Source organism: Esox lucius, chromosome 11 (genome assembly GCF_011004845.1).
Source record: "Esox lucius isolate fEsoLuc1 chromosome 11, fEsoLuc1.pri, whole genome shotgun sequence".
Classification (NCBI taxonomy): Eukaryota; Metazoa; Chordata; class Actinopteri; order Esociformes; family Esocidae; genus Esox; species Esox lucius.
This window is the reverse complement of record NC_047579.1, coordinates 26669153-26726849: the sequence shown is the minus strand read 5'-3', so window position 1 is coordinate 26726849 and position 57697 is coordinate 26669153. Positions and strand designations below refer to the sequence as shown.

At 40.4% G+C, this 57697-nt stretch overlaps 2 protein-coding genes across 6 annotated transcripts; one reads left to right on the top strand and one right to left on the bottom strand.

Annotated features, from left to right (window-relative positions):
* The first annotated feature begins 280 nt into the window (after nt 1–280).
* rcvrna (recoverin a) lies at nt 281–3643 on the top strand. Its single transcript, XM_034295367.1, has 3 exons — nt 281–834; nt 1054–1165; nt 1401–3643. Exons 1-3 carry the CDS (start codon nt 454–456, stop codon nt 1517–1519), a joined length of 612 nt encoding a protein of 203 aa, XP_034151258.1. The 5' UTR covers nt 281–453; the 3' UTR covers nt 1520–3643.
* A 581-nt stretch (nt 3644–4224) lies between these two features.
* LOC105022941 (growth arrest-specific protein 7) lies at nt 4225–50004 on the bottom strand. Of its 5 annotated transcripts, none has more exons than XM_020051317.2 (14): nt 49921–50004; nt 43055–43175; nt 38667–38744; nt 37334–37422; nt 35208–35273; nt 18401–18499; nt 16641–16756; nt 14965–15039; nt 14760–14838; nt 13878–14006; nt 13272–13395; nt 9343–9422; nt 9155–9253; nt 4225–6866 (listed from the first exon to the last, which is right to left on the bottom strand). In XM_020051317.2, exons 1-14 carry the CDS (start codon nt 49921–49923, stop codon nt 6753–6755), a joined length of 1272 nt encoding a protein of 423 aa, XP_019906876.2. In that variant the 5' UTR covers nt 49924–50004; the 3' UTR covers nt 4225–6752. The 5 variants fall into 5 exon arrangements, with proteins under 5 accessions (XP_019906876.2, XP_034151257.1, XP_019906877.2 ...); XM_034295366.1 differs by having other exon boundaries at nt 35208–35270; XM_020051318.2 differs by lacking the exon at nt 38667–38744.
* Nucleotides 50005–57697: the final 7693 nt, after the last annotated feature.

Below are 57697 nucleotides of genomic sequence, written 5' to 3'. Positions count from 1 at the left end.
CATGAGACTGATACACCGGAGAGACAGTCGGTGACCAGGGATCATGTACCTTATGAGTATCTTGGCCAATTAATGGGACTTTTTTATATATCATGTTACATCATTAAAAACAGAGTAATTTTGTCTACAATGTACATGCCATATCCAGAAATCTCTAACTAATCTCTAACTAATCCTTGGCTAATATTAAACTTTATCTAATTGGATCCTCAAAATTATGTCAAACTTGTGTGACGTGGTTATCCTTTTAATCTTCAAGACAGCTTGTCTGGGATCTAAGTACTGATGACTATCATCCTATTTAGCACATTGTGAAGTTGATAGCGTGAGACGAAGAACAAGACCAGTGCAAGAAGGAGCCAACTGGAGATTTTCTCCAAGTCAGGAGAGGGAGAGAATACACATATAACAAGAAAGAGAACAATATTTTCTCATCACCTTTGACTTTTCAACATGGGGAATTCTAAGAGTGGTGCTCTGTCTAAGGAAATTCTGGAGGACCTGAAGTCCAGCACTAAGTACACAGAGGCTGAACTGTGTGTCTGGTACCAGTCCTTCCTCAAGGAATGCCCCACAGGCAGGATCACCAAGGAGCAGTTTGAGGGCATCTATGCCAGCTTCTTCCCCGATGCAGACCCTACTGAGTATGCTCGGCATGTCTTCAGAAGCTTTGACACAAATGCGGATGGTCAACTAGACTTTAAGGAATATATTGTGGCCCTGCATCTTACCTCCGGAGGCAAGACACTGCAGAAGTTAGAATGGGCCTTTGCCCTCTACGATGTGGATGGAAATGGCACCATTAGTAAAAATGAGATTCAAGAGATTGTTAAGGTACAAAAACATGTATTTTCCTCTACTGTGAAGACAGTGATGATACAGCTACTTGACCACTATGAAGTAAACATAAGCTAGGTTATTATAAAAAGAATATAACATTGCAACCAGATTAATATTATTTTTTTTAATTGTGCTCTATACTACATTTACTTACTCACTGTCCAATGAACTTAAACATTTTATTGATGATGTTGTTTCATTGCGTTCATGCAGTCAATATTTAACATGATTCCTGATGAAGACCAAATGGACCTGCCTGAAGATGAGAACACACCAGATAAGAGAGCAGACAAAATCTGGGACTTTTTTGGAAAGAAAGAAAATGGTAATTATAATTTTTTTCAAATGTTAAATGATTTTAATCTAATCTTGCATGAGAGAATACTTCAGTTTTTCATAATCTGATACATTAAAGATGGGCTACGAAAGCCATCCAAAAATAACTATATTTTATGTTCTTATGAGGTACCACAGTTAAACCTAGCACAGAAAGCATTTAAGCTAATTAAAGTTGCCAGCTTAAATAAAGAACCGGAGTAATGACATTTCAATTTTTTCAGACAAGATTGCAGAAGGGGAATTCATTCAAGGAGTGATGGACAACAAGGAAATTCTACGGTTGATTCAGTTTGATGAGCCTCAGAAAATCAAGGACAAACTGAAAGAGAAGAACCAATAACTTTCTGAAAAATCATTATTTTTATTTCTATAAGACTGTTGAAAGCTACACTGTTTACAAACCCAACTCTCCTGCCTGACTTGGTTCTTTGTGCTCTAGACATTATAGTTCACATTCAGGTATTGCACATGGTGTTGGGCATGTGTATTGCCTGTAAGCCATGAATCAACTGGTCTATTCTTCCCTATCAAAAATTTCCACCCTAGTTATGTTTTTTCTTCTTCTAGTTCTCAATGTAATTGTTATATTTCCAAAGCTGTGGTTGTCTGCTGCACGGTTCACTTCAATTCATTTGTTTAACAGAGAGAAATCCAACAGGAAAAGAGCTCATTGTGAAGGGAATTAGTCTCCAGTTAACAATCCCTGTCTTACTATCAATCCTATTAGTTTGTGAAGGTCAGTTTACAGAATCCATCCAGAGGTTCTAATGACAATCAGGTCTATGGACCGTGTGATATAATGTGCTTACCAGGACTGATCCTTGCACAATGCACTCTGCTTGTTTTCAACTGGTAGACAAAAGGAAGAAGAGTTGAATCTTGTTGACATTGTCATAATACTGTCAAAAATTTCCGAAATGGATATAAAATCACTGATAAAACAACAACATATAGGGGTTTCCAAAAATCTGAATATATATATATATACTCTTATATATGGACAGATACACAAACGCTATATTTATATCTAACGTAACATGCAGATTGGCCTGTAGAGTACACATGATACAGTGTTTGTAATATAATGTTGTTTTTGAACTATTCAGTACATTCCAAAGAGCAGTACCATTGCATGCTTGCTTTCATATATTGTCTGCCTGGTTCTAGGGGAATAATATTTCTTTGTTGGTTGCATTTTTATTTGCTTTAAATAAACTTGTATTTAAAAGTATAAAGAATTTATGTTTTGAAACATGATATGAACCCATATTTTATCACAAATATGGTTTCACTGACATTATTCATAATATATTATAAAATACTGTCAACTCAAGAAGTATTGGCACCATTCTTGAAATTAGAGCAAAACGAATCCAAAACATTCACACACGATCAGTGAGTCACATGTTGGGCTAAACATAACAGACAGCCATATACTTTTCTCAACACAAAACATTTCAATAAGTAGTATTACTCGTAAAAAACTTAGGTTTCAATATTATTGGCACCCATACAATTAATATTTTTGGGGGATCTGGGACCACTCCTCCACGCAGCACATTTCAATATCGTTGATATTCTTATGCTTGTGCTTGGGGACTGCCATCTTCAGTTCAGAGACACAGATGGCCATTGTAAAAAATAAATACAAAATGTATCGTCCTGCAGGCATTTTTATGTCCATTTTGCTATATGTTTGGGGTCATTTTCTTGTACAACCAGGTTTTGGATTAAAATATCATGGTACATAGTGGAATTCTTTATAACATCGATCTTAACAAGAGTCCCCTTTCCATTAGTAGCAAAACATCCTGGACCACAATATGCCTCAAAGCATTAATGATCCACCACCATGTTTTATTGTGGATATCAGGTGCATTTCCTTATATGTACTCCCCTTTTGTTGCCAAACATGCTGATGGTGTGCATAGTCAAAAATTAGCCAAAATTTGTTCACAATACACAAAATCAATTGTTGTTCCAATAACGCATGCCAAAGTTCCGGTGCTTCTTGGCAAATTTGCAACTGTTCCAGACTTCTGAAACTTCTGATTATTGCCCTGACTGTACACACTGTGGTGTTTTCAACTGTTTATGTATTTTTGTTATCCTTTACCTAACCTTTTTAGGTCAACAAGCATCTGTCTTCTTTCAGCTGAAAGCTCTTTGGTTTTACCTTTGGTGATGGATGACAAAGGATTTTCACGTGTGCACCCTAATAGTTATAATCGAGGGAAACAGGCGCAGGTTAAAGGCATCAAAACAATACACTTCCTGGAGACTGAGACAATGAAAAAGCATACAGTTTCAGTTTCATTATTTGGTTTTATTTAATATTTTCTTAAGGGGTGTCAGTACTTTACTATACTAAAAACAATGTTTTTCTGGAATAATCTTACTACTCAATAAAAAAAATTCTGTTTAAGAGATTATTGTTTTGTTATAAAAGTATCCTGCTCCCACACATTGTTTGTGTTTCTATTTATTTGCATTCACATTTTCTCAATTTGATGAAGGATCTCAATACCTCTTGAGTTGAGTAGTGTTCTTTTTTTACAAGACCATTTCTTAGTATACCCTAACCCAATTATCATAATTGCAACTAGGATTGACTCCATAATGTTGGTGGGATAAAACAAAGGAGCAGCCTGGGCCATACATTACACAATGAAGATTATTCAATACAGAATACGTAATTTTACTGTAATTGTATCTATGTCATCTTGGCACTGAATCTGTCCAAGCTATTGGGTCTTAGCCAGAAATATAGGGATTACGTCTTTCTCCTTCTAAAGCCTGCTTTGGCTCCATGGCTATGCATGACCTGGTTTCATGTCAGTGTCCCTCCACCTGGCCTATCTCCCTTGATCTCCCTGGCCAATCCATGGACAGGAGTGGAAAGGGCTTGACACCAAGAGCCAGGGGAAAAGGCTGCGTTTCATCTGCTTATTGGGAAGAATCCAACTAATTTAAATAGTTCCCAGAACTTGAAGTATGTCATTTTTAAACCAGTTTATGATTATGTAACGAGAAGCTTGTCAAATCGAATTTCCAAGGAAACAGTTTATTGTAGACACTGCATTTTACAGTACTTTGTCTGGACCAAAGTCACAAATGGTTTGACATTTCTTTAAAGACTGGAAACATTTTAAGTGATATACATGAGAAATGGAAATCACCAAATAGCAGTTAAATTAACATTACTACAAAACTACTAATTTAGCTAAGTACATTAACGTTTAACATAAAAACATGAACATAACATATAAAATACATCACTGACACATACTGTAGCAGAATAGCTTATACAATAAGTACAACATTTCAATCTTTAATAGTTTCAGATAGAGTAATGCAAACTCAATAACATGCTGAATCAGTTTTTGTTTTATCTTCTCAGTTGTATTTTCATATTTTTTCATATAAAAATAAGCAATGTAAAAATCAGATGAATATATTTGTATCTGTAACTTGCTGATAAGGCATGTATATACTGAATAGATTTTGTACCAGTACTGTACCAGTAGAACTTTCTTCTGTATGCATTTCTTGGCATAGTGAATGTATTATCGAGATTTTAAGTTGAAAGGGATGACTGTTTGAGGAGCTCTGTTGTATTACAGAATAACTAAACTACAGCAAAATACATACATACATAAAAACTGACCGACAGAAACACATACAGACAGACAGACCACACACACGCACACACGCATGCATGCACACACATCATATTATGCTATGTTTGTTTGTGCAGGTGGATATATGTTGGCTAAAGGGTATGCACTATATGGACAACTACAGATTTCACAGCAAGTAACCCTGACCACATTTTCGGATGGGTGTGCTGAGCTTTTCAAATCATTAAAATGTGACTTTTAACTCCTTTTAGATGCGCACAATGTATGGAGGATTGACTTCCCAGGTGACACAATGATCCCAGGCGCGCATTCATAGCACCAAGCTCTCCGTCACAGCCTATGTGAGTCTTGACTGTGCTGCTAGCTGACGAGTGGCTGGGATGCTTTGTGGGCAACGCACATTAGCCAGAACTGCACAGGGATGTGGTAGGCATTGTTGCAGGAAATTCCCGGTCTTATTGCTACTCCCTCAAGTGTATCGGACCACTTAAAAGCAAACAGGATGTCAAGTGAGTGAGCATGCTCTCAAACAGTTTGACCCTAGTGACTTTCTGGTTGGAAGAGCAGAGACAAAATCTTGTTGCCGATGATGAAAGCTTACCTCGGATTACTTTTCCTGAATCCACCGGAAGCTGTAGTGTAGATACAATTGTATATGACAAAATATTGTGTGGGAGAAAACAGGGGCAAGAAAAGGGTACACAATTGAAAAACAAAAATGTTGTAGTATAAATGCTAAATAACGGTTGATTTAAGAAGTGCCTGTGCATATCCATAATCAATTCAAATAAATGATTTTAGACTGATGGGAAACCTTTTGGGGATCACAAACACTGTAAACACTCAGTAGGCCAAAACTGTAAGGCCACTTCAACAGTTAACAGTAGAATACATCTAAATCTTGTGCCATCAAATATACTAATGAAGAATACAATATGTCAAAGACATTCAAGGTACTGTTCATAACATTTAGGCACTAAAAGGTGTTCATTGTAACATGGATCTTCTTCATGGTCTCACCACTGATCCAAAATAGACTCTGGCCTAAATCTGCCACGTGAAATTACTTCTCATCGCGTGGACAGACTACGTAAAATAAAATGTTACCTTAGAGCTGTCATCACACAACAGTATTTTACAAAATAAAGCAACAGCAGGTGTAAGAATATTCCAAATTTCAGAAGGGGAGGTGACAAAATGTAACGAGTTAAATCACTTACTCTTGAGCCCAGTAACTTAGGATATATACTTTCCATGAATACAACCCCATATAAATTGTTTTACAGTGCCAACACATCCATCATATTTCACAAGTATGCACTTAACCATACAGTAAATGGAAGATATTTCCCCAAAACATGCATATCTGGACAGGTAAAATAAATTGGCATAAAGATTAAAATATCATATTTATATGATAATGTTTCAGATTCCAAAATCTAAAATCAAGTGAAATGTTAAAACTTTGTTGTTCAGTTTAGATACCAACATCTGAGGTTTTGCAATTCATCCAATCAATTCCTCAAATCCAGAAAAACTCTATATTCTTCTTAATATTGTCAACTTCGACAGATACTGAAAACAACAACATACTTGCTTAATCTTATTTAGTGGCATTAATCATACAGACAAAAACATTTTGTTAATGTAACATGCTGGTATTCGGGCTACCGATTCATTTCTTATAGGTTCCATATAGATTCAAAAGCACTGCATTTGGGTTCGGCAATTCCTCAGTTATCATTGTGATAACATGGTGCTATCTTCATATCGTCCTAAGCAGAATGCACAGACCTCCCTTTATCCTGAACACCCATTGCACCTTCACCTGTAGCTGTAGTTGGAATGTCCCATGAGAGGCCTGACAGTATGGAGGCGGAGGTGTTGCCACTGAGAGTGAAATGGCCGCTTGGGGAACAACGGCGTCGGTGTCTATATGTCCATGTCCACTGGGCGCAGCTCCCCAGTCTTGTGTTCCCGCACCCACAGCTCCCGGTCCCTGGCTGGGTCCACGCTCTGGAGCAGCTGATCCACTGGTTCCACGGTCTGCCAACAGAGACACACAGGCTCACGTGGACCCTACTAACACGTGGAGGCAACCCTGAAGCACCCCAGCGTTTGACTTAATCCGACATAGGGGGGCCACAACAGGAAAAGCACACTCAAAAAAACGGACATGGACACAGCTCATAGATATGGACACAGCTCATAGATATGGACACAGCTCGTAGATATGGACACAGCTCGTAGATATGGACACAGCTCGTAGATATGGACACAGCTCATAGATATGGACACAGCTCAAAGATATGGACACAGCTCGTAGATATGGACACAGCTCGTAGATATGGACACAGCTCGTAGATATGGACACAGCTCGTATATATGGACACAGCTCGTAGATATGGACACAGCTCGTAGATATGGACACAGCTCGTAGATATGGACACAGCTCGTAGATATGGACACAGCTCGTAGATATGGACACAGCTCGTAGATATGGACACAGAGGGAGCTGAGGAGGTTTGTGTACACTGGCGTTGTCAGTGTTTCTGCACATATTTGACCTGAAATGAGGGCAGAATAGCAACTCAAATCCCCAAGGCAACTAAGTAAATTTGGCATGGCACCATGGGTCCTACTGAAATCCTATTGCTGCTCCACCACATTCAGCCAGATCAGCTGCGCCACGGCCTGTTATGAGAAATGCCCTGCACAATTTTATCAAGGACCAGTTTCTACACTGCCTGTCGTTTGTTAGACGGGGACAGTACCAAAGAACAGATTACTATCACACTTAAGGACTGTACCAAAGAACAGGGTACTATCACACTTAGGGACCGTACCAAAGAACAGGGTACTATCACACTTAGGGACCGTACCAAAGAACAATGTACTATCAAACTTAAGGACAGTACCCTGTTCTCTCTGAACACAGGGAACAAATACGCTCTCACCTATTTTCACAGAAGGACCTATACAGAAACACATATTCTCATAGTGGCTTGTTGTACACACATATGACATACTCTCATACTGATACTCTTGGGTGTTGCTGTTATTATCATTTTGATAAGGATTATTAATGTTGTTATTGTTGCATATTTTTGTTTAATCACTTATTGTCTTATTTGTCTTTTTGAAACCAGGAAATATATTCTGGAGCAGTTGTGTGTAAATTGAAGCCCGATACAGTGTATTCAAGTAATCAAAGGTTTAGTCTTTGTGGGCCTGGAGGATAGTCAAGGCTAACACTCTTGCCTCTATGTATATATTTTCTCCTCCTTCTCCTTTCTTAAACAAATAAATATATATATATATATATATATATATATATATATATATATATATATATATATATATAAATATGAAACAAGTTTGGTATTCTGTTCCCGTAAATAATTTTGGTCCTGCATTCCTTGCATTTACTGACATCAAACTTTTGACTCTACTGAAAGTACATTTGAATGGTGAACTTCATCTCTGGGATTTTGGAACCACCATTATTGTAACAAAATGTATACATTTATGTGGATTCCTCCTGGTGATGGACATTTAAGAAATATTTTTTTGTAATAATTAGTGATTAGGTTATAAAGGCAGGAATATCATATCCACACAAAAAATGCTAATCTTCTTTATTTGTAATGGTGAGAGACTACCATTTATTTTACTTACTCATTATTATCCATGATTCATTCATGTTTGTTCCTAATTGTGGTGTTCAGAAACTACTGACTTATACTAGTGGACAAAACAAAACAACACACAAAACCCTAAACAACATGCAAATGCATCCAATGAGTGTTTAGAATTGCAAGTTTGATGTTGTCATTGTCCACGAAGAATACGGGCCAAATACTACTGTATTGATACACTGTACTGAGCTGATTATTATTGACATTCACACACTTTGTTTAACAAGGAGATGTAATCTTCAGTGGTGAATGGGGCGCAAGTGGGACAGTGATTACGTTTGGAGGCGATGGAGTCCATTTAACAGTTGGTTAGAATTGTCACAACAAACATGCTCACCAAAACACCTGAGCACAACGCTGATCTAAGCGCATAACTTTGTCCGACGCCTTTCAGTTGCGAGACACATGATCAAAAACTATTCACTGAAGTGATCTGCCAGCACACACCATTTAGCGCTATGGTCTTAGTGTACTCCACTGCTGGCCCAACCCAACCTAGTTCTTTTTAAATTCAAGCCTTTAACAAAAAATAAAGTAAGTTCCTCAACTAACTAGGCTTATGATGAATGACAGTTTGGCTTGCTGACTCTGGGGATCAGCCATGTGGACCGTAAGTGAAACGGACACGTGACTCACACTTTGGTTGAACATGTCCGTTTCATGTCGCAGCGTTGTGTACTGACGCAGATTCTGTCGTATCATCTCCACCCTCTCCACTTCAAGTCTCTCCAGCTCCTGAAAAACAGAGGAGGCTAGTTACAGCACACAGATCATTTGGACAGTTTTAAATGATTTACTGTGAAGATTTGGTTGAGCCGTGTTACCAGGCTTGTGGTCACCATCTCCTCAAACCACTTGGACTGAGCCCGGTTGTACAGATCCACGTTGTGCATGAGGTCATCGCCTGTTGAGTGCAGATACAAAGTGGTGGTTCAGCACAGTGCGTTTGGTGAGGGAGGAGCTGAGACTAGACCACAAATTGACATTGGTCTGCTGTTATACCTGCGTGGTCGTGGCGATCATGGGAATTTGGTTAAATGCATTAAAAAAAACCTTGATAAGGCTACATAACCGCTGAACTTGATTTATTTGGGCTTAATCAGGGTCCGCGAAAACAGTCTGTGGTCTGGATGAACTCAGTTCTTTATGTCTCCAGCAGAGGGCACTTGGTAACAAAGGATTTTTTTGCTATCAACGCAACGTTACGCATAGGGCAACCTCCAATACTAATTCTATATGACTCAGTTCTATACATTTTTATTTTATATTTGATCTAACCTTTATTTATACAGTGATATCGAGGTGTGACCAAGGTCTATTTTAGAGTTGAGCCCAGTATTACAGCCTTGACTGCTTCTCATCTTGTAATTGATAATGAGCTCTCTGTCAATTTACTTGTTTAAATACGTTTTTTTTTGAAAGAAAGAAAAAGGGTTTGAGGTCACAAGCAGGTCACCCAACACACAGTGAGTTGCAGTAGCACAGATGAGAGATGATGAGGGCCTGTATTATGACCTGTGCCACTTCCTATGTGAGGTAAGGTCATACTCCATGAATGTTGTTCAACATGAACCTGCAAGAGCTAGTCACCGCTTTGATGTTTGTGGAGAACGACAGGGGTTTTCTGGGGTCATGCCAAGGTCCTTGGCATTCAGGGAGAGGGATATTGTGGAGCTTTCTACCACGAAAGAGAGGTCTTGGAGTGGAAAGGCCTTTCCCCAGTGGTCAACTGTCTTGTCCACATTGTATTTGAGGTGGTGGGCTGACATCCAAATTGTTTGCCAGGCACCCAGACAGACATATACATTGCCACTTGAGTGTTGGTAGGGGTAATATATGGAAATGAGGCCTGGGCTGGATTACATTTGGCTCTGGAACAAGTGATGACCGGATTCTAAACTGAGACTAATTCTGTGGTTGTCTTTCTCTTTTAAAGTGTGTGCACAGCAGATATATGTAAAACAATAGCTGATTACAAAACATGGCACAAGCACTATTTGTGCAATCATACTGTCAGGGACAGAGAAATGGGAGCACCAGACTAAGCTACTGGATAGTCAACCATAACATTATCTTAATAAAGCAAATACACTATAACCATTCCAACCACCATTACACATTCAAGTGTAAATGCAAAAGAACAATGCAATGTCCAAAGGGCCTCAAACAATACAACATACTGGACAGTACTCTATGAAAAACAGATGTTTGTCAGTGTAGATTAAGAAACATTTCTCAATAGACTGACTAAGCTAATTGCATAGCATCATTATAATCTTGCTGTCATTCTTGTAAGGACTGACCATGGCAGCGGGCATTATCAGGTTTCATCCTCCTGTCTGGTAGAATGACCCCTACACTCCATCTAACCGCAGCATTGGCCCACCACAGCACCTCTGACTCCTGATTGGAAAAACGTACATCTCAGACAACTGAGTCTGAGACCAATCTGCACTGTCCACACAGCCTGCAGCCCAACAACAGGACCACCCTTGTGGTTCACATTGGGAAGACTGGCATGTCTGGACCACACAATTCCCGCACTGACTTACATTTACTGGATACCCTATGTTACTAGTACTAAAAGATCAGTACTAGGGCCCATGAAGCATCGAAGTTACTGTCTTTGTGTTAGCCGGGCCATTTTGCAAAGCCAGAGTCTCATAAGGTGTGCGATCTGCCAGCCCTCTTTGAATTGGGGGGGGGGGGGGGGGGTTGGTGATTGTATAAGGTTGCCTTGCTTAGACACACTCTAAAGATAGTGGTGTTTCTAGAAAATGTTACATGGGGTGACAAGTTGAAATTCAAAGGTGGCATATCATTCTTTTGTTGGTTATGTCCACATTATTTATACAAATCCAGCTACTGAAAATGGACAGTTTAATGTAATGCCAATAAATATCATACTCTCCACTTGGTGTTTATGTGTTCAAAGTTTGGTACAAGTCTCTCTCTACAAAATCTCTGAGTGTTGGGAGTTGTATATATGCAACATACAAACTGAGGGAAAAGATGCAGTATTTTACTTGGACACATTGTTTATTTTATTCTGCCAAGTGCAGAAGCATAAATCAATTCATCCTGAAAATAAATGCCTTATATTGATTGAAATAATACACAAACACTAAATACAGGCTACTGAGGTAATAGAGTAGAAATTTAAGATAAAAATGTTGTTTTAATTACAACTGTGTTAATCAAATATGACCATACATCACATTTTGTTGATGTTATATATATGTCCACAGTTGTCTAATTTAGAAGTATTGGAGATAAACCATAACTTTCTCCATAAATTAAATGAATCATTTAATTATCCATTTATCTACAACATTGTTGCACTTAGCTAGCTATCAGGACAATCATTACATGGCAACGATGGCAAGCTGCTTCATCTGCAAATTTGCTAGCTCGCGAATTTCACCATTAATATTGACAATTGCATTACATTAGCTAGTAGACGATATCAGACATATCTAAACTATAATAAATGTCTGCTGCTAATGCAAGATTATAAGATTGCATTTTGTATTGTATATTTAGTAAACATGTGCAGCTGTACCTTATCTCATTACTGCTAGGCTAGTGAGATCCTGACTGCTAAGTTGCTAAGAGTAACATGACATGGACAGACGCCCGCCCGGTGTTTTCACAGGAAGGGAAGGGGAGCAGCACGGTGACAGGTGCAGGCGGACTCAACCATTTTACGGGGAGGGGGGGACTCAAAGATATTGGAATGGGTTACCATAGAGATTAACAACGAAAGTTGAAAAAATATAATACTGTTCAGTAAAATTAAGAATACATTATAGCAGACACACCTGACAACTGGGGTGGTGAGTGGAGTGGCAAGCCATTTTTGTAGGGTGGCAGCGGCCACCCCTTGCCACCCCGGGTGTTTCGCCAGTGTCTATAGACCTCTGGTTGTTTGGGCGCCTGTAAGTTCAATCGAGAGCCAAAGTATGCATTCCTATCGTCGTATAGGAATTCTGGTATGAACTCTATGGTTGAGTGAGTAGTGTAATATGAACTAGAAGGGCATTAGAACTAGAAGGTGCCTTGGAAGACACGCATGTCGACATCAACTGTCCAAAGTTAGCTGGGCCCTGGACAAACTGGATTTCAAGAAGAATAAAATTGTGTAAAATAACCATCCCACCATAAAAAATATAATTTAATTAGTATAGTAGTAATAATACTGGCTCTCTTGCAATAATTTCTCACAACATGTTGAGCAAACTTACAAAACCATAGGAGCTGGTTGCCATTCAATTGTATACTGAATCCATTTTAGTTAATATTTTTTTTACAGTGCAACTTTACATAATGGCAGAAAAACATCACAACCGAAGGCAATTGGCGTGCAACTCAAGAGCGGCCTCAATGGTTGCTTACATAACATATACAGTATCTCACAAAAGTGAGTACACCCCTCACATTTTTGTAAATATTTGATTATACCTTTTCATGTTACAACACTGAAGAAATGACACTTTGCTACAATGGAATTAGCAAGTAATGGGCCCAATTAGCCATTTTCCCTCCCCGGTGTCATGTGACTCAATAGTGTTACAAGGTCTCAGGTGTGAATGGGGAGCAGGTGTGTTAAATTTGGTGCTAAATTTGATTCTGCAGAATCTACAACATTGTGCTGGTATTTCCTGGAATTGTGGAAGTTCTGAATTCCTGGAAATGGGCAGCTCTACATTATTGTCTGAAGTGCTGTATTTAACCCGAGTGGAGGCTCTCTGACCTGCTTGTGTAGATTTCCGACGGGCCTTCTTGATGTCCTCCTCATGTTTGTTCATGTGCTTGATGTCTAGCTGCTGGGTCTTCACCTCCAGATCTTTCTGCCGGTCTGCGAGTGCTTTACGGGCCTACAGTGGCCCAAGCAGAAGCGCGGAAACAGAAACAATGATTCAGTTCATGCAAATACTACTTCACCTACAGCTATTACCATAGTCATTAAACTCCTTTCATGTTGGCTACCTCTTTTCTCACTCAAATCCCATCTTTATCCCTTAATCCATGCTTATTCCACATCATAGACTCTTCCTTCATCTTGTCTGTTGAGGCAATTCTCCAAGGTCATAATACTTTAGAAAATGCAAGCACAGCCCTTGGCTCCATCCAAAAACCCACAAAATCTCCTGGGCATGGTATGATTGTATAAAGCCAAGTTATTGATTGGTCTAATCTATGTGATTACAATGGGGAGAACGAAAAGCAATAATTAAAAAAAAGGTGTGTTCAAGAGTGAAAACGAACTTTTTCTCACATTTTCTATCATTTAAAACCCAGGAAAGCCTGAATTGTAAGAAAAGGATTACAGGATGCTGTGCTTTATAGTGGCCCATACCTTTTCTACGCCTGCGAATCGGCTGGCCAGCTGCTTCCTGAGGTCTATGATATGGTGGTCGTACTTCTTCAACTCCTTCTTGAAGTTGTCTCTAAATGTCAGCAGGGGCTTCTCCACCTCACACTGGAGCTGAACAGGTGCAGATATTACAGGTGTGATTACTAAAGAACAATGTGTAACAGCACTGTTGCTACAGAGTTTTCCGCATATCTACTTAAAACTTTAGCTACTAGCTAAAAACACAGATCAGTTTGAGTCCGGACAGGAGACCTAAAAAGTATGTTCATGACCCAGCTTCATATAGCATAGATAATGGAAAAAGTATAGAGCACTTGAACCCTGATGAGGACTTCCCACTCTCATGGTTGACCACACATTACCAACCCAATCCCATCATCAGACGTCTCTGAGTTCAGAGGAGAGGGGAATCAGGACACACTGCATGTCTATGGACGGCCGTTCATCAGAAGGCACCTAATTAGTCCGACAATGGAGGCTGTGTAAAAGCTCCAAGGCTGCTTTGTTTGAGGCTTGCTTTGCACTCGGTATAGAGTTACTGGATCAGTTGTAACTGCATCACTGCTATGTCGGCCCTTCCTTATTATAGTCTTTGCCCATGTCAGATGTAGTTGAGGTCAACAAACCCACTGGGACATTTGTCAAAAAGACCTTGGGTTGGTCAAAGGCACATGAATACAAACATGCAGCCAACTAAGCTTCCTCTAAGGTCATAGGATATATATGATATTGTAGTGTTGATTGCAAATAGTGTGTAGTATGAAAGAGTTTAACATGGAGGTTGTTCTAGTCCAGTTCCAGTGTATCTTATTTTGATCCGTTTATATTGAATCTATCATATGTTTTAAAAAGACAGTAGGCTACTTTGTTTGAGAATTTGAGGTGGACTTCAGCCTCATCATGACAACTCCTCTTAAGCTGGGCCCAAGCCTCCCCAAGGGTTCTGGAATAGGATCAAACAAGAGAGACATCAATAAACCTGGAGAGAATGGATGAAAAAATCCATAAGCATGCAGGTATGTGATGTAAAGGGAATACAAAAAGAAAACTATTAAATTAACTCACTCACCCCTCCTCCTGAGCAGCCAAGGGGCTCTGCGAGAGTTTAGAAAGATTCTTAGCATATTCCTCTTCAATCTTTATCCTGCAACAGACAAAGATGGCCATGGGCCCTGAAGTACAGTGGGACTCGTATATTATTGGAACAATCAACAAGACCGTATAGCCCTGCTGTTAAAGCATGCAGTGCAGAGGTTCTGGGTATGATTCTAACAAAGGACAGTTTGCATTTTGTCATTTTTGGAAAATTCCTTGACTTATCAGGGGGCACAGAGTTTGCTGATGGCTGACAGAAACCGTCTTGTTAGTAGGGGAGCTTTTTATATTTAACTAACAAAGCTTCAGAAGAGCACTGGGGAGTGGAGACACTTTCCTCCAATATCACTGGCACCCAAATACATACAATACAGTGGCCTTTATGCTATGCTAAGACAACTATTGCCTCGTTCAATCCCAACAACACCCAGCAGGCTGGGGAGAATCTGAGATCAAGACACACGTCATAGAAAGACGTCCCATCAAGCCGTGTTACGTCTTGTGACACTGTTTGCCCAACCTGGACATTTTAGCATATTGCTAGCTGCAGATCCGCCACAAGGAGTCTCTAGAATGCAACCCTTCCCTAAGAGCAGGGACTCAATCTGAAGGGAAAGGCCACCTGGCCATCTCTGTCCTAGTCCACCTGGTTGTCCTGCTGACCTGATTTCTGCGTAAAGACCCGAGACACAGCCCAACTGTATTTACTGACCTGCTGTTCATCTGAACAAAAAGGTAATGTACTGTATAATCTTCACCTGGCACAGCCAAAAGAGGAATGGCCCTCTTTTGGTTTTTTTCTAGGTACTTGCTAACCAGGATGAGGTCTCTAGGTTCCAAGATATTCCTAACTACTGTGCATCAGTTTCTTGTTGTAGCTTGCCTATGGAGTTTTAGCCCGGGTGTCAGTATAAGCACTTGGTGACAACTGCTAAAGTAAATCAGGCTTCATAAACTACATTTGGCGCAACCATGGAATTAATCCTGGTCATTGGAGGCCCGCAGCCAGTCATATTTGTGTCATCAGAACAACATTCAAAAAACAAAATGCCAAATAGCCAATAACCAAAATCCCCTGTAAGTAAATCGGCCCTCTAAAGAAGTGACAAAGGCCATTCTAAAGACCTAAGTTAAGTCTGAATCTTATATCACACATTGCTAAGGTCAGCTGGCACCTTATCAAAATGCAGCAAGCCAATGAACCATTGAAGGTCAGTCCTGAATTAGGCCTTTATATGAACTGTCTCAAACAGTCAGGAGGAAACGTCCTCTTAATTCTCAAGACTACAGAGTCAATGGAGACTTTTGTTTTGGGCTTAAAGTGGGGCCTCTTGCTATTTTCAGGCATCATATAGACAAACGCAAGACAAAATGTAACTCACTGCTTTGCACACTCAAGATATTTATCAAAAATGTGTGTGCATTAGGGGTAAAAAAATAATGAATGCCTTATGAAAAAATTATAATGTCAAGACAGCCCTGTTTTATCTGGATAAAACACAAAAAACACAGTCAAAAATGAAAATGATATGATCAAAAAAAGATTACACGAGCATAACCAATAGCATTTCTCAGCTCACATGACACAAAACATATCCATGCAAAACCAGAAATGCCTCCGAACCCCAGGAAGCTGAGCTGCTGCTTTACCTCTCCCGGATGAACTCAGCCATCTCTTTCTGCATCTGTTTGCCCTTCAGCTGTTTCTGCAAGAGCACCTCAAAGCCGGCCACAGAGGTAGTCCCCTGGGGGTCCTTCTTGTCGGTCTGAGGGGGTGGAAGAGACAACACGCGGGTGCGCGCTTAGATCAATACAGTCACACTCTTCATGTAATGGAGACAAGCAAGTCTGCAGTGAGATTTTCTTAATGTTTTTATGTATCACACTGTATATATTGTATTTGTAATGTTTATTTAGAATGTATTTGTGTAGGTGGGTTGTTTTTATTATTAGTATACATTTTTTTACAGTATTTAAAAAAAAAATTCTGTGTATTGTCTTGTCAACTGAATGCATTTTGGCCTTCTGGAAAAGGTGAGTTGGTTCTCAGTAGTCTTACCCGGTTAAATCACAGTTAATTCATATGAGTCTATCATCATGCGGGCATGGTTGAATTTGTTCATGCAATTTTTGTGTCATTTATGTGAATTTAGTGCCTTGGCCCTGTATGTATAAAAAATAAAAGAAATCCATGTTTTGTTTGTGGTAAGTGTTGGTGGAAGCCAGTCAGTGTGTGTGGATCACTGAGCCATTGAAGGTCAGGCCTGATCACTCTCCACACGCTCTAAGAGTCACTCGCCTGCAGCACTTCCCACCGTGCCTGACAGGATGTGGATGCAACAGGGATTGATGTGCTGAGACCACGTCAAAGAAATGAGACACAATTTCACACAATGGGCTTGAGTTTAGCACAGCAGTGTGTCACAGGAAATATAGACAGGCAAATGACTGGCTAACTGGACATCCTCGCAGCCTCCACAAGGCAGAGTCCATCATCTGGGTGTTTGGTGAATTCATCTCTGTGGGTTAGCCAGCTAATTAATATCTTGACTAATTCACAAAGAAAGACAACGGAAGCCAAAATAAAACAGAGATTTTAAAGAAAGACCTGGTCAGGGAATCAGGAGTTATAATTTTGAAGTAAAACCGGATCAGTCTAATTTCAACAACAGTACACCAGACTCCATTCAACTACACCACACCAGACACATTTCAACTACACTACACCAGACTAATTTCAACTACACTACACCAGACTAATTTCAACTACACTATACCAGACTAATTTCAGCTACATTACACCAGACTCCATTCAACTACACTACACCAGACACATTTCAACTACACTACACCAGACTAATTTCAACCACACTACACTAGACTAATTTCAACCACGCTACACCAGACTCCATTCAACTTCACCACACCAGTTAAACATTTGCACAATTAAGCATTTTGTGTAGTTCTTCATATTTTTTTATGCTGTCTGGTCAGGGCTGTTTCTAGCATTCTGGGCTCCTAAGAATATTTTACTAGGGTGCCTCCTTACAAGTGGCTGGAAATGACATGAATAATAACTTGGATTGAGCACCCTGGAGTTTGAGGCCACAGAGCATGTGCCTTGAGAGTAAAACCGACTCTGACTACCACTGGTGTACCGACTGAGACAGGCAAGTGCACGGGCTCTTTGCATATTGATAGGAAGAATATTATTATCATTGTTGTGGATAGGAAACACAGGAAGATTGATCAAGATAACAAACATATGTAATTTAGTTCATATTAAAACCTAATACTGAGTTAATGAACAAAATCCACTAAATTATTTTGGTTTTCTTCAAATTACTTTGCTGACCACCCAGGGGTTCACAGACCCCAGTTTGAAGACCCCTGGAGACTTTCTGTCTTACCCAAAAGTAATCACAGTAGCTCCACTCATTGGGTTTCAGTAGCTGCTGCTCTGCCTGATCTGGTGTCACATTCGGAATGGGGAAGGTGACGCAGTTGATCTGAAAGCATATGGGGGAAAAAGTTAAACAAATTCAAGAGAGCAGGAATAGATGCATTTCATTAAGAGAGCAACAGAAAGACAGACAGGAGGAGGTAAGACAACAATTGGCCTCATCTCTCAGAAATCGATGGGGGAGAAACATTTACTGTAGAATAAGATGTGAGTTGACATTTTGTGAGAAGTATACATAAAAAACTATGATTTGGAGATATGCCATGTAGGCTGTGTGTGTGTGTTAGTGTCCTGAAGAGAGGTCAGGAATGAGTAAATACTCTCAGGGTGTGTTGGTCGTCAAAACGATGACCCAGAGAATCCTCTGGATGAGGAAGAGATCAGAGGGAGGGGAGAGATGGAGGGAACAGAAAGAGCAAAATATAGCACAAACCATCATACCTGAGCCTTTTATATTTCAATACATTAAAACTAGACTAAAAAGAAAAACCTCATGGAGAATCTTTTAGGGGATCTTCAAACTAAAAATGTACTGAAGAACACAAAGAACTTAGTTCAAATGGTTCCTCAAAAAACCTTTTGAAGATCCTTTTGGGCATGATGGTTTTCTTTAAGGAAGCAATAAAAAGAAGTTGAAACATCATTGTACATAGCTCCTACAACAACTTAAAGGGGTTTGAACAGATACTATTGACAATATTAAACAATCCTCCAAACCATTTGTCTTTTTAGAGGAAAACAGCAACACAAAAACCAACAATCAACCAAATAAAACAACAACAGACCACTAAAGAGTAGCTTGACAGATAAACACATCCAGCTCTCAGACTGAATACACACACTCTGGCCCACAGCATCTTCAATTACTCTTAAATGTCTTCAATTATGTAACGTTCGCCATCTGTAACCCCTCCCTGCTGGCACAACAACATGACCAATCCCACAGGCTACATGGGCATCCAAACATGCTGAAACTCAGATGCACAAAACACATTGCATGCTCAATGCCTGGGTAAACCACAGCAAGACAAGGAAAAGGGACACTGTGAAATGGTTTTAAGATTAGTACTCGGCTGATTACTAAAGCTGCTCAATTAACAATGACTCTGTTTGAAGCTTTCTGCAGCAAATAACTAAGCCTATTGGGTGTTCCCAAGCATATATGCCAAAGAAGAAGGAAAGGAGGAATTGATCACCATTACCAAGCATTCCCCTTAATGCAAAATAGTTACATATAAAATACAATTAAGGAAGAACCCGAGTGATATGGATATATGTCTGGGGATTGATTGAAGGTTAAGATTCCCTAATCAAATAATATTACAGCCCATGACATTCTTTTTAAGATTTTGACAATATATAGTAAAGGTATTCTGTTTTTAAGTTATTTTCTTCAAATTAAATATTTGACAATTTTATTGTTTGTTGGCTAGCTAGCTTGTGCTATCTAGCTAGTTAAAACAGTGATGAAGCTTTTTGAAAAGAAACTGCTTGGATAAGACCATTAGAGGTGTGTTTTTCTAAGCTCTATAGAGTCCATATGAGTCCATAGTCCAAATAGTCTTTGTATGGTGTAATTTCTTTGAACATTTTTGAAATGTTTGCCTTAGGAAAAGATTCAGAGACTAAGTACTGTAGGGACAAACAATTTGTAGGCTGGCCAATATAATAGAATCACACATATTTGTACCAATATATCGTTTATATTATGTGCATTGAATTTATGAATATTAACCTACTTATTTACATTGGCATATTTGTATATTTTGGTGGTTGCCTATAGAGTTTCAAGGTTTATTTGTCAAATGCAACGAACAACACAGCATCATCCTCCACAGTAAAATTCCTGTGACATGGCACCCGACAAATACGTAGTGAGAGTTAAGAAGACGAATATATAGCCAGACAAAAAACACTATACATAACACTGTACACTAGCAGCAGTTTCAAAGAGTGTACTGTAAACTATCAGCAATCTGGGTAGTGTTATTGAACATTATAGATAAGTAAGCAGCAATACGGAAAATTAAAGATACATATGAAAGCAATAAGCTTCTGATTGGTGGTATAGCACACTACATCTATGTAGTGAGAAGAAGAAAAATATACACACAGCAAAAATATAGCAAGAAGATTCAAAAATAATATACATAACACTGTAAACTAGCAGTAGTTTAAAAAAAGTACTGTAAACTAGCAGCAATATTTGTAGTAAAATTTAAATTATAGATATGGCAAGTCACAGAAGAAATATTTAAATAGTTCAAAGCTTAAGGTCATGGATATGAATAATATTACGTTGGTCATCATAACATGCTTTAACATAAAGTTAAAAACTGTGAAAAAATGTGATATCCCATTCCACAGGGGGTATGGTTGGTTGTCACAGGGGGTAGGGTTGGTTGTCACTGGGGGTATGGTTTGTTGTCACAGGGGGTAGGGTTGGTTGTCACAGGGGGTATGGTTGGTTGTCACAGGGGGTAGGGTTGGTTGTCACTGGGGGTATGGTTTGTTGTCACAGGGGGTAGGGTTGGTTGTCACAGGTTGTAGGGTTGGATGTCACAGGGGGTATGGTTTGTTGTCACTGGGGGTATGGTTTGTTGTCACAGGGGGTAGGGTTGGTTGTCACTGGGGGTATGGTTTGTTGTCACAGGGGGTAGGGTTGGTTGTCACTGGGGGTATGGTTTGTTGTCACAGGGGGTAGGGTTGGTTGTCACTGGGGGTATGGTTTGTTGTCACAGGGGGTAGGGTTGGTTGTCACTGGGGGTATGGTTTGTTGTCACAGGGGGTAGGGTTGGTTGTCACTGGGGGTATGGTTTGTTGTCACAGGGGGTAGGGTTGGTTGTCACTGGGGGTAGGGTTGGATGTCACAGGGGGTAGGGTTGGTTGTCACTGGGGGTATGGTTTGTTGTCACAGGGGGTAGGGTTGGTTGTCACTGGGGGTATGGTTTGTTGTCACAGGGGGTAGGGTTGGTTGTCACTGGGGGTATGGTTTGTTGTCACAGGTTGTAGGGTTGGATGTCACTGGGGGTAGGGTTGGATGTCACAGGGGGTAGGGTTGGTTGTCACTGGGGGTATGGTTTGTTGTCACAGGGGGTAGGGTTGGTTGTCACTGGGGGTAGGGTTGGATGTCACAGGGGGTAGGGTTGGTTGTCACTGGGGGTATGGTTTGTTGTCACAGGGGGTAGGGTTGGTTGTCACTGGGGGTATGGTTTGTTGTCACAGGGGGTAGGGTTGGTTGTCACTGGGGGTATGGTTTGTTGTCACAGGGGGTATGGTTTGTTGTCACAGGGGGTAGGGTTGGTTGTCACTGGGGGTATGGTTTGTTGTCACAGGGGGTAGGGTTGGTTGTCACTGGGGGTATGGTTTGTTGTCACAGGGGGTAGGGTTGGTTGTCACTGGGGGTAGGGTTGGTTGTCACAGGGGGTAGGGTTGGTTGTCACTGGGGGTAGGGTTGGTTGTCAACCGGCTTCATGAAGCAGTCTTTTTTTATGACATACATATGAAAAAACAAGGTTACTGTATGTTGACAGGTTTAGGTCTAAATTAAAACAAACTGCCATCGTGTGAGAGTTTTCAATTCTATGGTTGGAAAACAGTATAGTATTATAGTGTTCAGCTATCCAAAATCACAAGAGAATTATACTCTGTAGCTGAGCAAGAATTATTTCACTGCTCCAGGGTACATAAAAGATGAAAGACACATTGACTCTACATCAACTTCCCTCTGTTTCTTGCTTTGGGCTGAACATTGCTACAGTAGCTAGTTAGCTATGCTAGTTGATGTAAGCAACTACTTGCTACCCTAAAAATGTTTTAATGCGTTACTAGTTCAAGTGTAAAAGGTTTGTTATAACTTTTTTGAAATTGCCTTTGATGATTTATGCATCCTATTCAGGATTTAGTACCAAATAATATTTATGGTTTGGCGCTAGCTAGCTACAGTGTTGTATCTGAACCCAGAATGTCTGGCTGGTATTGATGTGCAGTTCTTTTTACTGATCAGACTTAAATTTTTCTTTTAGGAATTTGTTAATTGTAATTGTTTGTTTGAATGGCAGGTAAAGATTAGTTCTACAGTAGATAACTGACAGAATTAATTTGCGGTCTCTCAGTCACCTTAAAATAAATATATCTAACCAAGACATATTTATTATAAGTTGACTGAGAAGCTGCAGACAGCTTTAGAGAATAAAAGACATGTTGAGAACTGATGACTGACAGTGGCAGACTTACTATAAAGCAGAACTGCTTGAGGCCATCAGGCCTGTGAACTGGGCTTAATTAAAAAATAATAATATATTAATAAAAAAATAAAACACTTAATTTCTCTGCTGGAGGCCTCAACATCCCAGATGAACTAAACGACCCACTGTTGCAGGCTGCTCAACACAGTGATGGGTAGTGAATTATTCCTATTTTCTAAGTGGGAAGTGTCTTGTTCATTTCAGTTTTCGTTTGACCTGCTGGCCGCAATTATTTCTTCAGCAGGATTAACCAGCAAATGTATATCATGTGCACACAGAAAAAAATAGTATGCTTTCAGCAGCATAAAGAAGAAACAGACACATTTAGAACTGATAGTCAATCTTTTAGCTCTTACCATTTATTGATTAGCATGTGTTGACACTGTAAACCCTAAAGCAGTTTTTACTTCAATATTTATAGTTTAACTCAAAGTTGTTGAATTGTTACTTAAAAGGTTTATGCAATATTGACACACAACAAAATTAAGTCACATTTTCTGACATATTACACGCAAAATGACACATTTTTACCTAATGTATGTGAGTAAATCTGACTTCTGTTAATGAATTGAGTAAAGGTTTATATTGCTGAATTCTTTCATACCAGTGTTTGTGCATGTACATTGACTAATAATTTAATCTTAGCAACAAATAAATAACATGTATTGTTATCAACTAAAACAATAATTTAATTAGGTTGTTCCAATTGAATACAACTCCCCTCCATTCAATATTCTGAGTATGGCTAGATTCCAAGAGGAATTACAAATCCCTTTGTAAGACAGTGATTTGCAGGCAGGGTACCATAATTATTGTAAACTTGTCAGGTTTTCCAGATTATGTGATATATATTTTTTTTATCAGGGAATTTGGGGGAAGTAACAAAACTTTTGCAATCATGGGTTCTGACCACTGTATTAATGCTAAACTAGGCCTCAAAATAAAGACTCACATAGATGTATAAAGTATTATGAATTTAATGTTTAATAACTATTTGCCTAATAACTATTAGGAAAGCCACATCTACGTCACTAACAAATACAGTCATGGGTGGTAACTATAGAACGCACCGGAGAAGGAAATGCACACTGATCCCATAGCAACTAACCCTGAGTTTGTCCTACTCTTTCACTGAAACCTGCCATCTGAATGTGTCAGACAGTTCGTTTCCTTTTCTCGAAGAGCCAGTAGAAGCACAAATTCTCTGCAGAAATCTCCGTTGGGAGAGAGTGATCAGACCCCGTTTGGATGTTTTATCGTTCCCTTATGACTATCTGTTTCAGAATTACAGTTTTTCTGCACAATCGATCATTTATCTGAAAAATATTCTCAGCCCTCATATCGTTCCTATGATACATGGTGGACGTGCTCTCAGTTCGGAACAAATTATTTGCGTTGCAGTTTTCTGTATAACGTCGTTGACGCTGAGCATATGTCCAAGGCAACCGTCTCTGTCGGGCTGTAAGAGATGTGACTCTTGCACTGAAACATTTTCTGTACACTGTAGTAGTGTTCCTAAGTCACAGACACACAAGACTCATCAAGAAATAAGTCCAAAGGATTGCAGGTATCAGCCTAAGCAGAAATCAGTTTAATCAGTTTAGTATGAAGCTTTGAGACTTGAAGCACAAATCAGTTAATATTTTAGGGTGTCCAGGGGTGATTGGCTACATAGATGGCACTCATACTCAGTAAATGAAGGAAATGATGTGAACAGGAAGTCTTTCCAGCATTACTGTGCAGATAGGCCAGCACAGAATTGTACTTAGTTTTTGCTTAGAGATTTTCACTTACTACTTTAATATGTTGCATGTAGCCACTGAAAGGTGTTTAATTAAGTACAGGATGCTAAACAGCATCACAATTGCTTGTACTGCTATAATACTTTTCCTGTTTGAAGTACATTTATTTATTTCATCTTCAGTTGCTACCAAGTATGTTTTGTACCTTTTGGGTTGCACCTGCATAAACAGATGACCTCACATGGTCCAGGCAAGCAAACTCGGTAGTGAAAACTGCCCAAAAGCAACTATACTTCCTGAAGAGACTCAAGAAGTTGGGCATGTCTGTAAAAACTCCCACCAACTTCTACAGGGGCACCATTTAGAGCATCCTCTCAGGATGCATAACTGCCTGATAGGGCAGCCGCTCCGATCGCAAGTCCCTCCAGAGGGTGGTGAGGTCTGTGGAGTGTATCATCGGCTGCCATCTCTCCTCCATGCAAGGCATCTACCATACACGATGCCTTAGGAAAGCACAGAACACTGAAGACTACAGCCACCAAGGCTATGGTCTATTCACACCAGTACTGCTGTCTGGCAGACACCACCAGAGCATAAGGGCTCGCACTTCCAAACTCAGTTTTTTCCCTCAGGCCATAAGGCTCCTCAACCAACAACAATGATCCATGATCATACTGATCACAAATGAACATTCCAAATGCTCTGATGTCTTTCTATGTAATGTATATTAGAATATTCTTTTGTATGTACCGTAGGCACATTACACTCAAATTATATTTATAATATTCAATAGTTCTACTTAAATAGATGTGGTGTCAGTTTTAAGAAAATGATGTGCTCTTTAAAACAAAGTTAACTTGTTATTTTTGCCGGACAGCATAAGCGTCATATCTCCTCACAGGTGAAGCCAAGTTTGCATCATGGATTGTTCTGTATAGACAAAAACGTAACTAGGTAAAACCTCCAGTAACTACATTATCGTAAGCCTGAAATTAAGCAGTTTGCGGTTATATTGCGACTGTTTCTTGTGGATTTTTGAAGTACGCATCCATGTATGCTTTTTGGATCAGGATAGACAAACACAGTTGCTGGCTACAATATACTAGTTACGTTATAGTAAGCCTTAACTGAAACTGTATACACGACTGTTTCTGGCATGGAAAAGTTAATCTTCAGTCTCGCTAGCAATTGCTCAAATCTTATGATTATTCCTAGGTAGTTAGTAGATACTAGTAAGCCTATTACTGGCTATAAGCTGTTAAAACGGTCAGTGGTAAAAGCCACAGTTCATAGATGCTATAGTGGAGGTAAACTTAATAAGAAACGTTAATCAGTTTAACACAATTCTCAATGGAGTCTAGTAACTGCTAAAACATGTAATGCAGTGGCGTAGTGGTTAAAGACAGTGCCTCTCATGTGGAAGCGCTGAGTTTGAATCTATTGAGATTAACAACATGTATTAATTATTTCTGGTAGATTCCTCGATTCTCATCTTTTCACTTGATGAAAAAGTTAGTTATCGTCACTTTTATTGATAGTTATTGTATCAGTGTCATTCACGAATGAAAGACAAAAGTATGTTGTTTTGCCATGAAAGGAAAAAAATACGTTCTTATGCCATGAAATGAAATAGCTTTGGCAGACTCGCTAGCAATTGCTCAATTCTTATGAGTATTCTATTAAGTTAGTAGATACCGGTAAAGCTTATTACTGGCTAATACTGTTAAAACGGCCAGTAGCAAATGGCATACATTGAAGCTATTTGTGGTAAAGGTAAACTTAGAAGGAAACGTTAGTCAGTTTAACTTTATCAATGTCATTCATGAATGGCCATATAACTGTTAAAATGGCCAGTGGCAAAAGAGGATTTGTTCTTAGTTTTTGTGCTATATCTGTTTACATGAAATGTGTGTTATTTATTATTTATTTAGAGTATTCTCAGTAATCTACAGCAGCATTCTAGAATTATATTGGGATCTAAAAGCACCTTTTTGAGGTGCAGCGATTTGTAAACTTTAAGGCTACTAAATGAGAACTGTGTGAGTGATGAACAGATGTTCTTGGTGGAACCAGATGAGTTGGGACTATGTTCAACCTGAGTGGCCTCCAACCTTACTGCACACAAGTGACAGCCGGGTCTGTGACATGCACCACATGGAACACCTCACAATCAAGTGGATTCCATGTTACACCCTGAAGAAATTCAAATCAATATTTCTTTTAGGCATTTACAGTAACTCTCATGTATTTTTTCATTTACCCCTCTTCTATCCGACACCATAGCGGACAGTTAATGAACTATAGGGCATTGAACAGAAAGAGTTTACCCTGAGGAAGCTTTTGTTGTCGATGCAAACTTTAGTCCTCGCAAGACTGCTGGCTCAAACTGCATTTCTAATTCTGTCCTCACAGCATGCAAAGATCACATGAAGATCACATGGACAAGAAGAACATTTATGTGAGAATGCTGTTGAATGAAAACAGGTTGACTGTAAACACAATAGTGGAACCCTGCTCTTCATGAGGGATCAAACCCAGATGGTGAGGGTAGGCAACTTTACATCCACTGCTCTGATGGGGAACCTCCAAAGGATATGTGCTGAGCTCGCTCTTGTAATCCCTATTTACTCATGTCTGTACAATGCCTGCCCTTTAGTAAAGATACTTACATTTGGTGGAACAGAAAGGCCTCATATGACAAAAAGAGGATTGTAAAGAGACCGCTCAATGCAGAAGAGTATCAGTTACTTGTCAGTTAACAAATTCTTCATCTTGGGGAACACTTTGTCTGTTTCATTTTGCCTAGGTTGATCTCCAGTCATGGATGGTGACACAACAATTACCGCCAATAATTTGTAGCTACTCGGGCTGCAATCTGGACAGGTTTTTTTGGGAAAGCATGAAAACAATTTTGCCACAGTTGAACATAGTGAAATTACTTGCCAGAAAAGCCACAATTCTGGATAGGATTACAGTATATTGGTAATCCTTTCAGCACCAATACTGCAGTCGAACTATTATGATTGTTTGCTTTACTTGGTACAGTACCTCCTTAAAGAAAATAATGGTGCAGAATGAAATGGGTTCTACTGCATCCTGTATGTTGAGCCCTTGTTCTCATGTTGGCCCAACTGAACTTAGACAGCTTCACTGACAAACAAGATGAAATGGTAAGTCAACTTAATTTCTGCATGGGACAGTGAAATAGCTTTTGAGATACAGGGGTATCTCAAAAGCTCTATCACTAAGGGACTAAACATTTACACACCGCACAATTTAACTTTTAGAAGACTTAAAAGAAAGGGCCATGCTGGGCACGATGGAGCGTAGAAATTAGAAATGGCAGGAATGGTTTCTTAGCCGCAACGTGCATTCAAAAAAACACTGACATTTCCTGTCAGACTTATCAGAAGCATGTACTTTGGTGCCAGACAACTCTACGATATGCTGAGCAATCGCTTCACAGTATTTCCTTCTGTCCCTCAAGGAAGTGACCTTTATTCTCTATTCATCAGATGCATACAGTCTTACTTTTTGCGCTGCGTTGTATAGCAGTGTAAAGTACCCATATGCCATTAAGGGATTCCTATGAATAGCTTTTGCAAGTCCTGTATAACTGCAGTAAGGAGTTAATTATAATTCAAGAATGGACACATTAGCTCACTGCCAATTTCCAGTCATTTCCATGCTACATCCAAGTCAGAAATCTACAATGGTTAACAAACTGTAGATCAGAGGAGATTTCTTGTGTCCATCTTCAGATTAATCAACTGGGAACTTTGGTGTGACAGTTTGTCATTACACAAAGCATGTGTCAAAATACTTGTGTTACACACACGCGCCTATGTCTATGTTCCTGTGCCTGCACATCACTAGATACAGTAGTTGAGACATGCATTGAAGTGCCACTGACTCCTAATCTAATGCAATGCTATGCAACATGATTTACTTGGTGGAGTCCAGTCACTTTGTTCATTTTCCGGCTGAGAGATCATGCTGATTGTCATGGGCACCAGATTTTCCATTACACTGACTCGCCATTTATCACTGCTGTTGTTTATGTCCTGCTCACATCCTCCAGAAAATGAGACCATTTATCTGCAGCACGGCTGTCTCTATAGATCTCTTCTCTGTTATTGGTGCTTATCGAGGAGCAACACTCTTAGGGCTGAAAGATTAATATGCATTGGCTCTATGAAATGTACAAACCAAGGATTTTATTGCACTGTTGGCATTCATTTATGGTAGTTTATATTTTTTTGGACTGATTTTCAGCTTCTTATGTTCCTTATGTTCTTGCTGGATATGATTTTGGAGCTTTGAAGAGAGGCAGGCAGCAGACTGGGTTAACCAATCAACTAGGGAGACTGTCTGTCCTCTATCTGCATTTATCCTAACTAAATGCTGAAGTAAATGTAGGAGGTTCTTGGGTTCCCAGATGAGAGCAGGGATATTGCCTCTGGCAGCCATAGGTTTAATGTAGTAGATGAAGTGGAGCATCTAGCAGTCAGTGATTTCAGGGGAAAATGTACAGCATTTTCCAGTTTTATAGTTTATATTTTATTTTTACTGTGATGATGAAAATACATTCAACAGCAGGATACAAAACTATTCTGGATGAGACATTCCTTGTTGTACATTTTTTAAACTTGGAAAGTAAGGTGGGTTATATAACTTTATTCTCAATGAATTAATTTACAACCCTGTTTCGAAAATGGTTGGGACGCTGGGTAAAATGCAAATTAAAACAGAATGCAATGATGTGCAAATCATTGAATCCCTATATTTAATTGAAAATAGTACAAAGACAACATATCAAAAGTTGGGACAGAGGCATGTTTACACTGTTACATCTCTTCCCGTAGTTTTGTAGGTGAAATGTTTTCCCATTCTTGCTTGAAATAGGATTTTGCTGCTCAACAGTTCAAGGTCTCTTTGTAATATGTTTAATTTCATAATGTACCAAATGTTTTCAATGGGTGACAGGTCTGGACTGGTCCACACCTGCGGAGTACCTGGTTTGGGGGCCCCGTTGCTGTCCCTGTCCTTGTCCACCTAGTCTAGAATCAAATAGACTCTGGATTTAGCCCAGAGAAATGTATTTATTATTCTAATTGAACTCTTAATATCTCACCCGGCACAGGCAGAAGAGGACTGGTCACCCCTCTGAGCCTGGGTCCTCTCTAGGTTTCTTCCTAAAATTCAGCCTTCTTAGGGAGTTTTTCCTAGCCACTGAAATCCAACACTACTGTTGTTTGCTCCTTGGGGTTTAAGGCCGGGTGTCTCTGTAAAGCACTTTGTGACAATTGCTGTTGTAAAAAGGGCTTTATAAATACATTTGATTGATTGATTGACTGTAAGCAGACCAGTTTAGCACCCATATTCTTACTATGGAGCTATGCTGTTGTAACATGTGCAGAATGTGGTTTGGCATTGTCTTGCTGAAATAGGCAAGGCCTTCCCTGAAAAAGATTCTAAAACGTGTATATATTGTTCAGCATTAATGGTGCCCTCACAGGCATGCAAGTCACCCATGCAATGTGCACTAATACACCCCCATACCATCACTGTATATTTATGTATAATGTAAGTCTTCCGGCTCATGGTTCTGCAACTCAACATAACATTTTTGTTGCACATGTGCTTGTCTAAATACATAGAGTAGAACATAATAAAATATTCAAGAATGCAGAGCAGTCTGTTGATTCGCTAATTTTTATTGACTAGAATCAGCTCACCCCTTGACTAGGATAATCACACCCCTTGACTAGGACAATCACACCATCACACCCCTTGACTAGGATCATCACACTCCTTGACTAGGATAATCACACCATCATACTCCTTGACTAGGATAATCACAACATCACACCCCTTGACTAGGATAATCTTACCTTGGGGCAAGTTGAGAAACAGGACTCCTTTTTAAGGTGTATTCTTGTCATTTCACCTGACGGGATTTTCTGAGATAAGGGTTGATGTATACATTTTCTGTCTATTTTCCCCTTGACTCTGGGACAACTTAAGTTAAAATTGGCTCAACTAATCACACTGCCCCCTATGCTGTAAACATGGTATATTCAAGCAGTTATGCACAATGTTTTTCTCAGGCACAAATAGTATACTGGAAATTATATTGAAACTGTATGTAAATATATATTTACATTTATATATGTATTGCTATATATTTATATATAATGCCTGGACATTAAACTAATGAAAAGGACCTAACACATTGGAATAGCTCTGATGAGTGGATACAAATATCACTAACAGCATGGAAAATAACCCATGCTTAATTACATAAAAACACAGGGATGTCAAACTAAAACATAAATCATGAGCCACCTTAGCTAACACTTTTAAAAAATAACACTTTCTTTGGCATGTACGTATGTACACACACATAAACCCCCCCACACACCTACAACACTACTGAGACTGTTGGGTGCTTAGCCACTGTTGCTAAGCGACAAATTACTTTGTGTGTAAAGGCGCATTTCCTCCATGACAAAACACTCCCAAGATTTCCTGGGCTATCCTCAATATGGTGTGGCTTTCTTCCATCTCTGTGTTTGCTCATTCATATTACATGAGTTGTGTGACAGCACAGGGGCAAAAAAAAATTCACATCAAAATAACGCCTCAGAGTTTATACAAATGACACCAGATGATACATTAAGAAGCAGTTATTCCTTCTTTTCATAACGGAGCATAGCAACAAGTCAAAGCACGCTGCGGTGGGTATAGGAAAGATGCAGCTGGAAAATGTGGACCGTTATTAAGATGTCCTCAGTACAACATGAGACACATTAACCTGGGTCATGATATGGATGTGACTAAGTCACAACACATTTACAGCCTGGTCACAAACCAGTTGAGTTGACTGCATCTTTGAACAGGGGCAGCCATGATCAATGCCATATGATATCTCAGACGTGGCCCAGTGGTGGACATAATCTGTCCATGTCAATAGAACAAAACGTTTTGACACAACATGCATCATGGAACAAGAGAAAAACACCATGCTGGGAATCAAACTTAGCCTGCCATCATTTTGCCAAACTACTTCTACAAAATGACTCATTAAACAAAGAAAAAAAGATCCTATTGTCATCCAATCTCCACTGTGTTTGATTGGTTGTTATACCACACAAATATAAAACAGAATAATAATTAAACACATTTTATCCAGGATTCACCATGTCTGAGATTTCTGTGTGGGATCCATTAATATTTCTAAAGACACCAGCAATGCATTGTGATTGTACATCATGGTTGCATTTTGAAGATGTTGTTAGAGATTATCCACTTTTGGTTTGTGAACAAAATCATAAAACTGCAAAGTCAGTAGAGAATGTCTTTAGTATGACTATTCAATGTAACCTTTCCTAGATGTTACAGTGTTCTCAGTGAGTATATGGTTAACACACACTGTTTTCCTAGAATACAGTCGGTCAAGACCATGGTTATTAGCCAACCAGATGTCCTCAGACCCCTACACAGTCCATATATCATGAAATCTTATGTGTAGTCCAGTTTTTTAGCCTTTTAATGGTATTATGTCAGTGTCCACTCAGTCTATCCATGGGTCTTATGACCCGCTCTAAACCTGTGTAGTCAAGAACAGGTTTAGAGTTCTTGACCACACACACCCTTTGTGCAGTGACATGCACATGATGGCACGATGATGCATAAATTCTCAGAAAGATTCATTCTTTTGATTTCATGATCATAATATAGCAAGGTGTACAGTGTAATAATGCATAGCCGTAACCAGCAGGGCTTGTGTTGGAATGAATATTCCTACTGGGTATGTTGACTCTGACTACAATTCTTGGTTAACAGCACCTTCAATCAAATCCTATCAAAAGATAGGTGACCTGTAAAAAAGTATATAGCACTGGAGACCACTGCCCCTTTTTCTTTCCTTTCCAAAAAAGTCAAAAAGGAAGGTTTTAAGTGAGGAACTGAAGGGTTAAAATTAAGATACCACTGCAAATTGAATGCTTCTGTTCCTCACTCAAAACTTTCCTTTTCGATTTTTTTGGAAAGGAAAGGAAAAAGGTGCAGTGGTCTATTAATTTTTCCCGGAGCTGTGTGTGTGTGTGTGGGTACAGTTTGGGGTCACTTAGAAATGTCCTTGTTTTTGAAAGAAAAGCAAATTTTTGTCCATTAATATAAGATAGAATTGATCAGAAATACAGTATAGACATTGTTGGAAGTGACTATTGTAGCGGGAAATGGCAGAGGATCAATGGAATATCTACATAGTTGTACAAAGGCCAATTATCAGAAACCATCATGCTCATATGTTCCAATAGTACTTTGTGTTTGCTAATCCAAGTTTATCATTTTAAAAGGCTTACTGATCTCATTTTTTAATCTGTGTGCTACTCCCTCCTCAGAACTGCGCAAACTGTCTCTAACCAGAATAGAAAGAGGAGTGGGAGGCCCCGGTGCACAACTGAGCAAGAGGACCAATACATTAGAGTGACTTGTTTGAGAAACAGACAGCTCAAAGGTCGTCAACTGGGAGCTTCATTAAATAATATTCACAAAACACCAGTCTCACAATCAACAGTGAAGAGCCAACTCCAGGATGCTGGCCTTCTAAGCAGAGTTGCAAGCAAAAAGACATATTTCAGACTGGCCAATAAAAAGAACAGATTGAGTTGGCAAAAGAAAACAGACACTGGACAGAGGAAGATTGGAAAAGTATTACGGGCAGACTAATCTACGTTTGTGGTGTTTGGATCACAAAGAAGAACATCTGTGAGATGCAGACCAAATGAAACAAATGCTGGAGGAGTGCTTGATGCCATATGTCAAGCATGGTGGAGGCAATGTGATGGTCTGGGGGTGCTTTTGTGGTGGTGAAGTGGGAGATTTGTACAGGGTAAAAGGGTTCTTGAAGGAAGGCTTTCACTCCATTTTTCAATTCCATGCCATACTCTGTGGACGGCACTTTATTGGAGACAATTACCTCTAACAACAAGACAATGACCTAAAGAACAGCTCCAAACTATGCAAGAACTATGAGGGGAAGAAGCAGTCAGCTGATTTTCCGTTTCTAGTGGCCATCAAGCCAATACAATTTGTGGGAGGTTCTTCAGTAAGCATCGGGTGAAATCTCTTCAGATTACATTATCAAATTGACAGCTAGAATGCCAAAGGTCTGCAAAGCTCTAATTGCTGCAAATGGAGGATTCTTTGACAAAAGCATAGTTTGAAGGACAAATATTATTTCAATTAACTATAATTATAATTGTCAATGACTACATTTCCTATTCATTTTGCTATATTTCCTATTCAAACTAATTTCATGTATGTTTACATGGAAAACAAGGACGTTTCTACATGACCCCAAACTTTTGAATGGTAGTGAATATGAATATATACATATATATATATATATATATATGTATATATATATATATATATATATATATATATATATATATATATATATATATATATATATATATATATATATATATATATATGTATATTTAAACAGTACAATATGTTACTTTTCTACTGTGTCAATTCAATGCATACCTGAAAAGCTTCAGTGTTTCCAATGGCAATGTTTTCCATCTTACCACCCATTATTCATTGTGCTTTTGCTTTTGTCACCATGGAAACTGGCCTCCCTGCATCTCTTGGTGCAGGTTTGCGAGGCTTCACAATAGGCAGACTGACAGCTCCCGTGGCTGAAGCAGGTCAGCAAGCCCATCGAGCAGAACCAACCCTGGGAACGTACAAAACTGTCTCGGTCTTTCTATCTGTCTGTCTGCTTTGCAAGCACTCGCCATCTCCACGACACATTCATCAGTACAGACCGTTATATAACAGCAAAGTCCAGAGTCGGAATAACTTTGACAGAGATTCAAAATACATTAAATGTGGTTACAGATATTCTGAATATGTAAGAAATTAGTCTGAAAACATTTGATTATAATGAGCATAAAGACTTCCTGCTATGAAGATAGGGGTAGTAAATTCGACTTGGGAGCTCAAGCTGCATGTGTGATGTAAATGTTTGGATGAGCTAGTGTTGATGGATAGCAGAATGGACCTAAAGACAGTAATAAAACCCATTTTCTATTACCCCTAGAACCCCTTTTCATTGCCTGAGGATGAATCTCCATCTCCTGTGTGTAATTTCGGATTTGGCAAGCCTCGATCCCAAATCCACAAGACAGCCTGAAATTAATAGTATGGAGCACTGACACAATGGACCTTAAGGAACCAACTATTAGCTGCCCTACGGGAAACCCACTATTTTAGACCACAATGTATCCAATAGGATGTTTGGTGTGATGACAGTGCTGCTGCACTGTGACTTATCTGAGATTCCACAAAGATCTACAGCCAGACACGGAGACTCCATCAACACACAGTAGAATGGGGGGGGGGCAGCACATTTTGACGTGAACAGACGGTCAGGGGGAATCTACACGCATCTAGCTTATTGTGAGGTAATGCCTAATTTTGATCAACTTCCTTCTGTTCAACCTTAAGGTGGAATCCTCCTAGCAACCAAAAAAAAATAAATCCCCAGTGTAATTACTGATAGTTTCACTGAATCAGCATTCGAAACACAGTCTGAGAGACTGGTGCTGCTCACAAAGAATAAGGAAAACCGGGATGGAGAGAAGAGTAAGAAGAGATACCTAAGTGGGAAAAAGGAGAGACAGAGGAAGACATGAAAAGACTGTGAAACGTAGAGTTTCTGGGTTGGGAGCTTCAGGGTACTCACTGTTATCTTGGTCTCCTTCATCTCCTTGGTCTGCCTCTTGGCTGGGGAGGTGTTCCCTGGGCTCTGCTGGGAGAGACAGGAGGCGTCGTCAACGTCAAAGCTCTCCTCTGTGTCAAAGCTGGCGGCTTCCATCATCACACCGCTTCTCCTCCTTCTCCTAACTCTGCTCCTCACGAGGAACCCCGCTTCTTCAACGGATGATGCTGCCTTCAGCCTCTCACAGCCTGCCTGTCTGCCGCGGTGAGTCGAGTGGAGATGTGTTGTGTGTGTGTGTGGGGGGGGGGGGCTGTGTGGTGTGGGTGGGTGAGTGAGTGAGGGGCTGGGAGCTGGAGAGGTGTGGGGGGAGCGTTTGGTCGCTGTCCTAGGAGTATGACGAGGAGAGGCTCCAGTTAAGCTGCTGTCACCCAAGTCTGGATGTTGACGGCTGGAAGAGGAGAACGCGGCAGGGAGCCTGGTGTCTCCCTACAGTACACAATAATAACCACTGGCCCAACACATGGAGCCAGCAGAAGACAGAGAAGAACGGGGGGGTGTATTTATTTACACAGCCCATCACCACACCTCCCCCCTTCCCTATCCAGAGAGAGAGAGAGAGAGAGAGAGAGGTGTGTTTAGGGGGAAGAGTAGAGGAAGAGAGGAGAGGGAGTGGGGGCGCGGTCTGAGGGAAATGGCTGAGTGATGATCACTAGGAGGCTAATTATCATTAGGAGACAAGTTGGAGAGAAAGAGGAGGGGGAGGAGGATAGGAGGAGGAGCAGGAACAGAAAAAAAGGAGAGAAAAACCCCAACCAATGAACAGCCTCTATGGCCCCACGTGTGTGTTATGAGCGTTAGTGATGTGGCTGAGGCTCCGTGGTCTATGGAGATCAGTGTGCACGTACAACAAGCGTCAGATAGTGGGTTTCACAGTTCAGACGTGCGTGCACAGCATGCCTGGGGATACTGTGTGGGTGTTTGGCGAGGTGCGTTTGTGTACAGGGTGATGCGCGTCTTACGTGTTTCTTGGGTCGAGGTGCAATGGGGGCACGTGTGGAAGAAGAAGTGAAGGTGTGGGTGATGTATGCGTGCCTGGGTGAACAATATGTCAGTGTAGACTGAGCGGGGGTGTTTGCGTGTGTGGTGTTTATGAGCGCAGGGCTGTAGCCACACTCTCTGGCTACTTCTATCTCCCTCGTTCTCTCCCTCTCCATGGCGTTTCACCAGAGGCAGGGGCATCAAGCCGTGTGTGGAGAGACGCAGCGCTGCTATTTTACGTACTGGACATGTGATCGCGCCGGACACACCAGCCCAGCCCACTGTTCTTTCCTGCCTTATAACAACTGCCAACAGCCAACAGCGACGACCCAACGCGACAACAGAACCAGTAGTATTCTACGGTAAACACGACCATCACGGCTAAGCACTCCTCACCTTCCTCCTGTGAAACATGGCGCCGTTGACCAGCACCTGCTGATGTTTTCGGGGGTTGCTCGGAGGTCGGAGTGTGGCGATCCAGCCAGCAGACTGGTCTAGATGGCCAGGATGCCCGGTTCTCCCAGTGTGAAGTGTTAAGATTTTCTTGCTGGCCTCCGTTCAAAAACTGACAACAAATCTTTTGGCGTGGTCCAAATTTCGACTGCCCATATGCTCCAAGTCTGTCCATCTATTCTCCTGTGAGCTGATGATAGGGTTCTCACTAACGGTACATTATGCTCTCATCTGACTCGTAATTAGTCACGTGGGTTGGCGTGGAACATTTCTTGGACCAGGTTCAATGCTGCTCAAAGCCACAGAGGACCTTTGTGTCCTGAAGAATGTCTTGATATAGCAATTCATTTCAATCACAACATTGTGAACAATAAATTTAAAATGGTGGGATTACAGGAAAATAAAAGAAATGCTCATTTAAAATTAGTATTCCAGCCTTATGCTGCTCTGGGGTTCTGGGAACCATTATTAATTCTGAGCTGCCTGCTATTTACTTTGAATCCTTATCAGACTACTTGTTCACTCCAATCGATATGTTTGGCTGACTAGAGTGTTCCAACTGTAATAACCTCACAGGTTCAGACCAAATATAGGTGTATCAGTGGAGGTCCATTTTTAGAAGCATGTTGCAGACTGCAGTGCTAATTCAGAATCCTTACCTGTTTATCCATAGTGGCCCTCCTTAAAGGCACGTCAGGAGGGTCTCTGGTATGAATTGCACTTCCTGTGGTGTGACATGATCCATTGACTACAGAGGGAAAGATCATAAATGCAATGGAAACGATTATTCCCTCGTATTACTGAAGGATCTCAGTATGATAAGCAGATCGGGGACTATACAAATCCATCACGTGAAAGACTGTGTCACTCTGTTATAGTGAACATGCCAGGTTCTGCTTACATCTTTATGGGACACATTAATGTTTACGAGCCATTTGCATCCTCACAGTGGGGAATAACACGTCCTCATTTATCATCCAGACAGAAACCCTCTCACCAAAGAGAAAATATTCCCTCCCTCATTCCTGCTGCAGTCCATCTCACTGGGCTATGTCTAAGTGTACCAAACATCTCAGCTTGGTGATTTCATCTCCCTATGGCCCATAAGAAAATCATGAGCGGCCTTACAATATTGAATGACGAAACGCCTTAGGGGAGATTCCTGCGTGTTCCCGTGTGTGTGTCACAGCCCTGAACATTTTCTTGGTAACGTCGGCAGCCACATCCTACTGTGTCCTAAATGTTCTCCATCGGCCGTGATTCATGTCCTGTCCAGTCGCTGCATATCAAGGCAGCACATCTCCAGCTGAAGATAAACACAGGAGCCGGAGCAAATTCACAGCAGCATGAACCCTGAGGGGAATCTGAGCAGTGCGGCATAATGACCCAGCTCACTTACACATTATGGAACAGGAAAATGAAGAGAGTTGGACACTGTGTTGCAGAGATATAAAAAAAAAAATCTAAAAAATATTCACAGAGTCAAAACTTCACCCTAAGATACGACCTCGGAGCTGAAATGAAATAGTTGAAGTCTCAACAGGTGGGGAATGTCTGTGGTGTCATCAATCTATCCCCTAATATGTATTTTAGAGCCTATAGGCCTGTCTCTCTGAATGCTTTTCACTGGCCAGGCAGACTGTGACGGACTCAGATACACAGAGCGTAGTGTGAAGAAAGTTCCCGTTCGACACTACGACACCATCTCTCCCCTATACTCAACCTCCCCTACCCCGAATTTCCTGGGTCTTCCCTCCAGTGCCAGGCAGAGAGATCTGAACCTGGGCTTCATTACCCTCTGCCTCCAGCGGGAGGATAAGTCTTGTCTGGTCTACATTGATAAATCCATGCAGCTGGTTATTCAACTCTGTGGAGTGAACATGCCAGTAGTGCTAAAGATATATTCCTCCGACATATTCATTGTGTCTTTTGGCAATGATTTAAGCCGATACATACGTTTGGAACATTTCATATGCAGAGGCTTGATGTTACCTTCTGGTAAGGAATGCCTTTGAACCAGTGGTCTCACTGAGGTCCCATAAGAGGTGAAGGGCAGTTCCCATGTTGTCTCTGGAATGACAACAAATTACACAAATGGTTGTAGGAAAAGGAGGGGTAAGGCACAAGGGATACACAATTCCACAGTTTCCGTGAACTCTGAATGAAAACACAGGGTTGACACTACAGAACTATGGTAGAGAACATAGTGAGATGTACAGCAGACCTTCTAAGTGTGTGCAAGATCTGACAGCCATTATTCAGTTACCTGAGAAACCGAAATATCTTTGAAATCAAACGTTTTGAAAGAAATGATTACTATGATGCAAAATAGATTTAGGTTTTTGACATGCTTTCAGAAAGTTTCCCGCCCATCAAACAATCGTCATTCCAGTTAGTGGAGCAAGAAGTCCTTAATGCCATGTGGACTGTTTGAAATGCTTTTGGAATATAAATCAGACAGGCACTCTATCTAGAATGGAGATCCATTAACTCTGTCCCTGTACCCTGAATGCAAGGGTTAGATTTGTTTGAAAATACCCTTTTAACCAATGTTTCTTAATTGGTTGGTTGTGGCGTATGTCGAGTAAATGTACAGAGATCATAGAAATGTTGATTTCTACACAGTAACATCCGACAATGGTCACTCCAGATGTAGGATTTGGACATTTTGCTAATTTAACAAGTTAAGTTAATTTGTTCAGGTCAGACAATCTACAACTAGCTAGCTAGTCTATCTCAGTAGCTAACATTATTAGCTACTGTAATGCCAGCTATTTAGAAAGGGAATGTTTACTGATGTGATGTGTTGTGTTGTGATAACACTTGCAATGATCAAGATTATTCACAGCCAAGTATTTAAATTATGTCAATTTCTTTGTTTATCTGGATATTGAGGTCTCCCCAAAGACTCTGAATGGGGTAGTCCAGGCTTTGGCTGGACCATGCGAGGACATTCACAGACTTGTCCTAAAGCCTCTCCAGTGTTGTCTTGGCTGTGTCCTTTGGGTCGTTCTTGCGCTGAAAGAAGCACCATTGCTCCAGTCTGAGCCACTTTACCATAAAGGAGTGATTGTTCTAGTGCTTCAGAGACGGTTGTCCTTTTGGCAGTTACTCCCATATCTGCAGAGAAGCTCTGTTAGAGTGGCCATTGGGTCTTGGTTGCCTCCCTAACCAAGGCCTGTGTTGCCTGATTACTTAGTTTGGCAGGACGCCCTGCTCTAAAGAGCCTTGTTGGTTCCAAACTTCTTCCATTTCACAATGGCAGAGTCCACTGTACCCTAGGAATTGTTTCATGATATAGCATTTTTCAGAACCTCTATGCCTCAACAAAATTCTCAGAGGTCTAAACAGATTTTCATGGACTTTTGACCTATGATTTTGCTCTGACATGTGAATCGTGGGACCTTACATAGAGAGGTTTGTGCCTTCCCAAATCATGTCCAATCAACTGAATTTCCCACAGGTGGACCCCAATCCATGCCACAGATGTACTCCTAGCCCTGCATACATCTCAATGATGATTGAAGGACACAGGATGCATTTGAAGTCAAATTGGAGTATTCTGAATATTCTAATTTCTAACAAATTGGCACCCATTTCTAAACTCATGTTTTTATGTGTATTCTGAAGTCCATAATAATAAATGATAACAAAAGAAAATGTGGAGCAAGTAAAGGCATATGTACAATGGTGTTCCAAAGCCATTGTACATATGAACAACCATGGCCATGAGTTGATGAAAAGTATGAACAAATTCGTCCACTACTATTACAATGTAATATAATAAATATGCAAATACATTTTAATTAGGATTAGGAAAGCTCAAATATGGCTGTGATTTTATGAAACATTCAAAAGAGGCCTCTTGGAATGTGAATATTGCACAAGCAAGACAAATACATATTGCATTAGGCATGATAATATTAGTTTTTTGTGTGATGATTTCACATTTTTCTTTACATTTAGTTAGAGTTCTTAAAATATACACTGAACAAAATTATAAACGCAACACTTTTGTTTTTGCCCCCATTTATCATGAGCTGAACTCAAAGATCTAAGACATTCTCTTTGTACACAAAAGGCCTATTTCACTCAAATATTGTTCACAAATCTGTCTAATTCTGTGTTAGTGAGCACTTCTCCTTTGGTGAGAGAATCCATCCACCTCACAGGTGTGGCATATCAAGATGCTGATCAGACAGCATGATCATTGCACACAGTGCAACACACCTCCTTAGAGTTGATCTGGTTGTTGATTGTGGCCATCGAATGTGAGCATTTGCCCACACAAGTCGGTTAAGACGACAAACTTCTGTCAGGTCGAGAACCCGATGAGGATGACAAGCATGCAGATGAGATTCTCTGAGACGGTTTCTGACAGTTTGTTTAGAAATTCTTGTTGCAAACCGATTGTAGCAGCAGCTGTCCGGGTGGCTGGTCTCAGACGATCCTGGAGGTGAAGATGCTGGATGTGGAGGTCCTGGGCTGGTGTGGTTACACGTGGTCTGCGGTTGTGAGGCCGGTTGGATGTACTGCCAAATTCTCTGAAACTCCTTTGGAGATGGCTTATGGCAGAGAAATGAAAATGTAATTAACGGGCAACAGCTCTGGTGGACATTCGTGCAGTCAGCATGCCAATTGCACGCTCCCTCAAAACTTGCGACATCTGTGGCATTGTGCTGTGTGCTGGAACTGCACATTTTAGAGTGGCCTTTTATTATTGCCAGCCTAAGGCACACCTTTGCAATAATCATGCTGTCTAATCAGCATCTTGATATGCCACTTTTGTGAGGTGGATGGATTATCTTGTTAAAGGAGAAGTGCTCACTAACACAGATTTAGACAGATTTGTGAACAAAATTTGAGAGAAATAGGCCTTTTCTGTACATAGAGAAAGTCTTAGATCTTAGAGTTCAGCTCATGATAAATGAGGGCAAAAACCAAAGTGTTGCGTTTATAATTTTGTTCAGTGTAACTATATCTCCAAATAGCAAATGTCTGCACATTTTATGACTACTGACCATCTGCCCACTGACAGTAGTGCTTGTTGGATATGTTACATACTAAATAGCTGCATGCAGGTTACTAACCCTCTACCACCCAGAAGAAATAAGCATAAGTCACTAGACTCCCTCTGGCGTCATGCTTATGTTTGCAATAATGTTACAACAGACCAAAAAACGGTCTGCCTTTTAAGTAGGGCAGCAGATTGCCCCAGTGGTTCGACCCTGAAAGGTTTCTAAATCTAATTCCCAAGCAGGCAAGGTTAAAAACCTCTCGTTCTCTCTTTTAGCAAGACAGTTAACCCTAATAGCTTCTGTAAGTCACTCTGGATGAAGGCCTTTGCTAAAGTCCCACACTGTAAACACGTAAAAGAGCGAACAAGCAGCAGAGTGACAGACTGAGTGAGCACAGCAGCTCGGACGCCGGTTGGGAAAAATGTCCAGAAGCTCCGACTTGGATTCCAGGGACTCCAGAAACACAGCCGCTCCGTTTAAAAATAGCCTCTGGGTGTTTTCCTCTACTACAGAGTGTACACAGTGTGCCAAGGGGCCGTCCTCTGCCAACGTGGTGGAGCTGTTGTGGGAGCGGCCTGGCTTTGTCCTGTGGGAGTTCATCTTTCTGTCTGGCTCCTATCCCACTCAGGGGAACACACACACACACACACACTGACTTACCAGTGCGCGCACACAGCTCTTTCTGTGCACGGGACAAATCATGCCACAAAATGACACGGGTATAATAAGCATATTTATTTTGGTTGTCAACTGCGTTGTAAACTGAGGTTGTTTTTGGAGTTGAACTCACGGGTGGTTTTGCCGAGATCCGGTCAGGACCGGCTGCCATGCATTTGTGTTAATCAACTTAAAGTGTGTGCCCGGCTTTAGATGAATGGGCTGAAGAGGTGACAGGGGAATGTTAATGACCGTGTAGAGTTTCACCGCAGATGACGGTCGCCAAACAAAACATTGACGAATGAAACCGCTCTACCTGAAAGGCTAATATTTAATTTTATGAAGGAGGATTTGTGGGATTGCCTGGTGGGCATATTTATATACAGTACCAGTCTAAAGTTTGGACACACTTACCCAGTCACCTGAATGGCTGTGTGCCCAAACTTCTGCTTGGTACTGTAGGTGTCGGGACAGATGAAGCTGTTCTATTTCTTCTAGTCAGATTATTAAAAATGCATTGGGTAGTTCCACTATGAAAAAGTGTGCCGGGGGCATTGTACAAACCTCTGGTGATGTCAGGAAGTGAATAGGATTGGATAATCAGCCAGATATGTCAGATTTCTCCCATTACTCTCTGAACATAGATCCCCTTGTTGCTTTAGCGGGCATGCAGGTGAAGTTGTGGTACAGCTGTGTCTGGCTTACCATTACTTGCAGTGTTGACGTAGTTTCTTGGTCCCTTGGGTGACACGTGACATCTCCATCCGTGGGGAAGAGGGACTCTCTTCATCTCTTCTCTTGGTGCAGGGCCGGCAGCCGCTGACTTCTGTTTCCGAAAATCAGACATAGACTACCATTCGTTTCATGTGAACTGCAACTGTTGCCCAATCATTCTCAACTCCATTATGAATACAAAATAATGACAAATCATGTAGAAGTGTTGATTTTGTTCTGCTTTTGCACACTTGATTAATCAACATAATGACACGTGTCCACATATCAAGGAGGGGCAGCATCAGCTTCTAATGTTTGCAATTAGTGGGGGTTTTTTTGTTGCTAACTTTCTACCCAATTACAGTACAAAGCACTTCCACATTTCAAAAGCTGGCTGATTGTAGGCACAGTCACAGCTGTGTAGGAATGATTTCTTTTAATCTTTTAATTAGGAACAATATCATTATCTTGATTGATTCAGGAAATATTCAATTGTGGTAAAAAAATTTGAAAGCTTTCACTGTCTTTAACATGAATGTAAAAGGCACATTAAGGTCTATAGAAATCCATAGAAACTGACCACAAAGCACCCCAACTTGGCTGTAATAAGCACTGGGAAGGAAATATTTGTTTTGGTTAATAAATGGTGGAATTATCAACACATTTCATAATGATCTGGTGCTTCCTGGAAATTGAAAAGCATCTGAGCAATTCCTTCCTATAGCTTTCTTAAGCTCTTATAGCAGTTCCAAGGAAGCCTCAAAGCTTCCTGGTCACATTGGGACAGCCGAATTTCCCGCAATGTTTCGAAAAAAGACCCCTCTAATCCACCGGGTTGGAATTCATTGTCTGAATCCCCAGTCTGTGTCCCAGTCAGAACTGTCCGCTCGATTGACAGGAGGCCTGTTGACCTCTGCCTCCTTGGAAGGAAGGCAGCGGAGGGGAAGGGTGTCAACGATAAAGCAGACAGATCGTGTATTCCACAAAGTCAGTTGCACGCCGTCATGGCAGCGTGGGTGGATAGCTGCAGTCGTTTGATGTCTAACATTAAAGGGATTCCTCTGTTTCTCTCTCTCAACACCCCCCCCTCTTCTCTGTCTGTCTATGCCTCTGTCTCTCACTCTCTTCCTCCCTCACTCTTGTCTCCCTATAATTTTAACACTGGCCTTTCAGTTTGCAGTTAGTGTTATATAAAGCTCGTTATCTTTCACTGAGTAGCCATGTGATGCGGTAAACTACCAAGTGAATGATTCCAGTCAGGTAATTCCCTGGACTGATGTCCTCTGTTTTCGTGAGCCCATAAAGTATTTCATTTTTCTTCAAGATTTCTGTTAGGACATATACGTAATGTCATGCCGCCTGCTCCACTACTGGTGGGTTTGTGGAACAAGGTTGGCGCCACTAACAACCAGACCAAACCAACATGTTTTGTCTCTCCACGATGGGAGTTCACTCATTTGTTTTGAACCGATTGATTAATTTACTTACAATCCCGTAAAATGCAAATACAAACATGATACAATGATGTGAATCATTAATCCCTAGATTTAATTGAAAATGGTACAAAGACAACATCAAATGTTGAAACTGAAAAATGTTGTAGTATTTCGAGTAATACATGCCCATTTTGAATTTGATGCCTCCAAAAAGGTTTCAAAAAAGTTGTTTACCAATGAGTTGCATCACCTCTTCTTTTAACAACACTCTGTAAGCGTTTGGGAACTGAGGAGACCAATTCCTGTAGTTTTGAAAGTGAACTGTTTTCCCATTCTTGCTTGAAATAGGATGTCAGCTGCTGAACAGTTCCAGGTCTCCTTTGTTGTATTTTTTTGTTTCATAATGCACCAAGTGTTTTCAATGGGTGACAGGTCTGGACTGCAGGCAGGCCAGTTTATCACCCGGACTCTTTTACTACTAAGCCATGCTGTGTTAATACGTTCAGAATGTGGTTTGGCATTGTCTTGCTGAAATTAGCAAGGCCTTCCCTGAAAAAGACATTGTCTGGATGGCAGCATATGTTGCTCCAAGACCTGTATATATTGATCAGCATTAATGGTGCCTTCACAGATAATAATGCATAACGCAATAATGCACTGCACTTTGTATGCACTTTGTGCAGTGCATACCATACTCTGAAACATGGAACAACAGTGAACCTTTACCTTTTGCAGGAGACATTCGTTGTTTAAATGATCATCCCTGAGAGATATAAATTACAGATTCTTATCCTAGGAAGTATATTTTGTGATTCACTTCCCTGAGTTGCAATTTCACATGTCCCCTGGCAAAGTACACTCAATGAAGCGGAACTGTGTCCAAGCTTTCACAATATTTAAAAACATCAAATCCTCAGAACACTCCTGCCAAATCCCACAATCCTCAGGGGTGGTGTCCCATTGCACCCCTTGATAGTAAACTCCTTACGCCCCTCCAGTTTCCACAGTTCCCAATTGAATACCAAGAAAGCAACAGGACAGGCCCTCTGCCACTGCTACAGAAGAGTGGCTGTGACTTCATTGGTATTGGCTGGAATTGAATGGGGGCATTAACTTTATGCTACCTGCAATAGGGGGATTATTGTATAGTGCACCATCTGAGGCTGGTTTGAGACATGGGTAATGAAGCAAGAGCTTGGCCTCGTGTTAAATCCTCACAGCTGACTGATTTACATTACACTCAGTTCTGCATGGCAATGTATCCCTCGGACTATTGTAGACATCCTATTTAGGGGCCCTCTCTCATTCACTGGTGTGGCATGGTGAACATGACCCTCTCACTGTCACTCCAGAAAGTCTGTAAGAGCTCTGGGTATCAAGGTCTCAGTGGTGTTGCAGACACAATTTAAACATGAAATGGCTTTCAACAGCTACTGGTAAATGTTCCAGACAGAGACAGAGGCAGGAGGAGATGAAATCCCGCCTCAAATGTGATACTGGCTTTGAGTCACCAGTCAATCAAGGGTTTTGTCATCGAACAACCGTTTGTTTTGAATGTCAGTTTTGAAGTGATTTCCAAGACACTGCAGCTGTAATGGTGCAACCTACTGCCTCTGGGGTGTACTAGGCACACACTGTCCTCCATTCTGTCAGATCAAATGAATGAAAAATGCTTGTTGTCTGTCATTCATATTTGTCTACAACCCTGTTTCAGAAAAAGTTGGTTTCAGAAAAAGTCGTAAAATGTAAAGAAAAACAGAATGCAATGATGTGCAAATCATTTAAACCATATATTCAATAGAAAATAGTTAAATGACAACATATCAAATATTGAAACTGAGAAATGTTATTGTTTCTTGGAAAATAAATGTCCACGTTAAAAAAAACTGGGACAGTGGCAACCAAAGACTGGAAAAGTTGTATAATGCTAAATAATAAAACCTGGTGGAACATCTCACAACTAATTAGGTTAATTGGCAACAGGTCAGCAATATGATTGTGTGTAAAACGAGCAACCCAGAGAGGATGAGTCTTTCAGAAGTAAAGATGGGGAGGGGTTCACCACACTGTGAAAGACTGCGCAGGCAAATAGTGCAACATTATAAGAATACATTTTAATAAGAGTTTGGGGATCTCATCATCCATGGTACATAATATAACTAAAATAATCCAGTGAAATCTCTGTACGCAAGGGACTAGGTCAAAAACTAATATTAGATGGCTGTGATCTTCGGGCCCTCAAGCGGCACTGCCTTAAAAACAGATACGATTCTGTAGTGGAAATCACTGCATGGACTCAGGAACACTTCTGAAAACCACTGTCTGTGAACACAGTACGTTGCTGCATCCAGAAATGCAAGTTAAAACTCAACCATGGAAAGAAGAAACCAGATATAACCAGATTGTTTGGGGATAAATTAGTGCACATGGCATGGTTGTCTTACAGATTTGTGAAGGCACCATTAGTGCTGAATCTATTTATTTATTGGCCAGTTTGAGATATTGCTTTTTGCAAATGTTACAAAAGCATGACTCCATAGTAAAAGAGTCTGGGTGATAAATTGGCCTGCCTGCAGTCCAGAGCTGTCACCCATTGAAAACATTTGGTGCATTATGAAACAGAAAATATGACAAAGGAGACCTCGAACTGTTGAGCAGCAAAATCTTCTATCAAGCAAGAATGGGAATACATTGGTTCTCTCAGTTCCCAAATGCCTACAGTGTATTGTTTAAAGAGGTTATGTAACACAGTGGTAAACATGCCCCTGTCCCAACTTCTTTTGAATTGTGTTGCTGGCATCAAATTCAAAATGGGCATCTATTTTTCCAAAAACAATACCATTTCTTAGTTTCAACATTTGATATGTTGTCTTTGTCCTGTTTTCAAATAAATATGGGGATATTCCTGGTTCAGTATAAGTGAGTAAATTGTAGTTTTTAACATCATTTTCTTACTATCTCCAGGCCATGTATTAAATGTACCGCAGTAATTATGGGAAAAATCTTGTAAGAGGACATACACCATTCTCAATCCACAAACGATAATGATCATAAGAAGCGAACATGGAAAAATCTATGAGCACTTCTTTTTGTACAGGTTCATCACTGTGATTTTTTTTTTTCACTTCACTTGACAGGTTCTGCTTTTTTTCTTTAAAGAGAAAAAGTACCTCACTGAAAACTGAAGATTTGACTGTGCTACGAGAGCAGGGCTGTGTTGTCAGCAGAGGGACATTTTAACCTACATACTGGCCCCAGGGGGTCGGCGTTCCAGGGTGGTTGATGTGCCATGACATTTCTTCACTCCAATGTGTAAGAAAACATGCTTAGCTTACTTGTATTTGTGTTCAGAGAAAATTATGTCCACCAGTGTGAAACAATATTTTCTAAATAAAACGGCTTAATGTCTGGAGTGGTCACCATTGCTTCCGCTAGGATTTATAGAAGAAACCACTGGAGTACATGGATTGATCAATGGCAGAGTTTTATATTAGGAATTTATCAAATATTTCAACCCTTTCACATTAGTATCTATGTTTTTTTAATATATGGTTATATAAATATAGTTATATAACACTCCCTAAAGAATTAGATTTTAGAAAGCATTTGTAAAGATTTATCTTGGTGAGGGAGATGACAAAGACCCCCGATGGTCACTGTGACAGAACTCCACAGCTCCAGTGTGGAGATGGGAGAAAATTCCAGAAGGACAACCAAACCATCTCTGCAGCACTCCACTAATCAGGACTTGATGGGAGAGTGGCCAGGCAGAAGCCACTCCTCAGTAAAAGGAACACGACACCCCGCTTGAAGTTTGCCAAAAGCACAGAAGCATCCTTGTGTACTGATCTTAGGCCTGTATTTTTTACTACCATTTTTGCCTAGCCCCTTTGGAATTAAACACTATGACTTCAAACAATCTCTCTGCATCTGGGTCCTATGCCACTCCTGTGTTACCACCTATAGACTTGACAGTTGTGCTGTGAAAAAAAGTGAAAGGGGTCTGAATACTTTCCAAACGCCTTTGTAGATTCATCAATGATTATTGTGGTGAAGGGGATTTCCTATATCTAGACCTTTATAGATGCCTACCTTCACTCAATCTCTCTGAAGTCTGTATGCATCACAGAAAATTGCATCACAGAAAACTAAAAACCCACTTAGTGTAACAAATGGGTTTATCTGTTTGCAGACCCAAAAGTTGGATCGAAACTGCAGTCTTGCAATGTCATATTGTACACTAGACTCACTGCTTTCATAAGTTGTGTGACACTTACTTCTAGCTCACACAGTCATCACACCGTCAGTCTGACAAAATACTGCGATTTGTGGCCCCTGTTCAATGCAATGCCTAAATGCCTTATACTGAACCAGCAAATTGTTTAGTGTGATGTTCACGGTGTAAAAAGGAAGCATCTGTCATCAACACAAAGGGATATAATGCCTGTGGTTAATCAAAATCAACCACAGGAAGCATTCAGTATGAACTATGCTAATTGCCGGATCCATGACAAGAATGGGCTTGTCTGTTGTGTGGAAATGGCATTGAGACCTGTTTATTCTACGAGAGCTGGATGGGTTTTTTGGCTCTGTGTCTCTGGCCTGTCCGCAAGTGAAGGGAGACTGAGGTGAAGGAAGTACTATGACTATTAGGCTTTGTGTTGCTAACTGTGCCAAAAATAACTTACATACCATAAGAAAACACATCTGAAATGTTGAATCTGTGTGGAAACCATGAGCGCAATCATTGCCATGCAGTGTACATTTTATCAATACTGGACATCTGAAAACGTTCCTAAACTGATGCCCAGTCATGAACATGCATATACACAGTCAGAAGAGATGGAAGCAGTTAACTGTGTTTCAGATGTAGCCTAATTAAAGCAGATCTGTTTTTAGAATGTGTGAATTGAATTGTAAGAAAATAATAAAAATAATGTTTTGATTCCGTTGTTATTCCAATGTGAATTATCGCAAGGGACTCGGCTACACGTTGTCCCATTATGTGGTCCATTAATTCCAAAGTAATGCACAGAAGTTTGATCATGTAAATCTTATTCAAAACTAAAGGGTAAACATTTGGCTTGGCACCATCACCAAATAAAATGTTGCCTTATGCTTTAACTTCAACCATGTGCAAAAACAGGGCACAAGATGTGCTGCAGCAGGATACGAGCGCTATATTTGAATAGAGACAGTACAGATCTAAGAACCAAACCATCTAACGAATAATAACATACATCTACATCAGACAAATGCTTGAGCAGAGCTAGTGATGATCCTGTACCCAATCTGTCTGATTACTATAATAGCCCCGCCGTTACACAAATGTTCCAATCTGTCAAAACTGTAACATGCAAAAGGTGCCGTAATAAATATATAACTGGTACAGATAAAAATAGCATTAAAACAAAGCCTTACCATGTTGGACTACGTTGTAAAGAAGCGAATAGCTAAATCAGAGAAATATCCCTTAACCAGTCACAGTGAACACTGAGAGGGAGATGGCTCCTTTAAAATCAGGAGAAGGTTCTTGTTACTGGCCAGAGCGACTCAGTGTCCAGGGTCAAGGCTAAGGACATGAAAGGAACGGACAGACACTGAACATCTTTCAACTCAGCCTCTTTCCTTCATTTGCAAGAAGAAAAGAACAGTCTAGAACCATCTTAGAATATGAGACGTTTTCTATGAGTCTTTGTTAGCGTCCAACAGATGTATGTGTCTGGAGGCCTGTGCCCAGCGGGCCCTTTTCCGTGGCAGACAATGGCCGACACTGTGAGGCCGACGCAGGCAACAAGGCCCGTTTTGTGTAGGGGGATGTTCCTCTATTTCCTACAAATCCAATTGTGCCACCGCACTCCATAATTCTGACTGACTTACAGACTATCACTAAGAACGGCTGCAGTCGGACAGGACAGAACGCTGTTGGCCGGCTGGACAGGGATCAGCGTCCATTTGTTTTGTATTGGTTTCCACTAAAGTTTGGTCAAATGAGAGCTTCTAATATAAAACATGATGTAACACAACTTGTTTATTTGGGTATTCCAATCACTCAAGTTAATGAATTTGATATTATTACGATCAGACGGCCAAGCTGGCGCCCCGCACACCTACCTTTCCCCGGGTTAGCTATGGCCCTGACACCAATGCTACTGTACACATGTTTACTGTAGCCCAGGGAAAAGCACATGTAATTCAATCTGTCAAGTGATGTTCAGGCCCTATTTGAACTGTGTATGTTTGTAACACTAGTTAGTTAGGAACTACTGTATTCAACAGCCATGTTGATCTTGGCGGACTGTAGCATTTAATCAACATCTATCACAGTTCGTTGGGCCTGGTGTGCAACGTTCCTCATAGGGAAGACTGGAAAGAACATGGTTTTCAAAAAAAGAAAGTTACAAGAAAGTTGATTTGAATGAGTCAGCAGAAAACATTCTGTATGTGCACACTATAAGTTACATGAACGAGGACACAATCTTTTTGACTGAACTCGCTGACAAGTGGCAAAGCAAGGGTGAGCAAACAATGTGACTTGAGCAGCTAGATTGAAAGTTGTCTCTCTTATCCAATGTCAGGGGAATAAAAGACAAATGGGACTTTTGACAGCGGTCTGATCTGTTTAGGAATTGATGGGTTGATCACACAAAAGCACATAATAGTGCATTTTCAGGTTGCTTAACTTTCCGATAACTTGTCCAATCATCTCATATACCAATATGTTTATGTACATACGTGTGTACATTTTGTGTGTATCTGAGGCCTTTTAATCATGCAGGCCCTAGTAAGAGAACTGTACGTTTGGTAGTGTGACAGATGTGAAAATAAAAGTATAAAATCATACCACACAGGCTTCATACATTATTTACATTTTGCACAATAAAAAGCTTTTCACCAATATTACTGACATAGCAACTGTAAAAACAAGAACTGCTTTAGCTTAGTCAGCAAACACCCTCTTGTGGACAATAGAAGTGAAGCAAGCAATGCTTTCACTCAGAATAAATACAAAATAGTCTATTGTAATAAAGCTTATCTTACCAAAAACGTACCTGTAATATTTGTTACTACTCTGTTCATGTATGTTTTTACTTATTATACATTTATTGTTTAAGGACATCTTTTGTCATTAGGTTTAAAGCTCTTGCAGATTGGACTAGTCTGCTATCCATGACATACAAACATGTCAAATCCTGCTTCATTAATTCCTTGTTGGCGAACACTTGAATGTCACTAGGTGAGTGTGCGGTCTCATCCCTCACGTTGCTGTGACATTGCACTCTGAAGTCAAACGGTAGCTATGAAAACAATTAATCCTTATCTATTGTCAGTAGAGTGTATATATGGGTAATACCTGGTAATTCTCCCAATCTGAAGAAAAACACGATTCATGCTGTAACTGCTGATGGTATTAGACTGCGGCCAGCTACCTATTATATTGATGAAATAGCTATGATCTAAACTTAACAATGTTAATTACTTTAGTTATGGTTGGAGCACTAAAACACATAAGATATACGCAAAAAGATACTTGCTCCCTGGTACACAGACAATGCTAGAGCACTCAAGCAAGTCTCCAGAAAACTGGAGTAAAAGTGGCACTCCACCATGTTGGAAGTAATTAGACTAGCCTGGATAGACAGTACAATACAATACCAAAAAGCACATCTGCTTTATCAGCTTATTTCTCCCACCTGATTGAGGTGAACAAAAACAATCCAACATTTCCCTGATACAGTTGTAAAGTTAACAAAAAAGCAATGCTCAATGAGCGAAGTGGGTCTTCACTTCAGCAGTAACAAATACATAAACTTTTTTTATGAAAAGATTATCACCATTAGAAAACAAATAACTGATTCCTTAAATAGGTATAGTCCTCAAAATCTCAGTTGTCCTGAGAATACCCAGAACCTCTCTGACCTGGTGTCAATGGGGACACTTTTTTGACCCTGCATCGCTTGACACATTCACTAAGTCAGTATGAGACACATTATTGTTTCCACTTTATATGCTGCCTCTGGCAGTTGTATATTTCAATGAAACACTGAGTAGCCACGGAATTAGCTACTTTGGAAGCATTCATTTCAGATATTAGGAAGTGGATGACAGTGAACTTCTTGATTTTAAACTTAAGAAACAAGAAACAAAGAGCTCTGTTGGCAGATCTCACAGTGAACCTCGACGGCTGCATGGTCGTATCCCAAAAAACTGTAAAGAACCATTGACCCTGAACTCTCCTTTGATGAACATATAAAATATATATATAAAAAAAAACGAATCCATGCTTTTGTTACATCTAGATTACATTACTGCAATGCTTTTCTCTCCAGTTACCCTGATAAATCCTTAAGAAACTTCAATTAGTGCTGAACACGGCTGATAGAATCCTAACTAGAACAAAAAACTTTAACACATTTCTCCAGTACTAGCCTCTTTACACTGGCTGTCTGTTAGGGCTAGGGCTGATGATATGGTTTTATGGTTAATCTATAAAGCATTACATGGACTTTCTCCTACTTACCTCACTGAAATAATCCAGCCATACATACCTACAGTGGGGAGAACAAGTATTTGATACACTGCCGATTTTGCAGGTTTTCCTACTTACAAAGCACACACAATAGTTGTAGCTATCAGGAGTTTTGAGATCTTGGGTCGCCTGCTAGCCCTTGTGCTTTAACAGAGAACAGACCCTCTTGTTTGGACAGATAATGAGAGTACATTACCATTGTGATGGCAATTTCTAAAATCCAAATAGTTGTACAAAAATGGTAGGCAAGACAGGAGAAATCAATTGCGCAATAAACGGTTTTAACCTCTCAAAAACCATTTAACTGGCTGTGAAGTTAATATAGCCATTGTATTGAGGTCAAAGGTGCCCTTGAAAGTATCTGTTAGTCAGACACTATATTCACCAAGAATCTTAATAAAAATAGTTTCATAAAGTGCTCATCTAGAGCATACATGTATATTTTCCTGATATAACATTGGCCAATGAACATCTCAGTTAATGGATGCAGAGTGCCGAAGAGATCACAGCCTAACAAGTTCACTTCTATGCTTAGACACTAAATCCATAAGATATACTTCTTCAAAGAAACCTTTAAAACCATGTGTTATATTCTTCCAATGCTACATGTCATATACACTCACCTAAAGGATTATTAGGAACACCATACAAATACTGTGTTTGACCCCCTTTTGCCTTCAGAACTGCCTTAATTCTATGTGGCATTGTTTCAACAAGGTGCTGAAAGCAATCTTTAGAAATGTTTCCCATATTGAAAGGATAGCATCTTGCAGTTGATGGAGATTTGTGGGATGCACATCCAGGGCACGAGGCTCCTGTTCCACCACATCCCAAAGATGCTCTATTGGGTTGAGATCTGGTGACTCTGGGGGCCATTTCAGTACAGTGAACTCATTGTCATGTTCAAGAAACCAATTTGATATGATTTGAGCTTTGTGACATGGTGCATTATCCTGCTGGAAGTAGCCATCAGAGGATGGGTACATGGTGGTCATAAAGGGATGGACATGGTTAGAAACAATGCTCAGGTAGGCCATGGCATTTAAACAATGCCCAATTGGCACTAAGGGGCCTAAGGTGTGCCAAGAAAACATCCCCCACACCATTACACCACCACTACCAGCCTGCACAGTGGTAACAAGGCATGATGGATCCATGTTCTCATTCTGTTTACGCCAAATTCTGACTCTACCATCTGAATGTCTCAACAGAAATCGAGACTCATCAGACCTGGCAACATTCTTCCAGTCTTCAACTGTCCAATTTTGGTGATCTCATGCAAATTGTAGCCTCTTTTTCCTATTTGTAGTGGAGATGAGTGGTACCCGGTGGGCTCTTCTGCTGTTGTAGCCCATCCGCCTCAAGGTTGTGCGTGTTGTGGCTTCACAAATGCTTTGCTGCATACCTCGGTTGTAACAAGTGGTTATTTCAGTCAAAGTTGCTCTTCTATCAGCTTGAATCAGTCGGCCCATTCTCCTCTGACCTCTAGCATCAACAAGGCATTTTCGCCCACATCCAGTTACTGGATGTTTTTCCCTTTTCCCACCATTCTTTGTAAACCCTAGAAATGGTTGTGCGTGAAAATCCCAGTAACTGAGCAGATTGTGAAATACTCAGACAGGCCTGTCTGGCACCAACAACCAGTAAAACAACACCAGAAAATAATATTCTTGCAGTCAAATTAAAATTTGTCATGATAACTTCCATATTACTCATGTTACCTGCATCTGACAGATTAAAATGTAGTGTTCCTTGATTGATTTGTTTCACATAACATAATTAAAAAAACAATGCATTTCTCCCATTAGAATCTTCCTTAACTCTTAAGATGACAGTGCACAATATAAAACAAAACTACTCATGTCAACAATGAAATTATACCTATTTTATGCATTTCCAAATACCGTGTTTTAAATCAATACGCAGAAGCATCCCTGTCGAATAAGCATCAGTTTGGCTCCGTCTGGTGGTCAGCTGCCTTCATTACAGGCTTGAGGGAAAATTCAGACACTCCACGCTGCTAGTATGATTGATAGGAGAGATTTCAGTCGGATTGGTCTTAGGAAAAGACTATTAAATGACACAATGTATGGAGTGGGACATAAGTGGTTTAGAATCATGTTCAGTTTCTTCCATTGACACCGCTCCTCTCTGAAGAGGCTTACAAGCAGAAGATTGAGGTTCAGTTACAACTTCATTTCCAAATATGGTGTGGCGCTGCATAAAATGCAAATAGAAATGCAATGATGTGGAAATCATTTAATCACTATATTTCAATCAAAATAGTACAAAGATAACATATCAAATGTTGAAACTGAGAAATGTTATTGTATTTGTAAAAATACATGCCCTGTTTTAATATGATGCCAGAAACACGTTTCAAAAATGTTGGGCCAGGGGTTTGTTTATTACTGTCTTGCATTACCTTTTCTTTTAACAATACTCTGTAAGCGTTTGGGAACTGAGGACACCAATTGCTGTAGTTTTGTAGGTGAAATGTTTTCCCATTCTTGGTTGATATAGGATTTCAGCTGCTCCACAGGATCTCCTTTGTCATATTTTTTGTTTCATAATGTGACAAATGCAGGCAGGCCAGTTTAGCATCCAGACTGTTTTACTAGGGAGCCATGCTGTTGTAACATGTACAATGCCTGGCCTGACAATTCCCAGTTGTCCAAAGACTTGATTTACATTATGATTCCTGCTGTCAATGCTCACAGGCTTGCAGTTTGCAGAGCAGTATGTTATAACCTCCAAACACTCACCAAAGAAAGAAAGTCAAGTAAGCCAGTTACATTTTCTTCAGAAGATCAGAATTGTTCACATCCCATATAACCTTTTAGATTATTTTGGAAAGCTTGGTTATAAAAAAAGCAACTGACATTTAACCCATACTTTTTAAATTTTCTCCTTCTGATCCCCCTTAGGAATCAAATCCACAACCCTGGATTTGTATGCTTAATGCTTCACCAAATGAGCTACAGTTACAGATCATTATAGGCTGTGTTCTCTTATAATCTCCACCAGTCACAACCAAAAGAGGACTGGTCACCCCAGGAGATTGGCTCTTTTATAGTTTATACATTGGGGAGAACAAGTATTTGATACAATGCCGATTTTGCAGGTTTTCCTACTTACAAAGCATGTAGAGGTCTGTAATTTTTATCATAGGTACACTTCAACTGTGAGAGATGGAAAAAAAATCCAGAAAATCACATTGTATGATTTTTAAATAATTAATTTGCATTTTATTGCATGATATAAGTATTTGATCACCTACCAACCAGTAAGAATTCTGGCTCTCACAGACCTGTTAGTTTTTCTTTAAGAAGCCCTCCTGTTCTCCACTCATTACCTGTATTAACTGCACCTGTTTGAACTCGTTACCTGTATAAAAGATACCTGTCCACACCCTCAATCAAACAGACTCCAACCTCTCCACAATAGCCAAGACCAGAGAGCTGTGTAAGGACGTCAGAAATAAAATTGTAGACCTGCACAAGGCTGGGATGGGCTACAGGACAATAGGCAAGCAGCTTGGTGAGAAGGCAACAACTGTTGGTACAATTATTAGAAAATGGAAGAAGTTCAAGATGACGGTCAATCTCCCTCGGTCTGGGGCTCCATGCAAGATCTCACCTTGTGGGGCATCAATGATCACGAGGAAGGTGAGGGATCAGCCCAGAACTACACGGCAGGACCTGGTCAATGACCTGAAGAGAGCTGGGACCACAGTCTCAAAGAACCATTAGTAACACACTACGCCGTCATGGATTAAAATCCTGCAGCTCACGCAAGGTCCCCCCTGCTCAAGCCAGCGCATGTCCAGGCCCGTCTGATGTTTTCCAATGAACATCTGGATGATCCAGAGGAGGAATGGGAGAAGGTCATGTGGTCTGATGAGACAAAAATAGAGTTTTTTCTTGGCCAACAACCTCCTTCCCTCAGTAAGCGCATTGAAGATGGGTCGTGGCTGGGTCTTCCAGCATGACAACGACCTGAAACACACAGCCAGGGCAACTAAGGAGTGGCTCTGTAAGAAGCATCTCAAGGTCCTGGAGTGGCCTAGTCTGTCTCCAGACCTGAACCCAGTAGAAAATCTTTGGAGGGAGCTGAAAGTCTGTATTGCCCAGCGACAGCCCTGAAATCTAATGGATCTGGAGAAGGTCTGTATGGAGGAGTGGGCCAAAATCCCTGCTGCAGTGTGTGCAAACCTGGTCAAGAACTACAGGAAACGTATGATCTCTGTAATTGCAAACAAAGGTTTCTGTACCAAATATTAAGTTCTGCTTTTCTGATGGATCAAAAACTTATGTCATGCAATAAAATGCAAATTAATTACTTAGAAATCATACAATGTGATTTTCTAGATTTTTGTTTTAGATGCCGTCACTCACAGTTGAAGAGTACCTATGATAAAAATTACAGACTTCTACATGCTTTGTAAGTGGGAAAACCTGTAAAATCTGCAGGTTATCAAATACTTGTTCTTCCCACTGTACTTAGGTTCTTGTTTTTCTACTGACTTCTTCCCAGCCACTGAGATTCAACATCTGTTGATTGATCTTTAGTGTTTTATGCTGGGTATCAGTACAAGCACTTTGTTCCAACTGCTGATGTGAAAAGGGCTTTAAAAATTCTATATGAATTCCTGGCTATATCTTAACT

Excerpts from the sequence above, each read along its gene's own strand:
- rcvrna (XM_034295367.1), top strand. The coding sequence starts at position 454 with ATGGGGAATTCTAAGAGTGGTGCTCTGTCTAAGGAAATTCTGGAGGAC. Across the intron at positions 835-1,053 it reads AGATTCAAGAGATTGTTAAG|TCAATATTTAACATGATTCC; the intron begins GTACAAAAACAT and ends GCGTTCATGCAG. Across the intron at positions 1,166-1,400 it reads TTTTGGAAAGAAAGAAAATG|ACAAGATTGCAGAAGGGGAA; the intron begins GTAATTATAATT and ends CAATTTTTTCAG.
- LOC105022941 (XM_020051317.2), bottom strand. Across the intron at positions 38,745-43,054 it reads CGTCAACACTGCAAGTAATG|AGACAACATGGGAACTGCCC; the intron begins GTAAGCCAGACA and ends TTGTCATTCCAG. Across the intron at positions 16,757-18,400 it reads GCTACTGTGATTACTTTTGG|ACCGACAAGAAGGACCCCCA; the intron begins GTAAGACAGAAA and ends CCACCCCCTCAG.